Source organism: Salarias fasciatus, chromosome 19, assembly GCF_902148845.1.
Source record: "Salarias fasciatus chromosome 19, fSalaFa1.1, whole genome shotgun sequence".
Taxonomy (NCBI): domain Eukaryota; kingdom Metazoa; phylum Chordata; class Actinopteri; order Blenniiformes; family Blenniidae; genus Salarias; species Salarias fasciatus.
This window is the reverse complement of record NC_043763.1, coordinates 8540533-8612621: the sequence shown is the minus strand read 5'-3', so window position 1 is coordinate 8612621 and position 72089 is coordinate 8540533. Positions and strand designations below refer to the sequence as shown.

General features: G+C 43.2%; 1 protein-coding gene across 2 annotated transcripts; it reads left to right on the top strand.

Annotated features, from left to right (window-relative positions):
• The first annotated feature begins 40835 nt into the window (after positions 1 to 40835).
• Positions 40836 to 68942, top strand: fndc5a (fibronectin type III domain containing 5a). Of its 2 annotated transcripts, none has more exons than XR_003933551.1 (6): positions 40836 to 41078; positions 59905 to 60020; positions 62179 to 62377; positions 67483 to 67572; positions 67794 to 68029; positions 68433 to 68942. XR_003933551.1 is itself a non-coding variant. In XM_030116753.1 (6 exons), the coding sequence occupies exons 1-6, from the start codon at positions 40931 to 40933 to the stop codon at positions 68490 to 68492; spliced, it is 747 nt and encodes a 248-aa protein (XP_029972613.1). In that variant the 5' UTR covers positions 40836 to 40930; the 3' UTR covers positions 68493 to 68942. The 2 variants fall into 2 exon arrangements, 1 of the variants encoding a protein (XP_029972613.1); XM_030116753.1 differs by having other exon boundaries at positions 67794 to 67927.
• Positions 68943 to 72089: the final 3147 nt, after the last annotated feature.

Sequence of the window (72089 nt, the reverse complement as noted above, 5' to 3'; positions counted from 1 at the left end):
TGTCATTGACTTGGGGAAGGCATAGTTGGAAAAGTTTTCCAAAAAGTTGCGTTCTCCGAGCACCTTTGTTGTATATTGGACAACCAAAACGCAATCAAAGCTTTACTGTAACTTCAAAATGTGGGATTAGTGGGATTGTTCAACACAGAGAGGAAGCTCATGTCCACACACACTCCAAAATTTATTTACTCGTATTAGTTAAAAGACAGGAGTCTTGAACATGAAGACTTGGACAATAGCTGCATTTACATGGTCGCTTTTTTGTCTGATCAGATTAAATTCTTTCCAAGTACAGGAGGGGTCTCAAACTCTCCTGGAGGGCTGCGACCTGGAAAACACGACCACTGACGGACCAGTTGAGCCTTGCTGCCACCAGTTTTTCCAAACACTCACATGTACGCGGCCACATCATGACATTAGGTGAACGGACGTCAGACATGCACACAAATCTCCGACTGTAGGAAATAACCCGATGTGCTGTTTATATGGACTATGATCAGATCAAAACCTGTAGCGCCCTCTCTGAAATATTGATTAGACGGGGAAAATATGATCAAATTAAAGTGGTTATATAGTGCAAATTTAATTGGGTCAGCATTTAATCATTTTAGGCCCATTTAAACACACCTATTGTTTGTCATGTCACTGATCTCATTTGCTTATAAATTAAAAAAAAAAGCATGCAACAACTTAAAACAATAAGTCGGACTGTACAGTCAACGTTTTTATGTGACTCGCAGCCTGAACCTCAAATATATTCAGAATCATTAATAATTTTGTAATCCTCACATCACATTTTGCATTTCTGCTCATAAAAAAAGAATATTATCTGAATAGCAGCCAGCCAATTTTCTGCCAAAAGACTAATCCATTAATGAAATGATTTCAGCTCTTGTATTAGTGAATAGAGGAGCGCGTGACGGTAATGCTCGGCTCCGTCCTGCATTAGTGTCTGTCACTTCCAGCGCTCCAGTGTTCAGCCGAGTAAAACTAGATACTACATATAAAAAGCCAAACACATTAAGGTGCAATTAAAGTCAGACCACTGTCGTAAAGGTCCATGTCCTATGAAAGAGCAGGGAGACCATTTTAAAGGTTAGGTTAAGAAGGGCAACTGTTCTCCAGGGGAGAGATCTGGAGCTCACTGGTAACGTGTCCCAGGAGGAGATTTCTTGAGTGTGTATGTCTGGATGTGCGTCGCATATGTAACATTTCTGAGCCTCTGTGAAAGCGCTGTTGAGTATAAATCGTCTCAGATTGAAGATTGTTGAGGATTACCAAGAAATACCGGGATTTGTAGAACAATTCTGACCTTGTTTGTTGCTGCAGGACTTCTTTTTTGTAGATTTAACAGCGGATGTTCTCATTTCAGGGCCCGGAATGAGTCGAGGGAAAATAATATTTTTTGAAGGCAGCAAGCAGGCGTGAAAACTCACTTCTTGCGTACATTTCACTTGAATGTAAAGCCCAGAATGGCACCACTGTGGGCAAATTCATGAAATTATAGCCAAAGGAATAGAGGAGTGGGAGGAGGTGAGAAACCCTGTGGAGGAATCGCACTCAGATAAACAACGGAAAGGCACGCGGGAGACCGGGTTAATTGAATAAATCGTTAGCAGGCAGCGCTGCCTACCAGGATATTAAAGGAACCTTGAAGTTTTGTTTTGGCAAAAGAGGCAACAAATCCCAAAGATGCTTTAAAGAAAAGATGTGCACACAATACACGGGGAAATATTCCCTTTTTTTTTTTCTTCTTTAAATAATTCTGATTCAAAACATTCTGGTTGAAGGAAAAAAAAAGGTTCAGAGCTGGAAATTTTAGTTTTGAAAGAAATCACATGCTGATCGAATTGTCTGAAACACTTCAAATTCACGAGACTTGAATAGTTCTTTCCACATGAAGCATAACCGGACTGAAAACACTGAACTTGGGAGTCATTCAGGGTTTTTGTTTTTTTTTTGTTTTTTTTTTGCCAATAAAGGCACTCATGAGGTGTTTAAAGGAACGTGAAGCGGCCGAACGACTCCATTAGTGCAGGTGATAAAGCTGCACCGCGGGGGATCTGTTCACCGGACTGACGCCTGCTGGGAGTGAGCGGCTTGCTTGGTCTCCACGGTGATGAGCGAGCGAGAGAGTTGAGGTATCCATGGGAGACGGTGGGCGAGATGGGATCCCCAGGGAGTGTGTCGGAGGAGGAGGTGAAGGAGAGCTTAACGTCTCCGCTGGTAAAGAAATTCAAAAAGCAAAGAGGAGGGAAAAAGGAACTGCAGAAAACACACAGTATCCCAATATACAGTCCACAAACATCTCACCATTTCTTTTGAATTTTAAGTTTAAGACACGGAAGCTGTTGTGCCTCACGAGCACACTTCACAGGTCAAAAAGGAGTTTTCACGTTGACAATAAGTGCAGACACCCATGTACAGTTCCTCATTTCCCAGAATGACAAAACATCCTTCCAAGCTTCAAACATCCCACTGTCCCCGGCCTTTACGACGCCCATACAGAGCAGACCTATCCCGTCTCTTTTTTAAGCCATGCATCCTATCGGGATATTCTACACTTTTGCAGGTTTTGACATGAAAGCAATTATAGATTTTCTAAATAAACAGAAGCCAGAAGGTGCTGTGGTTCCTCCCAGCTGCAGCCAGAGCAGGAGATGCAGCCAAACAGCTAATTGATCGGCCTTTTGCAAAATTCCAGCTTGTGGGGTTGAAACCTTTTGACATTATAAACTAAATCAACAGTATATCCTTCCTATAATTCACATCAGGATATGCATATAGGGCAATCATGCAAATCATATAATTATATCATTTAGCGATTCTAAGCAACTTTTAGGACAGCAAATAAATACTTCTTTTTACTGGTGAGTTGGAAACGATGTGTGACCCGCCCAGCATTTAGGTATGGACAATGCACTCAACTACACAGATGAGGAAAACAGTTTCAAGCGTCAGTTGCAGCAACACAGTCAATGTTTCTATGACTTGTGGGGCTGAGTTAAAGATCCACTTTTAGTTTTCCCTTAAATTGCAGGAATTAAACCGTCAAGATTTGCTGCTTAGTGACAAAAAGAGCAGAAATGCCCCCTTAGATCTTCTCATTTTGTTCATTTATTCAGCTTTCAGAGGTCAGACGTGCTGTCCTTCAAAGGGGGCTCAGGATTAATTGACACACACCTTTAACACTTCTTATGAGGGGTTTTTCTTTTTTTTTTTTTTTTTTTTTTGAGTGGTGGGGCACCTGAAGTCATGTTTCTAGTGAGCACAGACAAGTCTCCCTTACTCAATAGATGGAAATTAAACATAATCGTGTTCTAATCTCTCTACATAAATCCTCCTGCACGGAGCACAATAACACATTTCTAGGGAAAAATCTGTTTTTGAATACATCTAAAGGGGCACTCTCATGTGCACTGACAGTGGGTGTAGATAGAACTCCATTTCATACCAATACTATAGTGTGCATACACACACACACACACACACACACACTCATCAGTGGCAGTCTGTCACACACTCCCTTGTAATCTTGTGTGCCTCGGCTCTGGGTCAGGTATAATTGGCTGCAGTGTGTGTGCCTGTGCTAATGCTCTCTGGAGCCCAGAGAGGTCAGGTAAGTCAGGGTTCATTAGTGTAGCAGTCGCACCACCACCACAGTTCCCCCGAGGATCCGTAGGCTCTTCTTTTGACCGTACCTCTCTCATGCTCCAAAACCAACCTCTTTCTTTTTTCTTTTTTTTTCCTTACTTGTAAATGTCCATTCAGTACTCTGCACCTTTCAATCATAGATAAATATTTTAAATCGCACCATCTGCATTTCTTGTGTGTGGTATCAGAGATTGAACTGCGTCATGCAGTGGATGATGCCTTTGGTGATCATGCGCAGCCATGTCCCATTATTAGTTTTCTCATTTTCAGAGATGGGGATCAGATGGAGGGAGTCCCACAGGCTGCACACTTTCTCCACTGCCTCTCTCTGATGGGCTTCTGGTGATGGATGAGGTGGACCCGATCTAAAAGGGAGAGAAAATGAAGCTTTCATTAGACGGCGTAACCAGGCAGTTGTGAGCCTTCTCCCAGAGTCCCTCTCCCAGCACTCAGACACATTATCTGTACCTAAACAACAACAGCAACAACAACAAGTCCTCTTTAGATGGAATCAATGTGTTGTTCTCTCACAGCCAACTCTGCACTTTCACTCACCCAACCTCAAGTCAATTTCCGGGACGAGAAGAAGGAAAAGAGGTTGTTTGAATTCCAGTAGCTGCTCGGTCGGTTTCGAATGTGGAAAAAAAAGTGGGGGGAGGGGGGTTTAATCACTCCTCGGTGCCTATTTTAGGCAACTTTAATGCAAAAGAAATGTGGAGGAGAAAGACCTCCGGGGACCTGAAACCTAACTGCAAAACAGGCTGTGGTTATCGATTTAAAGGCTCAAGGTGCCCTGTAGGAAAACAATCAATCAGGGAGGGGGATGTGTTTACATCCAAAGCAAACATGGCCGACTGTAAATCTGAGGTGGATAAAGGTCTCGGATTTATGTGCAAAATTCTCCCTGCAAGGCTTTCAGTGCCGCCTTTATGTTACTTCACATTTACGCAGAATTTACGGGGAAACTTCACATTCTTGTCTGATCACAACCCTGCACGACTTGACACTCAAGGTTTCCAGCTGCCAATCATTTCATAAATGAAGTTTTAATGTGATTTTCTCCTGAAAAAACTCCCCCTGTCCTCATAGCCCTGCAATAGGTTCACTCCGAGTTCAAGGTGAATAAAGTGTTGAGTGGCACTTTCTAAGAAGTGAGAGAATCTCTACATATCCAGTCTCTCCTTTGAAGTTCTAAAGAGAGAAAATAGAAGAAAAAGAAAAAAAAAAAGGGAAGTCCACCCTGGATTTCAGGGGATGGAAATTAGAGCTGTTTAATTGCTACAGCTGTGATAAAATATTCAGTGTATTATAACAAAGTTGAAACCACACTGAAATCATCTCTGCCGTTCTGCTTCAGTCTATCTCTCCTCTGCCAGACGTCCAATAAACCTTACTAAATATTGATGGAAATTTTCACAGATTTTCCTGCTTCATAAACACATTTGATCTTCATTCATTTTCCCCTCACAAGTATTTTTCTCTAATTCACTTTTTTCCTTCCAGAGAGACAAATTCTTCCAAAGTAGCTTATGATTCATCATCAGAGTCAAAGAATAATGCATTCTGGGAAAAGGAAGACTCTTGAATAGATCAGCTAATGCATCTTTGCTTGTATTCTGACATAGTTGTGTGTTGTTTGAAGTTAACCCATTCATTTCGATGAGTGACGGGTACAGCGCTGGTTAATTCAAGGTCATATCGAGTGATAGAGGGAGACCAAGGTTTTGTGTGAGAGACTCCAGATTATCCTGGGTGTCTGGTTTTTGACGAGTTAAAAAGAGAACAGTCACAAAAAAGGGTAAGTTAGCCCACCTTGAAATTTAGATAATTTGACTCAGAAGTGGCAGGAAGGACCTGTCTTATTCAAACGTCTGACATTTAGTCTGCTGTTCTCTTTGCCGGTGAAGTGTGTGCTGTCACCGTGGAAAGATCCAAAGAGCTCTCTGAGCCCTTGAGAAGAAAGGTAGTGAATGTCTTTAAGACTCGGGTGCTTTGAAAAGATCTCTAAATCACTGTGAATAAAATGATCTGCAGGTTGTGTAGCTTTATCTTGGATTGTGAGCAGCTGTGGCTCACTCTGGGGATTTTGACACGATCCAGATTCCCACCTGTGCACGTGTGTCCTTGTGCAAGACGCTGAACCCCTAATTATAATGAAGGCTAAGAGGCATAGATGGCAGTGCCGCCATTGGTGTGTGTGTGTGTGTGTGTGTGTGTGTGTGTGTGCGTGCGTGTGTGTGTGAGATGCTGTAAAGACCACTGAAGTGGTGAAAACATGCTACATCCAATTACTGCTTAACAGACTGTCAAAATTCAGTTCAAGAGCAGATCGCGTCATCCTGGAAGATTTGCTTCCAAGAATCTCCAAACCTTGTTAGAGAATCTGTGTGCATCAGTTTGCATCCGTCCCATATGACGGAGACTACCAGACATGGGACTACGTCCTTGTTTTGCACGTCAAAGTCGAGTCTCGTCTTTGCAATCAAGTCCTGAGTTAATGATTTTGGATTTTATAAGACAGGAGTGCATGCAGAACATACAACAGGTAGGACCTTGTGTCTTTTATAGGTTGAAGTAGTGCTTTGAAGGAGTAGTTTGACCATCCGTCATTCAGCAAACCAGTTTTTTTTCGTCATCATTTTGTACTTAGGGTTAGCCTAAGCAAAGGAAATAATTTTTCCAAGTGTAAAAGCGGGTGTCACACGTGTGTAACAACCCTGAACCGCTGCGTGACTGACAGCAGGTGTCATGACGCCAGCTTTGTTTAGTCCTGTGTAAGTCTACTTTTGAATTCAGGGCAACTCTGACCCATCAAGGCATGGACTCACTCTGCTAAACCTCAGAAGATGTGCACCGGTATTTGTCACAGGATCCTGTTAGTCCTCGAAGCTGCAAGGTGAGACCTCTGTGAGTCTTCACGCATCAGCGAGCGTTGGCTGCCAATTCATTGCTTTTCCTTTCTTGAGCAACTGTTGATGGGTACAGACTACTGCAGACAAGAAGCACTCCACTGAAGCTGAAGCTACGCTCTGATGCAGCGATAACACCAAACTCTCTAAAATCCTTTTTATCGAGAAATTATTTGAGAAAAAAATTGTTTATTTGCTGTTTAATGTAAGTCGCACACACAAACAGTTAAAAACTGTTAATGGTATTCACATCCTCTGTCAGTGGGTGTTTTTTTAATGGCTGATCACCTTTTATATTGACATTAAGTTAGAGCTGTGTCATCAATGTACTATTTGTATAGATGGCAAGTCATTTGTGAATGTTTTGACATCTTACATATGTGTGCATGCATGTGTATGTGTTGGTTTGTCCTTCTGTAGTTGTGAGGATCTGAATCTGTTTGCACTCTCACCAACAGGGACTTGAGCCACCATGGGGCCACAGTCGGATGTCCTAATTAGAGATTATGCTTTTTTGGTGAATGCATCTTTAATGAGACTGAGGTTGAAGATCAGTTTGGGTGAGAGTTGGGGTTAATTAAGACGTTGTTCCAGCTGAGTTCAGAGTAAGTCTGCAGGAAATTAATTTAGGAGGATGTATTACCCCTTGGGTTTGTATCTATCTCTTTATAGGACCCAAAACACTGCATTTGACACTGCATTTGTGAGGTCTGACCTTCCCTGTTGGGCCCGAATTGACTTAGCTGTATCAGGTAAGCTGTAGTTTGGGTCAAGTTTAGGTTAAAGATCTTTGTTAAGCACTCAAGCGAGATGGGACCTGGTAATGTAAGGGGCCAGTAAATGCATTACGTCATTGGAGAGGCTCCAAAAACAGTCCGTGACTTTCTGTATGCGCACGTACGATGTTATTCACAACGTTATTCAATGTGACAATGTCATCCTGCTGGCTGCTCTTTACAGGTGAAAACCTTTTCAATCAAGCCCGTTTATTTAGTGGCGCACTCACAAACAAGGACTTTTGCCCGTGAATCCATGACCAGCGCAGACGAGACGCGTCACGGCACAGACGCTCCACTCAGGTCGATAACTCACATGAACGGCGGACACTCAGTCTGCGCTTCACGGCTATAAACAACGTCTAATAAACTTAAGCGACGTACACACTTATGATAAAAGTGTCGTAAAGCACGCCCATTTCACTTGGCGCATTGGGAAACAATGCATGGCCTGGTGCCTGATGCATTGTGAGACACTGCATTGTAATCATGAAATGAAGCTTTGCCGTAAAGACAAACATCTACTATCAGGGCTGCATGGCATGCTCCTCTATTATTGGTTTTATGTTGCAGAACATAATATAGGTCACCCTGTGCATATGCATGTAAATGCATCCACTTTGGTAATTGCCTGGGATGAGATCAAAGAGGAGACACAACGATAATAATGTATACAAGCATGTAGATAATCAATGCAAGCCACCAGAACAACTGCCGTCCTCATTACCAGGCTCTTCTTTCTGTGCAGCACTGCACCAGATTTTTACAAGCATTGTATATGAAATTCTTTATCTGATGATTTATTAATTAGGCAGCGCTGATATTATTCAGAAATAGCAATGGCCTGTTTGCAGGATTTATAGAAAATGATCATGATAATCTGTTGTTTTTACTGCGTGAATCGCGTCGTTATTCGGGGCTGCCGTGTGTCTCAGGTGTCGGAGCAGCTTGTCCTCCAGTTGGACGGTTAGCAGCTTGAATGCGGCTCCTCCTGTGCATATGCCACTGTCCTCAGGTAATGCTCTGAATCCCAGGCTGCACACTGAACTTTACTTTCAAATTTAGAATTAGTTTTGGCTAAATTAAGCCACTTGCTTTTTAGTATTAGCATCTGAATATATTTCTTCTGTGTGAAAGTCCTGTGCTTTCTAAATGTTTCTAATACAGACTTTTCATAGTGTAGCACATGTCTCTTCATTATATAGAATTATATCACTAGTACTGTTTTTGTCGTCATTAAGTCGTCAATTATGTTCATGTTTAAATACATGAACATCTTTTTTCTTTGAACTTGTTTAAAAGGTTGTTTTAAGATTTTCTGATGTGATGTGGTCCACTGTGCAAAAAAACATGCGTTTGGTGGTAATTGGTGACTCTAAAGTAGACATGAGTGTGTGTGCCTTCATGCACTGTAAGCTGGATCGTCTTTACTCCCCTGGGATCATGAGCTGCATAAAAGGAAAGAGAAGTTGGAGTGCTGATTGCATTTGTTGTGTGATTCCTTTAAATCTTCTTTTCATGTGTCTCATATACAATTAATTTGTCAGTTCTAACCTTCTAAAAAGTTTGGTAACACTTTACTTGAAGCCCCTCTTTATAACACATTATAAGTAGTTATAAACACTAATACATGATCAAAATGCTTTATAACTCACTATACAGCAGTATACAGCATAGGATTAAGGTTAGGGTTAGGGTTAGGGTTAGGGTTAGGTCCTGGCATTGTGATCATCTATGAATGTTTATAACTATAGCTACACATGTTATAATGGCATTATAATGCTTTATGAATGTACTTATAATGTGTTATGCAGGGGGGCTTCAAGTAAAGTGTTACCAAAAGTTTTGTTCCTGCTGTGTGACCTATTTTAATCTAGAGAACTCACACACAAAATACCTGGTATGTTCCTGCTGGCACGCCGCATTTGAAGGCAAGTGCTTCAGATTCCCCTCAGCATCTTTTGAGAGAGGCGCAATGTGAACTATTTATTAGCAGTTTTCACGGTGCAATGTGTTGCACCGCTCCCTCTTTCTTCCTGATGCATGAACTTTAGTTGCTGCTTGATGTGAGCAGCTGGTGGAGTGTTAGACTGATGAAAGAAAGATGACAGCGGGATGGAGGGATGGGGGACGGAGGTGCAGGAGGAGGGGGGGGCTACCTGTATCAAACACTAGTCTAATGAGCCATCTGTAGTGGCAGCCCTGTGGAGGCCACTCTGACCTGCTAACTTCAAAAAATTGAAAGCTGGCGTGCATGGGAACACTCGGGCGCTGCCTGTGTTCGGCTCTTTAGTCACTCCTGGTACGGTGTGTCTTGTTACAGCAATGCAATTTGCAATATCTCCAAAGCAAAGTCAGATAATGTCAGAGGATGAACCAAGCCACCGACTGAATATAGTTTTATTTCTTTGAAAAGTTTTTCTTGCATCGAGTCTCAAAGATTACTATCTTTTAAGATGTTCATTTCCTTCCATCTTAGGGTCACACTGGGGTGAGGGCGACATTAGCTACAGTCACATTCAGAGACACAATCACTCACACTTACTGGCAATTTAAGAGTCTTGCTTCAGATCAGAGGCGTATTTTTTGGAATGAGGAGGGAAACCGGAGTACCTGGAGAAAGTCCCCCCCCCACACACACACACACATACACACACACACACACACACACACACACACACACACACACACACATAAACACACAAATGCACAGTTAATAAAAGAAGTGCTGTCCATGGTGCTGAAGTATCATGTTAATGCATTTACTTGGTCCATTGTGTGAAACACACACACACACACACACACACACACACACACACACACACACACACACACACAGTTCTCTTTGTTTTCTAATGAGAATGCAACACCTCGACTCTTCAAGGCAACATCTGGATGAACCAGTGTCATTTTGGAAACACATGCTGAGGATTGATGAAGATCAAATAAAACTTATGATCCACAATTACCAAAGGTGCATCCAGAGAGGGAGAAACAGAGCAACATTTGATGAAATTAACACTTCGCCAGCTGTTAAACAGGTGAAAATATTCAGCTTTTATCAGCACAAGCAGTGAAACAAGACACATTTGAACAGCTCGAGGGAAGAATGAAATTAGATTAGGCTGAAGGCAAATGTCATACGGCTAGGCAGAAACTGGAAATGAAGCTTTTGCCTTTTGCAGCAAGATTATCAAAGAGGTCAGGAATCTGGAGGTAAGTCTCTGGCCCCCTGATTCCACTGACAGTTTCTATGTAAATTTTTGATTATGCCTCCAGGAGAAGACATTGCAAAAAAAAAAAATAATAATAATAAATTCAGAACTTAAAATGAGTCCAAGTGGCTGGAAATTCATAAACAGTACTCAATAACAGGAAGATATTCAGCTGACTCTGTAACATATTTATGAACTGGTGTATGCTGAAGCAGTGGTTATCAGTGTTGGATGGATGAAGAAACTATGATAAAGAGAAGTGCAGGTGGATAATAACTTATTTTGTTACAACACACATTTGTAAAATTGTAAAAGAGGTGAGTGAGAATCATGAATTATTGTCTTTTTTTATTGGCGCCCAAGGCCCATTAACACAATGTGGTTAAAGCTCAGCGAGGTGGTTCATCCTCTCACACGCTGACGACCTCTGAACTAAAGCAATGAAAAAGTCATTGTTTAATGAAACTCTAATAAAATCACCAGTTTATGATGTAAATATGCTGGACAGTGGTCCAGGGAGAAGATTCCCAATTTATTGCAGCACTCAAGGACAAACCTCTCTGTAAAAGGTTTGCATGTTCTCCCTTTGCGTGTGTGGATTTTCTCATTCTTCCCACAGTCCAGGCACATGTGAATTATTGCCTCTAAATCGACCCAGAATCTAAATGTTTGGGATTACTTAAATCTCAGCGTTTGCTCTGTGACTGCCTGGTGACCTGTTCGGTATGATTTCTTCCCTGTGTGCACTGCTTCCAGAACTCTGCCATCTTAATTTAAATAGTCAGTCCGTCATAGGACAAACACACCGATAGTCCTTTTATGTTTCTAACAAGCATATCTTAAGGTGGTGGCTGAGAGTCTGGAATAATCAGTCCACATGGATATGTGGAGATTTGGTGTGTCAGACGCTGTTCTGCAGCCGTTGGACAATTTGATGGTTTGTTCATGCGCTTATGGGGTTTGTGAAGGATTTTCAAGAGTGTGACAGCTGCTATATTTTAGAGAGATTGCCAGCTCCCTGGGCACAAACCATGGCAGCCCACGGTTCCTAGTATGTGCAGCTAAGGTTAACTATGAATATTTTCCACAGAGGGATAATAAAGGCTACCTATCTTTCAACTAACTTTTTGACTTTAATATCACAGGGTCCATGGGAATTTATTTATTTATTTATTTATTTATTTTCAAAAAAGGAGAGTTTTGGCCATTTATCAGTTTATGATGAATGTTTTATATTTACAGCTCAAATTAGGCTGTAAAATTGAAATTATGATGAAAATTCTTTTCTTTTGCAATTCACTTGCTTCTTTAAAGAATTGTCTGCTTGATAATAGTGATAGCAAACGCACCATTCGTCTTTTGTAAACATAATGAACTCGTCTTTGTGATGCAGACACAACTCAAACATGCTATTTTGTGTTGGTTAAATGTTGAAAACTGATGTTTTATAACACGGTATGGAAATGTGACTGCATGGCGACAGATGACTGAGGAGCTGCCATTCTTCCTAAATTACCTCCATCATTTACTATCTTATCCTCCCCCTCATATAGCACCACATACATCCATCAGCTTAAACGAAGCAGGGTTACAACTCAGCCAAAGAATCATTCTCCCATTAAGGTCCTTGTAATCACACTCCAGAGCATTAAACTGACACATCATGATAGAGACGGGAACACAGTTGGCTCTCAATGCATCTCAAGGGCGCTGAGAGTTTACTGTTGAGCCACAGTGCACGTTCAGACACTCCAGTGTCAGTAACTGAGTGCATCCACACGACTGGAATTTGACTGAAGTGGATTAGTACAATTTGCTAGATTGATTTTCAAATTTTTGAGCTGTGAGACACCAAAAATCTTAAATTTGTGCAAAATCAAAACAAATACTGCTCTGTTAAAGTTGAGATCCTTCATAATAAATCCTCCATGGGTGAAACTTCTTGGCTTTTGTCACATGTTTGCAGTTTCAAATCCCACGGCTGACACTTATTTCTGCCGTGGATCCCTGAGGAAGACTCCCACGGTATGTGCAGTTAAGGTTAATTATAATTAGGATGGGTTGGGTGCAGAGAAATAATTTCCCCAAGGGGATCAATAAAATAACTAACTGAACTTAAATCGTTACGCCATTGGAGGACTGTCATGTTACCATGGCAACACGGGGAGCCGGTTAACCAGGCTACGGTTTGGAAAACTGGAGCTCTGAGAAACAAATGGAACAAGTAAACAATAGAAAGAGAAGTATTGCATTTTAGGTTTAGTCTGTTTTCATTTATTTTTTTGGCCTGGATTTTATTTGCTTTTTCTCATTCACTTCCAGCCTGTTTGATCACATGGGATATTCTCCTGGAACTGGACTCATGCCGCAGCTTTCTGCCTCTTTAGTTCAAACTTTTAGATCGTGAGAGACTGTTGGTTGCTTCCACGCTGCATGTATGCACCCTGAAACCAAGGCCACTTCATGTCGGTGCCACTGTTGTTTTCACACTGACGCTGTCACACTGCATTGTCCCAAAGCGTCTTAATTATCGACAGTATCAGCATGGGGACGCTCGGGCGTCCCTGCTTTATGTGTGCACCAAGGCAGAAATAAACATCTTTTCATATGGTGGGAAGGATGACTGTGATGAGTGGATGCACTCTGATACTGAGAAGAGAAAGCAAATGTTGACCTCTTCGCTGATGTGCAGCCGAACACTTAATTCAATTACTGTGATCGATGTCTTCGAAGAGAAACGGACAGCCACAGTATCTATGCTTAGCTTGAACAGTCCTGTTTCCCATATAAGGGCTGAATATGGGAAAAAAAATCATAGTGTGAGGTGGTATTACACACAGTGTGGAAAAAAAAATTCTTTTTGACTTTCAGAGAGAGGAGAGAAAGAGAGAGAGAAAGGGCGAGCTGGAGGCGAAGGAGTCGATTTGTCAATTGGAGCAGTGAATGGACGCCTCATCGATTGAGGAATTGTGATGATTACAGGGTCCGCTGCTGTGTGGTAATGCGATCGGCGAAGCCGTCACAGCCCGTACCATTATCGGGCCAAATGATGTAGGCCCTGCCTTGTTAATGACGCCCATCCGTTTTATTAAATGGAAATGTATCTATCACGGCTCTGTGTCACGTGAATAAATAACGCACACGGAAACATGCGTCGAAAGGATAAACGGACATAGCACGAGAATTGATTCTTTCCCATGAGACGTGTTAACCTCTCTTACCCAAAATGCCCAGAGTTGGCTTCTGTAACACAGGAAGTTGTTGTGCCTGACTCCGTGCGTCCTTTTAAGAGTTGAGGTGCAGAAATGCTAAAAGTTCTTTATGAATTCCAAATAATTAACTGCTTTTAGAAGCATTTGGGATCCATGTGCAAGTCTCTGCACAAGCCGAGTAAATATAAGGATTTACGATGAAGGTTGCCCTGACGCGATGTTTCATGTTGTCATATAAACGAGGCCTGAGGGTTTCTAGAAATACTTGTGGCATTCAGCACTACTGAGATTTTACACTGTAACTTAGTGGTTTGTTTTTTGTCAGAATTTTTCCGTTCAGATAATGTATTTTCATGGGAAATGTATTGGACATATAGAAACAGACTCCACCTTCACTGAGCAAATGCACAGGTTTCCCAGCTGAGAAGTGTTTAATCAATTGAAAAGCTACAACTGTTTTGTTCCAAGAAAGTTCCATCATCCCGACAAATGAGTTCAGGGACAACTTAAACGCACCATTAATCGGAAGCGATTGACACTGGCAGTGGGCTCGGGGCAGTCGTACACGTTTTTAATCAAGCCACGTCTGAACATCCAGCGGAGGAGCTGTCCTGCCTCTGGCAACACATCATCGGGGTCAGAATTGAGATTAACAAACCTCTCACACTTTAACACCATCTTCATGATTAAACACACATCCACATATTTTTTTTTTTTTTTTTTTTTGCTGAACAGCCTCACTACGAATGAATTACGCCGACCGGCGAACAGTGTGTAAGTGCTCCCGAAAGAAAGATGAAGGAGGGAGTGGAGTGCAGGGCGTTTGGAGAATGACATATGCGCCGCATTGCTATTCATGGTTTTTTTTTTTTTTTTTTCCCTCTCAGACCATTAATTACGCTCAAAAAACAGGCTTGTGTGTGAAGAGCTCCTTCATGTTCGACTGAAAAGAGGAGGAGAAAAAAAAAAAAGTTCTTCTCAGGATAAAAGCATTGACTCAATGCAGTCCACAAAGTAATTAAGGGCGAGGCATTAATAACTCAGGCAGGAGGAAGGAATTACAGGAAACACAGAGGATTTATTTTTCCATTCCAACTTTTAAAGTGAATCTTATTGAAACCTTTTCCACCGCCGTCTAGTTTTCAATATGTCCCTCTTTCCCCTGCTGTTCTGTTCCTTCAGTCCTCTCTCATTATTTGCCGCCTTTAAGGAAAAGCCCCAAACATGCCTGATCAATAACGTGCCAGTGGGGGGAAAAAAAAGAGGTAATTTATTCTCTCTTTTTCTGTTTTTCGCTTTTACTTGCAGTTCTTCCACTCAGATCGATGGGTTTCAATTCCAGCAGCAAGCTGTCTTTGTCTGGAGCTTGTAGTTCTCCCTCTGTGAGGGCAGCGTCGCAGGAATACAGTAATATTAATCTGGATAAACGGCCGCGTGGAGGACACAGACCTCCGTTTACTCTGTGGTGCTTCTTATTAGTGTAGAATAAAAGACGGGCTCGTGGTTTTGCCCCAAGGGTTAATGACCACAACTCGCCATCACCACAAATGCCCCCTTGTCCATTACTTTCATATTCCAGCCAAAGCGCCGTTGTTACAGCTGCTGTAATGAGCGTGCATGGGGACGGGCGCTGGTGGCGATGCTCTGCTGTTGTTGCCAGGGAACGTGAGAGTCACTTATTATTTTTGGGAGCAGTCGGCTTGGTTCCTCTCGCTCGCGGGGCGCCATTAGCATTCCCGTGCCGTGCCTGGCAGTGATTAGAGACGGGGTGAGAGGGTGGCTGGGGAGAACGGAAGGGCGCCTCCGAGAGGTAATGGGTGCTGACTTACAGCCGGTGATGAAGGGACGACAACGTCAGCTGACAGAAGCTCTGGGACGGAGGCCAAACGGGATCACTTCGGGGACACACGTCCGGCTTTTAGACCAACACGGGGCCCGTGGAAGATGCAAGTGTTAGGAAGGACAAAAGGTCGAATTCTGCTGTTCAGATGAGTTAACTCGACTCAAACGTCACATGACAGAACCACAGGATGCCTGTACTTTAAAGTAGCAGACTCACACCTTTTCAAACACCTGTCTGTAGATACTATCGTATATTTATTTCAGTTACATTCATTGTAAATTGATTTTATAAATACACCGTCAGCCATAATATTATGACCACATGCTTTCTATTCAGCTGTCTGTCTTGTGGCAGCTTGAACTCCACCTGACCTTTGAAGGTGTGTTTTTTTACCCAAATATAAACAGCTGATGGAGCCTTTAAGGAACCATGTGTATCAATGAGCCTTTGCCACCAATGACCAGCCCTTGGTCAGCTTTATGACCACTTTTGATTGACCTTGAACTCAGCTTACTCAAATCTTTATGCTTTTCTATTTTCCTGCATTTAACACACAAACTTTATGGATATAATGTTGACTTGGTGTATAATAGAATCTACAGACTATTATCCTCAGCAGCGTGTTGAAAATTCTCCTTTTTTTGTCATTTCTCCTTGATTTTTTGCGCTTCGACCTGTTTCTAAAAATGTTGACATGAGGATCCTACACATCTTGTTTTCACTTATTCCACACATGGCAGAAGACAGTTTTATTTTTCATGTTTTCTTTTTTGAATCTCTGGCTATGTGCTCAGGAGAATGTCTGTACAGCATTTTGTAAGTTGTGTAGTTTGTGACCTGAAGCGTTGATGTTTTGCAAATTACAAATTAATCATTGATTTTCATGCAGACATTTGGTTTGGCAAATCAGCTTCTATAATTGTTAAATCTTGCGTGCGAGCGTAAGCCGGTTTTCCTTTCGCTCTGACTCAATCTGCACAGCTGTGATTAAAATCTCAAGCCTGAGGACTAGAAACTGCATATTGTACCAAAACCAATCATCATTTACATTACCGTAATTCTGTAGCTCCTGCTTTTAAGAAACATCTGGTTTAGATATCAGGTATCAGTTCTATGATTGGCAACTGAATTCAATGCCCTCTTGATTACCTAAAAATCTATTGCATGCCTTCCCTCTGCATGTTAAACGTGGATCTTGACGTATTTCTCGGGGGTTTAAAGTGAGTTTACTTCTGAACATAAATCTGAGTGGGATAATACACTTTGGCTAATAATCCCTAACAGCACTAGCAGAAAATCACATTCTGCGGATAAAGCAGGAATTAATATTAAGAATTCATCCCTTCAGCGTGTGCGAGAGTCAGAGTTGGCTTCATATTTATTTTACTGAATATTAAAAAAGCCTGAATTGTTTTCAGTGGGCATGTCATGTGAAATGAAACCAAACATTTTTAATCTTAAATGGGTCAAATCAGTTGTGGCAAAAGCCAGCAGGAACACTTTGCTGTATTTCATCACATCCTGACTGAGTCAACATACACAAATAACCATAACAGTGCGGCCATTAGCAGGTGACCTGAATGACTGATATTGTTTTTCATGACGACACCTGCTAGTCGGTCGGATCTGTAAGCAAACAGTGAACCAACAAAATCTCATTGTGGCTCAATCCAGAACAAAAGTTACTTTAAGCTGCCTCTGATAGAAAGACGCCGGACTGCACACGGCATCAGAGGCTGCAGAAAGTGAGAATGTGTTGAGAAATAAATCATGTCTCGCATTTCAATGTTGGAAACATTTGATTACAAAAACTCTTCTACCCCTGGAGATCAGCGTTTTATGAATACTTAAATAAATGAATTCAGAACGTGTGCCACTGCATTTTGCATTTTATTTTCTGCGCGCAGTAATCATGTACTTGTCCATCATTATTTGTTCGGAGACTGTCTTGCTGGCAGACTTCTAGAGATAAATTTATTCTTGGGTTTACATTTGTATTTACATGTTTGGAAGCTGCCGCCATTTAACATTTAACCTGCTGTTTCAGAATACCATACAGATGAAGTGAACTGAAAAGGCTTTTAAATTATCTGTATCCTCAACCTGAAATGAGGTGAAAAAAACTCTGAGCTATTAACCTTGGGGGAATTGAAAACGACTGGAAATCTGTTGACTTGAACTGTGTATTTTCATTATCGTCGATCCGTTGTGCATAATTGACTGTGTTTTTGTCATTTTTATGTGTTTTTGTAACTTTGCTTTTATGCTGCCATCTGGCCACCTTGAAAAACAGATTTTTTTTTTTATGTCAATCAGTTTATCAGTTGAGAAAAGGGGGTTGATTGGTTGATTGATTGATTTGTTATGAACACATTGGAATATTCTCGAATGCTGCTGAGAAGAATAACTAGAAATCCTGTAGAACTGCTATAACGAATATATAATGAATAATGTTGGCTTCAGGTTGCAGAAGTACCGATTTTATGAACTTACCAGCTTAAATAGAAGAGCCAGTGCATGTACATCCCACACATGTTGAAGAAATGGTGGGATGGATGCAAATAAACGTAGAAGTGAATGTCTACACCATATGTTTTTGACCTTCAGCTGGGTCGGACCAACTGCTTCCCACCAGTTTGAGTCTTCACGCTAAGCAGGGTGAGCTGGTGCACGGGTATCCTGCAGATTTTACTGAACTAAAATGCAGACTTTGACTCCTAGAATTAGTCACAACAAATGCAGAGGTACAATTAATCAATATTTCTTGTGCTGTGGAGTAAAATAAACTCCAACAAAAACCACAAATGTTATTATAGTTCCATTACTCAGCTCGGATACAGACAGTTTCAGACTTCGGTTTCCAGACGTGAAGCCACAAATGCGTGGCGGCAGTTATTATCTTATAATAAGTCAGATAAAAATCTGATATGCCGTTATCACCCATCTTTATTTCAAAAACAAAAATTCTGTTGACTGAGAGTAATCCGGTTTGTAAAGAGCTGCGCCTTCTGTTTTTTTTCATCGATTGTCATCATGAGCAAAATGCAATTGAATTTCCTTTGAGTCGCGCCGGCACCTCTATGTATGACTTCCATCAGCGGCGGCACTCTCCGTCTGTCTGGCTCTGGTCTATTGGCTTTGTGTCATCACTCCGCTGCCGTCCTCTGGACTGCAGTTGGGCTGAGCTGCAGGACTATCGAAATCATTAAATCTGCGATTCTCTAATTGCTAATATGTCGTTCGGGCTCCGTCAGCTAAACGCTGCCGGCTTTACAGCTGCAGAGGAAATCTGGCAAGGGCTCAGTACAAGCCTATCGGAGTTTTGAAAAGTCAGAAGTTAGACCTTACAGTCAGTTTCTCACTCAGTCACTCCCAGCAGCCGATATTTATTTAGATAATATACACAGTGGCCAGTCCTGTGGGGGCCGTTTGATTTGTTGGCGAGGCCGTTTTAAATTCACAGGTGAGGTCATTTTTCCTCGCTATCGATCTGTTCTCCTGATGTGTGGAGCCCATTAATAAGGAGCCACCCATCAGGCTTCCATCTGGCCCAGTGGCCTTCTGACATGCTCAAGAGGAGGCTCGTCTATCAGTGGCAGACGCCTCTGTGTCACCTGCCACTCTTCAGCATGGGGAGGCAACGAGGACATGATTCCTCCAGAAGAGTCCTTACAGGAAATCTAAGCATCGTTATACCGTAAGTTCCAGAAGCATTCATAGGTTTTTACATGCTTTTTCTACAGTTGTTTTCTTTTTTTAATGAATGTCTCTTTCATGTTTGAACTGATGGCACAGGAAGTCAAGCATTTTGATTATTTCATGGCTGTTGATCACAGATGTCAGTGTTTTTGTGTGATTTTATCTTTCTCTACACTTGTGATTGACTGGTAAACCTTCCGGGGGGGGGGGGGGTTAACTGTTAATGCATCAGTTTTATCAACTGACGGGAAGTTATTTGTGAGGATTGTGTGCATGAACTGGAAATTACAAAAGAACTGCCTGTGAGGAGTGAATGAAATAGTCAACTAAAGTGAGGTGAGGGAACAATGCCCTTCAGGATGAACACATATTCCAGCGCTGTTGCTTGTTTGAGATCAGGACTTGGCCAAAACTCTACATATGACACTACCAGCGCACAGTTCAGCCTTTCACAGAGATTTCACCGTCTACTGAACAAAATTAGTCCTGAAAATATCCTGACCGCGGACATGCTCATGTGTGAATATCAATTCAAACACAGTAATTCACTTCATGAATTTAAATATTTCAGAAAGCGGCCGACTTGTCGGGATGTAATTACAGCCAGACTTGCACATTGTGCCGCATGGACCTCACTCTTTCTCCACAGACTTCTCACCCGCCTGTCACTCACACCAACCTCATTTCCAACTTCCTTCTCATTCCCAAGGCGCTCCTCCACGTGCCTTCTCCTCTGACTGGCTCGCTTATATCCCGGCCTTTTCCCATCCCATAAATCATTTTAAGTGTGCGAGAAAGACTCATCCGCGCATGCCGCAGACAGATATAGTCTGTGCCGCCCCCTCCATGTAATCCCTGCGGTGAATGGAAACGAGCTAAATCCTGCCATTGTGCCACATGAATTGCATGGGGAATCGTGCACAGAGTCACATGTTCGGCCCTGTCGTTCCTGTCTTAACCGCTGCTTCGGACTGAGCGGGTGTCATGCCTTCTAATACAGATACAGAATCAGAGCTGTAAAATGTAACGCCGCTCGCGGTTTCAGGCAAATGGAGACGATAAGCCCTCTTCAATAATTTTTATCAGGCAGAGGACAATGAGATTTCTTCAGCTGAGAGTTGCATGTGGAGCAGAAATCGGACTCTTGTTGCAAACATGGATCGTTCAGATGTCCTGATAAAACAGCACAAATAGACAATAATGATATGCATGAAAGTAGATTAGCAGGAAAGGGATAGGAATGATTAAACCTTGTTTAAAGAGTTGATTCATCTTTGTCATTGTTGATCGTCAAACCAAAAAGACACTGTAGTGTGAGGATGTGCAGTCAGAGGAGGACTCACCTCTGACCATGAAAAACAATTGATCACAAAAACCAATAAGTCTTGATGTTTGTCTATTTGCAGTGTTTGTGGATATCTTTATTATATACCGTCACTCTGACAAGACGGTCACGTAATATGCTCAATTGTGCATCAATGAGATATTTAATGTTGCTGATTTTCCATTATTTGATAATTAATACCTCTGCCTCACTGCAGAAGGCCGAGCTAGGCACACTGGATTTTCTTCATATTCAAATTACGGCCCAGTTTACTTTTTCACTTGCTCTGAGTGAAAAAAACATCTGAGAAATTCTTAACAGGAAAAAAAAGGAGAGATTATGAAAAAATACTTCAAGTTGACCTCCTCTAAGTCCCAATTTACACAACAACACAAACACTGATCATCAAGCAACCGACTCATTGATGGAGCTTCAGCTGACCTCGATGAAGGAATCTGTCATTAGACTGACCCACAAAGAGCCTGACGTCCAAAGCGATGCCTCAACACCACAACTGTGTGCAAATTTTTGAAAAGATCTATTTTGTAAGACGTTCGAAAGTAACTGGTGATCAACACCGGTGGTCAGAAACCACGGTTGCCTCTGCAGGTCCACAGATCCACTGAGCATTCCCACGTACAGTACATCAATTCATTATTTCTGCAAGCTCCAAAATTTTTCTTTTGCCAGATAAACTTTAAAAAAAAAAAAAAAAAACATTTGAAGAAGCATGTTTTTCTCATTAACACTTCATTAAGCGGCTCTCACTGGGAGCAGTCCTGGCAATTCTGTAAGACACATTAAAATCACCTGAAAACTAACTCCTTCCAGCAGGACGAAGCCCAGCCACACATAAAGCTGCTGCTCGCTTTGCATTTTCACCGACGTGTTGTCAAAGAGGACGTCCAAAAGCGGCTGTTTTAAGCAAAGCCGAGCATTGTGCATTAAAAAATAACACTGCGGTGGTTCCTTTTCGCTTACAGAGTTGTTGCTGTGTTCCTGCCGAGCAAGACTCTTAGGTGGATTTAACATTTGTTTGACAGGCACCCCCGGCTCACTAAAAGCTGCTTTTGTTGCGCTGATGCATCACTTCTCAATTTATTCATTCCACACCTGCTACGACTTTCTCAGAAGCCTTCAAAACAGAGCTGAAGTTGTAATTCGTGCTGAAAATGAGCCAAACAAACACTATTTTTGAATGACATTCGCAACTGTAGCGCAATCTGCTGTTACTGTAGCTGTTGAAGTGGATGTTTATGTCAAAAAAGAACAACGACTTAAACTAAGACAGATTCATCCAACCCATTAAGTGCTCAGGTTTGCAGTGAGCATTAAAACAAAAAGAACACTTCAGTCACGTGCACAAAACCGACGCTGTGCGAACTGCATCAATAGCTAATTGATTTACCAAAGCGTTACATGTTCCCCATTAGTCTGCGCGCGCCGTGTGCACGTCAGGCTGCACGGTCTCCGCCGTGGCGTTTAGTATGATCCCCGTGTTGTTCAGAGTGAGGTACACTGTGTGCTGCTCGGGGCTACCAGATGGAGAAAAGTCCTGCACCAGTCTGCCTGCTAATGAGTGCAGAGTCGCCAGAAGACACTGGCAGATGCTGCACTGAGAGGGCACTTCCGAAAGAGCAGTTTTGGGCGCAGAGTTTTTGTTTTTATCCTCCTCTTGTGGCACAGTTATTCTCAAAGTTGGCATTTAAAGGGGACAGCAAGAGTTTGTCAGACCGATGAATAATATGCTATGGGTCAAACTGGAGCAACTGGTGGACGTATGAGACGTTCAACCACGAAAAAAAAAAAAAAGAGTCACGGTGATTCTATGGAAGTAGATTCAGCTCCGTGATGCATTGTGCTGTCATGTTAAAGTGTTAATATTCAGCGCAAACCTTTAATCTCTTCGGATTGTCATCTTCTCACGCTATCTGCAATTTGCCAGACCGACCTCTCGCCTCTTTCACAATGGAATCGGCGCGACCCTCCACAACGCCACCCGACTCCCGGTGTGGGATTAGATTTATCCCGGCAGGTCGTTCCTGCTCATAAATCATTTGCTTTATCATTTCTCCAGCTTCAATAAAACTCCTCTAAATGGAAATGCACCACCGTCGATGCGGGGGTTTACTTTACAAGAATAACCATATAAATCAAGTTTGTTCCAAATCTTGGGCGTCATAACCTGCTGTAAACTTCTGAGGCCTGCAAATGATCACAGACATACACACACGCGCACACACACATAGAAGGAGACAGTTAGTTTACCTGTCGTAACCTGACTGGCTTCCCTCTGGCACCCGTCCATACAGAAATGAGTTATCTACTGGGAGCTCAATCAGAGAGCCGACATATGGCTTCCCTGAAAGTCTTTCAAGTTACTTTATGTCTGTGTGTGTGTGTGTGTGTGTGTGTGTGTGTGCAGAAGAGAGAGAGAGAGAGAGAGAGAGAGAGAGAGCAGAAGGGACTATATTTAGACCCACAATCTGGCATGAGGTGGGACAGTGTGTGTGGCGGATGGAGGTTATATAAATGATTAATATGGTCAATTATAACATTGTAACCGTGCTGTAAGTAATATTCTTCAAGGCCGCCGATTTTACCCTCCTTATGCAAACTGAAGTATGTCCCATCTATCCAATCCAAGCCTGAATAACTCATCAGCTAAATGAATGAATCGTACGACTCTAGGTAGAGGACAGTGAAGCGAGCCCGTGGCGGAAAAAGTTGCCTGTTTGAGTCCCCGCAATGAGATGATGAAATGTTAAGGCCACCGCTTGTCCCCACTGTCACCGCCACAGGGCACCGGGCTCTGCACAGGGTCAGTCCACTGCTCCTGGTTAAGGTTAACTATGAATAGGATGAGTCAAATGCAGGGGAATAATTTCCCAAAGGGCTCGATAAACTTGACGAACTTTCAAAATCCAGTCGAGTTTATAAATTGTACAGCACATACACAACTCCTCCGCGATCCAGGCCTGCCTTTTACATTAGTTAAATGTGACTCCGCCTGTTGATGTAGAGCCGAGAGAGCTGCCTCCGCGGAGAAATATACATTTTGCATATGGGGGACGAGAGATTGCAAGTGTGCCACGCGGTTCTCCAGGCACAAAGGAACCAATCAGTTAAAATGAGAGCTTAATACAGAGCTGGCATATGAGAAGAAAGACCTCCCGAAAGGGAGAAATAATTTACCACTTGACCATTTATCACAGAGCTGAACACTAAAGTGGTCAGATTGCCTCGCCCGCTGATCCCTGTCCTCTGAGTGTGCCCAGCGTGGAACAAAGAGCCACTTTCATTAGAGAAAGAGTCTCTTTATTAGACCAAAAGGGTCCACGCCTTTAGATTCCACTGTATGCCCCTCCTCTCTCTCTCCTCTCGCTGCCCTCTATCCCGTCGTTCGTTAGACGCCGGGTGTTGTTGAGATGACCGATCTGGGCTGAGCCGTGGCCCGGCATCTCCCAGAACCTCGGAGGAGGTAGGTCTACGGCTTCAAGATCACCAAACCAAACGATGATGGTGTAGCTTGCTGACAGGAGCTTTCTCCTTCATTTTTCAAAAATCAAGTATTTTGTATCTCGGAGATACACTTTTGATTTTGGAATTACGCTGATGAAGAAGATTTACTGCGAGATGAATCACATCACATCAAATAGGACTAAACAAACCTAAACTTACCACAATCTAATCCGTCTTTGATATGGCTGTCAGTAGACAGAGTCGTCAGACATCAAAAGAAATCCTGTGTTCTGACAGACGCCCTCATTAAAATCAGTGAGTCGCTCCGCCACATGACGCCCGCATTCCCATTGAAGTTCAGCTTTAAAGACAACAAAGACAAAAGCGTACAGTGCATTTGAACCGGCAAGGCGAGTCTAATGTCATTCAGGAGACAATTCTTTGACGACAAGACCCAAACTGCACGGGCTCTTCTTTCTCTCCGCTCGGGTCCGGTTGCAGTCGTGGTCTTCTCAGCGGCCAGCAGCGCTCCCTTTGAACTCAACAGCCGGCTGAAGCAGGTCAGGCTGGGTTAACCTTATTCGGCTGCCAAATTCCACTCTGCAATTGTGTTCCTCATCATTCACAGAGCAGTCGGAGTGCACTCCGGTATATCTTACCAGTGGCGCTGACAGGTTGACAGACCGCCACAGTATTTCAGCAACGTGCCTTTTAGTCCTCCTCAGTGGACCCAGATGAATGAAAGATTGATAGCCTGTCTGATGGATGTCATATCCGTGCTGTACATTGTTTATATTTCCTAATATATGAAGACGTGCCTGTGTTGGTTAAGGACAGCCTTTGTTATCTATCACCTCCTAATGAGCACTTCAATGAGCCTCGACACATTAAATAAAATGTGCTTCATATTTACTGTGATCAATCTGTTTGGAGCGGGACACTCCACTCTGTCGCTTCAGCACTTCTTCTGTACATTTGCACTTTTCTGGGCGGTATGTATTCCCCTAATGGAGATGGAGCAAGTGGATATTTATATTTATGGCAATAACACAATTTAAGTGCATTGGTTGGATTTAAAAAGTTGCGGCTGCTGAAGTCCAATTATTTCAATCCGTTCCAGGATGGATTGCTTTTTGTCACCCTGTTTAAAAATTTAAATTGCTGCACATGTTGTGTGTTTTTTCCTCCCTGAGTCTCTCATCTCAGGGGGCTGAGCGGCATGTGATGCTCCTCTGTGTTGAGCAGAACTCAGGCATCCCAGCCTGCATCTCACCGCTGATCCTGTGAATAAGCATGTTCGAGTTTGAAGGTGATGCTGAAAATCCTTTCTTTTCCCTACTGCGCCTCTTTTTCTCTCCTCAGCTCCATGTTTGTCATTTAAAAGTGTTGAAAAAGTGTAGAAATCACATGTATGTCTCTACATAAAATATATATATATCTGCTCATGGAGTAATGTAAATATACACATGTATAAATCATGCATCGCTAACTCATTGCACATGCATGTTGGATGAATATATTTCCATGTAATGCACTTTCTTAAATATTTATAGTTGTCTCAAATGTGAGTCGACATGTAAATTAAGAATGAAATAATTTTTTAGGTGGTCATGCATATTTTATTTTTCCAATGACGGTAGAACATGTTCTCTGTTTGGATCAATCTTTTGGTTCTCAGAAGGAAGAAGCCTCCCCGGTTTCAGCCTTTTCAAAGTACAAAAAACTGACAAAATTAACACATTTCATATTTTTCTTTGCCTTGTTTCACTAATACAACAGCAACATGCACCGGAAATTATTCCTTTTGTAGTTCAAATATAAAAAATGAAAACTGACCATCGTGGTCAGCAACAGAGCAGCTTGACAACAAATTTTCAAACGTCTATTCGCCAAACATGAAGGATGAAATGAGCTTTTCGCACTGACCATGAGCCGATCCATCTTGGGAGATTTTAGATGCCCAGACTGACAATGCAGTGAAGGTGTGTGTTTCACACCCTCATGCTAGAGCTCAAACTCTAATATCAAAAATACAATTTGTGCTTCTACAGACACCACTTCCACATCCTGTCGGAAACCCGTCTGGAGACGGTAACGATGAGGCAGAGACGGCGATGCTCAACAGGCCTGTCACTGCTGTGGTGTGATGTCTTTGTTCAGCGCATTTGGTTGCGGTCTACAATTTTGGAAAAAAAAAAAATTCTATCATCCCTCATAAGAAAGATTCAGGTCTTTTTCACTGTGTGATTTTTTTTTTTTTTTTTTTTTTTTTAATTTGTAAGTAAGTACAAACAATTAAAACACAATAGTTGAATGTCATGAATTTAAGTGTGCAAAGGTCATGACTGTTGCATTGTTGGGTTTTGGGGGGGATTCATGATGTTGGAACAGTGTATTTTACAGGGATACATTTGGGTAAATTTAATTGGAAAATACTGCCCAACTTCGTTGTTTCACAATCCATTTATATAAAGTGTGTGATCAACTTTGATCTTCATTTTGAACACAACTTAATTGAAGACTTCCTCATAAAACAATAATTTTTCTGTGAAGTTTCTGCAGAGTCGTCCACACATGCTGTACGTCAGTCCCGACAGTGCCGCTGAAGTTGTCCGTGGGTTGTTTTCATATGTCATACACACACTCACGCACGCACACGCCGATCTCCACTGACCCGTCTGTTCAGGTTCATCTTGCGCATCCTTTTCCATCCCTCTTTTTGCTCATCCTTCGCTCCGCAGCCGCCGTCATCAGTATGTGTCACCTCGAGAACAATTGCCATCCTCTCATTTTTCACTGTCGCCCACCGCCTGTGTACATCCATCACTGTCTGAGAGCCATCATCTCTCCCTCTCTCTCTTTCCCCTTCTCCCTCTCTGAAAGCTCGGCTCGCCCGTTTTGAGGGAGGCGAATCAAAATCAGTGTTTTTAGGCATTGTTAAGTTAAAAGGCTTTGTGCTCTGGCCAGCGAGCGAGAAATATTTAGCTGTTAATGCTCCCATTATTTCTGCCTTTCTCTGCTTTTACACACACACACACACACTCACACGCTCACACGCATGCTGTGCTAAATATAAAGAGTCTTTATTGTGCACAGTGTGTAACATCAGAGAGGAGGATGGAGCCGTGCTCTGTTGGCTGTATCAGCGCACGACAGGCAGGTTTTTGTCAGCGCCGCGCTGAATAATGTCTAACAGGAATAACCTGGGGACTTAAAAACAATGAGAGTAAAAGAAAAGGGTAGAAAGAGGTGAACAAAGGGAGAGAGAGAGAGAGAGATAAATAAAAAGAATGGCTCGCTCTAACGGTGTTAGCAGGAGAGGGTGCTTCCGTGTTTGGCTCAAATTAAACCAGGACAACATAATTACATGACTTCCCTTTTAAGGATAATTGTTTAATTTAATGGTTTTCACAGTGTGGGGAATTCCAGGGAGCTCAGGGATGCAGCTAAATTCCATGGGTCATGAAAAAGACATACCATCTCACAGAATATGTCTTTTCCTTCTGATAATATCCATTTTTTTTCTAACAAGCAACATTTTTCAGTATACCTGTAATTTCCAACAGACATTAACAGTAATATCTTCTGTGAAGTGAAGCAATCAGCCTAAAATAATTATTTAAAATGGGTCAAAGTCAGTGATTGGAGAGTTGAGACAGCTGGAGGAGGGTTCAATGTGGCTCAAGTTCTGTGAGAAAAGTCATCATTCATCTACACAGAGTCTGTTTTGAGTAAACTGCGTTGAAACTGAAAATAAAGTAAGACGTGGTGTGAAAGTGGCAGGTGAAAACATTTGGGGACTGTTTGTATGAGTGATCGGCCCTGGAAGTGTTTCCTGCTAATTAAATGTCGGACTCGTCGCGATTAATGTCATTCGTCATGATGATGAATAGCCGCATCTTTTCTGCTGACTGAACTTCTGGTCAGATCCTCAGTTCATAAGTGGGATTTTTTTTTCCCTCTGACTGGAAAAAAAAATCAATGAACTTGGCATTTTACAGTAATTATCGCATCTCCCATTCTGATCGTCTGTTCTGTTCCTCGGCCTCTCATCTATATGTTTTTTGTAACAAGACTGACTAAACCTCTGTCATGTGAATTACTTAAAATGTTTTATTACTCCTGAGAGTAGTAAAGATGCTGTTCCCCAGTCTTCATTTCCAAAGTTAAGGGGAGTTTACTAAAGCTGACACATTGTTTCCTAATCAACCTATTCCAGTCACATCCAGATATAGTTTGAAACAATTGAGACCCCATTACAAACCAGAGTGATCAGGGTTTTTTTGGAAAGAAGCAAAAACAGATTTTATTTCTATTTCTATTACTTAAATATCTGCTTCTGTGTGAAACTCAAATTCAGCTGCCAAAACACTTCTACAGGAATAGCTTCTACTACTACAACTACTACTGAGAGATTGCGGCCAAATCAAGTTCAGTGAAGGATGAACAACAGGGTGTTAAAGCGTGTAGGTGTGTGAAAGTGACCCGTTATATCAGAAGTTGGACTGTGGGGGCGTTTGGAGGGAGAGAGCCTTTCGATTAGAGGCCAACGTTCAACTCACGCTTTGAAGAGAGCACTGGCGCTTTGCTCGCCGCTTCTCCCCAGTGGGCCGGCTTCCTTGAATGCCCAAATGTTTTTTCTGTGTTTCCGCAGACAGACAGAAAGACACGTGCATGCTGATGCGTGCATTTTAAATGGGAACAATTAGAAGAAAGGCAGAGGAGCTAACGCCAGCAGACAAATCCTGTTCAGTGAGGAGGAAGCGTCGTCACGCCCAGGTTTTGTTACAGATTCAGCTTCGCTTGATTTTAACACAAACTCAGAGTTTTGATGTTTAAGTTATTGGCGTAGGCCTTTTTTTTTTCATCCTGTCCTCTTTAACAGCTCGTCTGTTTATCCCACATCGTGTTTTTCCATGATTAGACAGCCGTGAAAAGATCAGCGTCTTTTTGGCTTGTAAGTCAGCTTCTGTTGCTCCTGCGTGACAGTCGTAGAGGAAGCACAAAAACATATGGTCCCACCGGCTCCTCAAACACAAACATGCATATGTCTCTGTCGTGTGTCTCGGCCCTGCGAATTCACAGCCTCTCGCCTGGGAGCAGGTCTCTCCGCGGAGATGGGCGCCGGTGCTTAGTGGTCCATTTAATTGAGAGAGGCACTGAGTGGCAGGTGAAAAGGATGATGGGAAGACTGCTGCCAGAGTGAGGCGGGATGTATGTGGATCCTGTACCGCACAGATGCACTCAATTTACTGACCTGCCACAGCTGCAACACAGAGAGGAATGGCTTTCGGATGGTTAGAGGCGTCCCGCGGTATGAATTTTTATTGGTGACGTGTGGAGCAGAACATGTTCTGCTCGTATGGAAAATGTGAATCTCCCATGGATTGGAGGCAGAGAATTTACTAGTAGGCAACAAGCTGTGTGTGTTTTAAAGAGAAATCCAAACAATGCAGCAGCCTTTTGTGTTAATGCTTGAGATGAAAAAACGAGAGCACGAGATGAGGTGAGAAGGCCAGTGAAGTGAAAAGAGCAACATCCTTGAAGTGTCTTACACCAACCGGGCGCAGCGAGCAGGAGACACGCACACAAAGGGCGGCGTTGCTTCGGATGTTCCAGGGCTCGGCGAAGACAAAGCCTGATTTTTAGAGAGCGGCTCTGCATTATACAGCAGCCAGCGCACTGTTCCAGGAGCAAATGAGCGCCGTGGTGTGTCAGTAACTGTGTTCCTCGAGCCAGTGAGTCCGCCCCCACGTTCTCAGTGTGACTGCTTACAGTGCAGCGCGGCGCCTTTTCTCTTCACCCCACCGCCACCAAGACTCGCTGCTAATCCGCAGCTCCTAATGTGTTGCGTGTGCATACGTATGTGGGCGTGCACATGAGCATGTGCATGGTTTGATGGGAGCTTTAGAGGCAAATTTACAACTCGGGTCTTTTTTTTTTTTTTTTTTACAATTTACATTTCAATGCAATAATTGTTTTCCCGTTTAATGTTGTTTGTCCCGGGGATGCTGCTACAACAAGGGTGGAGGAATAAAACCTGAGAAATATGGGCAGAAAAACTTGAATGTTTGTCTCTGGGTTTTCAGTGGAAGTTTTGCACCCTCACTGCCGCCCATCTGCTTCATTGACACCCGTCTGGGTCTTTCTTAATTTGACTGTTTCTCTCCAAAATAATTTAACAGTCTGCGTGCAAACTACAATTTAGTGGAGGTTGCATAACCCTAACCCAGTTTTTCTAATCCCAGAGCTATCTTCCATTCTCTCTACGAACCAAGAAAGCTTAAACCTCAGTGTTCCGCTATCATGAAAATGACAACTGAAGCTCAGGACTGATAATCGCCGCTGAGCAACAACTCAACTGTGACTAAATGACAACTCACCTGCCTGAAGCAAAAGAAAGTACGGCTCCGTGTGCTGTTGAATCTCAAACGGCTATGTTGTTATTTAAGAAACAAAGGAGAGTATAAATGCATATGTTCCTTCTTTGGAAAAAGGGAGATCCTGCTGCAAGGTTTGATAGACTCAGATGAAAAGTCTCTCCAAACAAGTCAAAGCAACCTGAGCTGCTCTGTCTGTGTAATACATGGAAATTTGTCCTCCTAACATAACAGGACGATACAAGTTGGTTCTAATTTGTCAGTTCAGCCCTGTTGCTTTCATTTTGCTTTTTTTCCTGTTTATTGTCCCTCTAATCATCAACATGTAAAATCCTCCTTTTTTAGCATCCTATAGAATTTAACAGACAAGAAAATCACAGCTACAGTATTATTAGTGTACACAGTGGAGTCAGACACAGAGACAGGATCATCCTTATCTCTGCAAGAGAAGTCTTCCTGCACCGAGGTGCTTTTAATTTTAAATATCACTTTTTAATAAATGAATTTTTTTCCACTTTTGACCTCTTGATTGAAATTTTAAGCAGAGAGACGGCACTTAACAGAGTCTGGCTTGCACTGGAAGGTCTGAGATGTAGATAGCACTGACTAAACATACACTTGATTAAACTCTACAGTTTGTGTGCGTGCGTGCATGCGCGTGTGTGCGTGAGACGTCAGTGACGTATGACAGCCCCATCAGTGCCGCGGAGGGCGCAGTGACCTCGCTGCTGTCACAAGACTCCGAAACTCTTGTGAAATGTGTGTTTTCGTCATGCCCGCTTCTTTTCTGCATGCACTCCAACTGCCACAGACACACACACACACACACACAGGCGCGCGTCCAGCTCGGCATCCACACGCCTTCATCTTGTGCTTTATGAATATTCATCAAACGGTGGAAGATGATGTCAGCCTTTTCTCTTTCTTGCTTTTTTTTTTTTTTTTTTTTTTTTTCTTCCTGCAGCCGCAGTCGTTTTCCTGAGTGCCTTCTTGGAGGACTGGAACTTCAATGACACTATAGATCAAGAGTCAGAGTGGCAGAAACCAGATGCAGAAGCAGCTTAGGGGGGTTTTTCCCAATCAATTGCTGCAGTTTCATCCGTGCACGCTCTGAGCTGTTAGAAGTTGTGAATTCCAGTACAGCTTTGGTGAAGACTGGGGGGGGGGGGAAGTATTCGCAAATGCCAGCTTTTTTTTTTTTTTTTATTGTTTGTTCTTTTGTGAGATGGCAGATCAGCTGCAGCAGTGCTGAGCGGAAGTATAGAGTGCTGTTTGGACAACTGAGGAGCCCAGATAGTGAGCGGTTTTACTTATTGGGCGATGAAGGACTCACACTTCCACAGAGAATTACCTCAGCTGCTCTCCTTTCTCTTTCTGATCATTTAAGGGAGCATCTATCACTGTAATTTGAGAGTGCTACGAAGTTCCCCCTCCGAAGAGTTGTAAAGATCAAAGAAATAATTTAAAAATGAAAGGTGAATAAAACCAGCTCCGTGTGCCAAGACAGCACTTTCACTCATCTGAGCTTACAGTGCCGTTAAAATCAATGAAAGGTTCGCAGCACATCTACCAAACAACACATAAAGACACTCAGCTCGCTATTCTTCTAATGCACTGTAGTCAGGTCATTTCCTGCACATCACAAAGTAAACATTAACTCGTCCTCATTAAAGTAAAGATTACAGCCTTGATGAATAGGTGCGGCAGCAGAGTCAGAAGCCTTTGCTCCAATGAGGCCTGTAACAGCTTCTCGTAAAAAACGGCTTTGCACTTGTGCTCTGTGATGCAAAACATGGCCAATTAAACTGACTTCTCCACCAAGGGAGGAAGAACTCCCTCTCTACTGTACACTAACTATTCCAGCAAATCAAATCAGCCCAGGCCAACGTGAGAGCAGGCGCCTCTGACACTCATAACAAGCGTAAACGGCCTCCGTTACAATTTCAGCGTCCAAGCGCAGGGTTAGTTAAAGCCAGAAGCGCTGGCCATGGTGCTGAATTCAGAGACCGCCTCATTCGCCGGTTGATTCATGGTGGTGATTATTTGGGTGGACAGTGTGATTGCCTGCGCGAACAGGCTGGAACAGCCTTGACCCACCGAGCTGCTCTAAATCGCACCATCACGTATGGGCAAACACTTAAAAGGCTGTGAGATGCTATCAGGAAGGCATTTAAAATTAAAAAAAAAAAAAAAAAAAGTGATGATGGACTGGAAAAAAACCAGTCAAAGTAGTGTGAAATTTAAAGATGATTAAAAAGGAAGGAAGCTGAATTGAAAGCCGACTGAAGGCAAACAGAAAGGCCGAGAGATAAGACGATCTCTGGGTCAGCGTGAGGATTTAATGAGCCCGTAATTCCACAGACTCAGTCAAACACTGAGCAGGTGGAGGTAGAGACTCAGACAGGAGACGTAGAGAGAGAAGGAGACGGGAAAAGGCTGTAATTGTATCTGTGAGTTACCTGCTTTTATCTGTCCCACAGAGAGCTGGATATACTCCCCTTCTTTTCGAGTGGAGTCAGCTCTGCCTGCCGCCTTCGGTGATTTACACTCTCCTGGTCGTCCCTGCTATTCAACCGGCAGCTCTGGTGCACAAGGAGAGCACAAAGTTATGTATACTGTATACAATATACAAGCTGTGAATGTTATTGCATGCACACTTCCAAAAACTATAGTGAGAGTTCATTCTTTGCATCTGCAGACTTATTGTCTTTGGCAAGATGCAATATATCGAGAAGAGCGCGCATATCTGCTGTATGTGGAAAAAATGGATGGACGAGTGACTTGACTGGATGGCTGGATGGACCTGGATGATGGACGTATGGGCAGAGAGACCATTAATTTTTGAATAGTCTTATTCTCTTGCAGCATGTCATTTTCTTGCTTCCTGTAACAGATGTATATACGTAGAGTACACACCAGAAAGACTTATAGGACAAAAATCGTTACACAAAAGTGAACACAGCATGAAATAAAACAGTCCCTCCTTCATTATCTTTCTGTGCACACTGCTTCTCCTGATGGATGAGTACAAACATTGACAGTCTGCAGGGCATACATGTTATTACTGTAATTAATCAGTTAGTTTATCTCTTTATGAAGTTGTATTTAATTAAAAACTAGATAAAATTTAAAAAAAAAAACACTTAAATCAATAGATAAGAATGACATTACAACAAAACATCAACAAAGCAGACACCCCGGCAGTGCAAACAAATCTTCAAAAGCATCATCTATCAGCACACATAATTGTCTGCTTTGTCCTGTGGTGAGGAGACAGGATGTCGAAAGAGTTGAAAGTCACGACTGCTTGAGGGGAAAAGCTGCTACAGAGCAGATCAGAAAGCCATCAACAACACAGCCTTTCGTCACACGCCGAGCAGTTCTCCACCGTGTCAAAGAATCCTCCTTTTTAGTGAAATGAATGATCCTTTAAGCTTTCACTCCATCTTGTGCTGTATACGTCCGTGCTGGTGACCTGGCCAAGGTCCACTCTGCTTTTGAATGGGAAGGATGGACGGTCTGACTCCAAGCGACAGACGAGTTTGATTCATTTACGGAGAGGTTTATTTGTTTGCTCATCACAGGTGGTTTAGTTTATCCCTCAAATTTTATTTACTTTAATTATTGGTCATTTTAAAAGCTTAGTTATTGGTGTTCCGCTGTAAGAAGCTTTGCTGCCAGTTCAGATCGACTCCATTCTGAGACAGGAGCCCGTCTTTGCACAAAGCAACACATGAACTCTGAATCTGCGGCACAGTAATGGGATTATGAGCGGGAACTCAATCATCTGTTGCTCCACGTGTCAGCACAACCGAAGCCTCGGCGCCTCCTCGCCCTGCTGGCGGTGCGTGTCAGTCAAGACTAAACAGCGGGGAAAGGAAGCGGAGAAGTTTTTTTGTGAGCCGACTTCATGTGTGCATTCTAATTTTTCCTCCTCATTTCCCAGGTTTAATCGTGCCTTCCCCTGCTGCCTCAGCTCAGCGCTGGTTGTATCTCCTCTCCGCGGGCCGGAGTCCCAATCCTATCAAGCCGAAACAGGAACAAAGACCGCTGTCCCTGGCTTCCCAGTCCCCACATCCCCGTTTTCACCCCACACCAATCTCTCATAAAATCCCCCATCTTCATCCTCACCTCCGAGCAAACCCGCTGGAGCTCATAATCCAGAATCATTTTGAAAGGCAGGAAAGTCATGGTAAGCTCCGTGGTCACGTCAGGAAATATTGGTGCGTGTAAAATATTCATGGCAGAGCGTCCTAGTTGCTGTTTTATTCTGCATTTGAGAAAAGGAATGCTAAATCAGGTTGTGGATTTAAGCAACTGTTTTGGAGCCCTTATACATACATTTAAAAAAAAAAAAAAAAATAGTAATCCTCTGTGGCCGTAATGCTTGGTCAGATGGAGTTTTTACTCTGGGACCAACAGTGATAATGACTGAGCGTCATGCTTCAGCAGTCTCAAATTAAATGCATAACAAAATGTATGAATTGTCTCAAACAACCGTGGACTAATATCCCCGTCTGAAATTACACTGGAGAAAAAAATGAATACATGTAGCATAAAAGAGGTTATGGCTGAAAATGCTCGCTGACCAGATGCCAGAAGTTCCCCAAAATGCTTTTACATCCACTCAATTTCCTCCCATATTGAATGAAAAACACTTGAAGTGAAAACATTTTAGCAACATGGAGCTTAGAGAGAGTCTGATCTGGTTAAGTCACCCTACATCAGAGATCACAGACAGTCCAGGATGGTCATTCAATACCTTTTGTCAATTTAAGAAGATCATTTTTCAGATTTTTTTTTTTCTGTTGTCGGAAACTTAAGTACCCAGTGAAAACCCGCTCAGTAAGAACATGCAAACTCCACAATGAAGCATTGGTGCTGACCGCCACAGCACTGTGCTGCCTACATGCGGTTTTTCCACATTATTCTTTCATCACACCTTCTGCTCTGTTTTTCCTCTGCTGTTATTTCTAAAAACCATGTTTATTTGGATCTTTAGTTCGACATCTTGCCATTGTCTTCATCCATTCAGCTCTGTTCTTTCCAAGCAAATAAAAAATGGCAGAAATGCTTCAGTTTCAGTGCTGTAGGCATCTGGCTTGCTTGGCATGGATTGTTTTGAGGTTATATTTATTTGTTTTGTCAGAAAATGTGCAGTTTCTGACAACAGTAGGAGACCTTGCATACTGTATTTTCTGCATATTTCCAGCACATTCACCACTTCTCGAGCCTTTTAAATTTTTTACCTCTTGATAGCGGCATAAATAGATGAATCCTGATATCATTGCTAAACTAAAATGAAAACATGTTGGGTTTTCTTTCTTTTTTTTTTTTTTTTTAGTCCTTGCACACTTACACATTTATAATGTTTTGTAACTGGGGAACAGAAAACGCTGAGAAAAACAGATCATTAGAAGCTGAAAATGAACAAATGCATCATCGCTGCTGCCTCCTCTCAGCTCACGCCTTTGGTGTGTCACCCGTCTTCTCCTTCATTGTGTAAGCAGCAGCGAGGCGGCAGCCAGCCACACACTCAGGGTGTCCTAAATTCAGTATTGGCAGATGGGACACTTCAAAGAGCTGGATAAGCTGAGCGTAACCTCTCTAAGTTTAGACTGATGTTCCACTTCATGGGCCCCCGCTCCCCTTTCTGGAAAATGATTACAGAGACCTTACAAATTATTTTCCCTGACCAGTCACAAACACACACACACAGGCTGAAATAAACAACGTCTCCCTCCGCTGGGTTCAAGCTCACCGGGACAGAGCTGAACTCCAATGTCCATAAAGACATCAGATTTATTGCTGATTTTCTGCTTGATCTGCGTTTAATGTTGAAGACTGTAAGGTATCAGTGAGGCCAATTTCCAGGAGCAAATTACTCGCTTGGGCTGAGTCCCTGATGTGTTTGCTGAGTTCTGAATTTAAAGACTATTAACATCCTGTTGGCCCAGGACCGTGAGAGCTCTCCAAGGCTTCCCACCAGGGTGGAGACCGTCGGCAGATCAGTGGGCCGTCTTTGTGCTGCCCGGGCTTAAAATTTATTAAGTAAATTTGCCTTCACCATATGTGGCGCTTTAATCTGCAGCGCATTGTCTGAGGCTCTCAGAAAGAAAACCATGTTGGTACGCTCCATATGCAGTTTAAATGCTCATGACCATTCTTCTGGTTCTAAAAAAAAAAAGCAGCTCCATTCAGATTTATGAGAAAAATAATACAATAAAAATACAATACTCTACACAGAACACTGTATTTGTTCAGTTATTGTTTTTTCTTTTTACAGTTAGAGAAAAAAACGTGTGTTCAGTAAGAGAGAAATCTAAATACCATTTGAAATCTAAGCTAAAAATGTTGAGATAAATGCGTGACCCTGTTTGCAAAGGTCAGAAGGGTACTGAAAATTGGTTTTCAGTTGTGTCGCATTGTCCAAATTCAACTCCTTTACAGCTAAACGCACTGTTGTTACATAAAACCTTTCATTACATTGTACTTTTAATTGCATTGAACGTACGAGGCATGGCTTTTTACTTATTTACTTGATTTTTTTAAATGTTATTTATCTCTAAAGCACATTTTTCACAGTATTAAAAGATTAAACGTATGATTCTATCAGTGATTTACTAAATTAAAATAATAAACTAAATGGCTGTAAAAGTATTGATAAAGTACCCAAAAATGCAACTTAAGTACTCAGTGAATATTTCAATGGTGCAACTTTTTTCTGGCTGAACTGGAGGTTGAGTTTTTTTTTTTTTTAAGTAGCTTTTAAATTCACTTTTTACAACTTTGAATATCTGCACTGTTGTTTTTAGATGGCAAACACATGACACATTGTCTGTAATGCTGCTCTCATCTGGCAGGGCCTGATATGGGAGAGAAAGAAAAACCTCTGTTAGATTGAAATGCTGCTCTGTAAAATCAAGTTAAAGCCGTCGGTGCAAACAGAGTCCTGTTTTTTTTTTTTTTTGTTTTGTTTTGTTTTGTTTTTGAGCTCTACATGAGGGATTTGGAGTATATCCAGAAGTTAAAAAAAAAAAATATTCAGTGTGAAATATGTTTGAGGAAACGCTGGATTTGTTTCCAACAAACTGCCTGCGATTACTTGGTAGTCTGCCTGTAACAGTGCAAGCCCGAGTGAAGAGCCAAATTTTACTGCTCACAGCCTGTTAAAAAGAAAATCCCGGCACCAATAAACACAAACAAAAAGATACGAGCGTCGCTGGTGCAGCCTGCTCCTGTCACCTCATACAGAGAGAAATGCTGCACCAGATAAAACAACTTTACTGGAAAGGTTCATTAGAAAACTTAATTTTTATGCAGAATTGATACTTTGTATTAAATATACTTTCAGCAGTGGACCTGCAATGACAGCGAACAATCGGGACAAAACATTTTACTTTGACAGAAGCACATTTTGCACACTTTAAAGAGGTAGAAACTTTCCTTAAAGTTCACTGTTACATTGCTAGAATTGTTCTCAATTTGAAAAAAAAATTGTTTAAAAAGACTTAAGTAAAAAAAATGCAAAGCATTTTTATGAAAAATGCTTCATTTCAACTATCGTTGAAGCAATATCAAAATTCAAAGCACATTCCTTGCTCAAATAGTCTACAAAAAGACACAGAAGCAGGAATTTTTTTTCTGTTACAATAATAACTTTTTTTCAAGAATGGAGATCACATTGTTTAGTAATGATCCTTATTATGTTGTATCAGTACTGGGCATTAAAAGTTCTTCTTATTAATTAATGTTCTTGAAAATAGACTCAACACATTATTAACAAAGACATTCCTTAAAGGCAGTAATGTGAGTATTTGGAGCTTCATACCACCACTGTAACAGACAGACTCAAAAACATATTTTTTCCCCATTCAGAGCTGCCAGCAGCGCTAGAATTATTAAAGGTCACCAGCACTCCTGATGAACGGACCTTTTCTTAGCTTTGTCTTTTTGTCCCCACAAGGAAAAGAAAAAGAATCCTGAGCGACAAGGTGTTCTTCTGTGGTCACCAGCTGGTTTCTCTCAGCTTGACTGCTCACAATCACTTCATAGCACGTTTCCACTGCGCTTGTTAGGCTAGCTGGTGACACTGAGGTGACATTACATAATTTGCACTCTTTCAATAATTTTGAGTTAGAAAAATACATGGAATTTGACATCAGCCTCATCCTTTTGAATATTATTGTGGTTTAAATAAACAACCTCTCAGATTTTTCTAGATAAGTTATTCTAACCGTTGTTTAACGATCTGCCATAAAGTGACAAAGCAGAGCAGATACATCGTGGCGCCATTAAATCTCCCTCTGCAGGGGTGGATGAATTACAAATGCATTAATGCAATTAGTTGTATTTTGAAGAGTATTTTTTTTCCAGTTATGTACATTTACTCAAACTTGTGTGCAATGAAAAAAAATGTTTTAATACAGGTTATCCTCATTTTTGTTGATGACGTTCACATTTGCTTGAGTACAGTTTCAGTTGGTCAGTTAGTACTTCATCTCCAGTAGTCTGCTTTTCTTCCTCTGTTAATGACACATTAATGGATTTCAAATTTCAAGAGAAATAACGAATGGAAGAAATAAAAACTCACTTCATAAGATGGTGTTTTTCTGGATACCTCGGTTGTTCAGTAATTGTCCTTGGCTTGTACATGAGTAAATTTTACACCGTGTTTTCCCCTCAACTATTTTCAAAGTCACGAGTTCCTGCAGAGTAGGTCAACCATTTCATTGAATATTTAAACCATTCTTTTAACAGAAATGAGGCTTCTTTCAGGGAAACACAGTGCTGCAGTTGGCACTGTCAAGGTCTTCAAATCAGAGATGAGTCTTCCTGTGTGGAGTTTGCATGTATTCTCAGTGCAGACTCAAACGCTGCCTGTGAGGCTCATTGGCGAAGCTCTGAGATGGACTGCTGATTTGTGTGCCTTTTTGTCTGAGAAATTTAATTTTTTTTTAAACTGATTTGATGATTTGATTTTTAAAAAAGTAACCGAACAACTCCCAGTTCCACAGTTTGCTCACTGTGCCAGTAGCTGCAGTAGCTACACCTCCAACCTCATGTGTCCCAACAAACTGTTCAACACTCCAATCACACACTCAGACAGGGTGAGTGAGCAGCAGCCCTGCAGGAGAGTGAAGCATGCAACAACAACAAAAAAAAAAAGAAAGGCACAATAACCCCTCCACCACCTCCAGCAGCAGCATCAGTGTTCCCGTGAAGCACGTCAGAGGCAGCGAGCTATGAATGGAGGTGCACGGTGGGGTGAAGCGAACATTTCTTGGGGACACAGCTAGGGGACAGTGCCGCGGTCTGCAGACTCCGGACTGACACTCCCACGCGCAGGGATGCACTCTCAAAAGTAAAACTCCAGGAAAAGCTTGAAATCCAGAGCGCGCTGCATGCAGAGGGACGGCACCATGCAGGTACAGTATGCATGCGTGCAGCAGACTGCTTCTTCATCTTCATCATCCACTCCTCGAGCGCTCTCAGCGCATCTCAAAACAATAAGCGATTTGCAGTGTGTGTGTGTGTGTGTGTGTGTGTGTGTGTGTGTGTGTGTGTGTGTGGAGTGGGGGGGTGGGGGGTGGGGGGTGGGGGGGGGGGTAGTGATAGTAGTCAACTTCGTGGTAAAGTCAAGAGGCACGTGTTCGCCTTTGAAGTGGAGTGGAGCTGGTTCGCAGCGGCTCCACAGAGAGACTCCGTCTTCGCACGGGCGACTGTATTTGCGTGGGCCACTGTGTGCATATTTAATCGGCGAGTGGGCAGCAATAATTCAGAGTGCAGGCTCACCGAGTGGGCAAGTAAAAGAGGGGAGATGAGAGAGAGAAACGAGAGGTGTTATTGTTGTTTTTCTCTGATGAGAAGTGATCAGGTGTTTTCTTTGAGTCTTGCGGAGGCTGGCGAGGTCTGCTGTGTCTGCCTCAGTGTGGAATATGCGGGATGGAGACATGCAGGTGTAGGAAATAGTGGGGTAACCGCTTCAGTTGCGGGTTTTTGACTTCTGTTGTGCTGTGTTTCGGGGGTAGTGCTGCACAGCCTGCTGGAGTCAGTGTGGTGAGGCAGGGACAGTCCAGGCGCTCTCACAGGAAGGCGGCACGTCTCACAGTGTCTGCAGCGGCTGAGCGGAGCTGAGCACCACCTCCAGCACCAGCACCACGAACAGCAGCAGCAGCAGCAGCAGCAGCGGCTCGGGGAGGGTTTTGGAGCACAGTTGAAGGACCGACGACGCATACAGGAGCGCGGCGCAGAGCTCGGGTGCAGCAGCCCGGTGATGAGGCTCGGCGGCGGGGTCTGCCGCTCGGGGGGCGCGTCGCGGCTGGAGCGCTGTCCGAGGTGCTGAAATCGCCGGACCAGCAGGCAGACAGGGAGACGGTCGCTGGCTCGGTTGGTCGTCCCCCGTTTTTTTTTTTTTTTTTTCCCCAGACTAGACGGTACGCATGAACTGACGTGAATGCCGAGCAGCAGCAGCGCCGGTCCGGCTGGTAACGCGCCGCCTCCGGCCGGAGTCAATGGGACCGCACGTCGGCCGCGCGTCGGAAACATGGAGAGATTTTTCCTGCTCGTCCTCGGCTGTCTCGGCGTCCCTCGAGTCGCAGCGGGTAAGTTTGTGTTTAGGTGCAATTCAAAAGGGACGTTTGCCTGATTTTTTTTTTTTTTATGCGCCGGAGACCCGAGATACACCAACCGTGCGGCGGCTTTGCATCGGCATGTGAGTCTGGGAAATACTGCTGCTGTGAAAGGAGCTTGTTGTGCTGGGTTTTCTGTACATTTCATCATGTATTGCTGTGAGACGCTGCGTATTTTGTTTTGTCTAATGGAACAGATATGAAGGGTTACAGCTGGAGATCAATTCATGCGTGAGTGATCCTCAGAGATTAACAGCAGCAAATGATAATGGATGATTATTAGTATGGGACTGAGCTGACCTATGGAAAGCTATGTAATTGTGAGTTTGTGATTGTATCTCAGTGTGAATGTGTCTCATGTGAGCCAATCTGACCTTTCCATCTCATTTCAGGCAGGTACTGTCAACTACTACTACGCACACCCACCCTCATCATTTCAAAGCGCACTGTTGACCTCAGCTACACATTAACCCCAACCTCTGGTTGTCTAAATTAGAATACTGTACAAACACATGTTTTCCTCCCAGGATCTGAGTGTGATAAAGTAACAGTGCCCACTAAAACATATGATCAGCTTGCTGGAGGAGGCACAGTGGCCCTCTCGCTTCGCACACCAGAGCCATGGAAACACCACTGATGCGTGCAGTGCCTGTTTGAGCACTGGTGTCCAGCATACCCACAAAACATTGGTTTTCACGGCCCAAACTACACACACTTGACTGCTCACTCACTCTGTTTGATGGAGTGTCACACATGTCATTAAAATGCACCTCTGGTTTCTGCCCTGAATCCTCCCACTCCTCAACCTTCCCTCTGTCGATGGATCACTGCTCTATAGGTGCACACACCTTAATGCAGCTTACTGAGACGCCTAATTAAAGTGCACACACATTCTCTCGCCATTTGTCTTGTTTTTCCATTTTATTTTATCCACTTTTGTAACAATGCATTGCACGCTGGAGTGCAGCAAAAAAATGAAGCAAACAAAATTTCTTTCAATATGGCCCAACATATTCTGGCACATCATTAAAATACTACCCAAACCTTTCAGCTTTACACTGGTAGCACTTTATTTACACACTCCTTGTGTTTTTGGACATTTGGAACAAGTGTTCTCTCATGCACATGCACAAATCTAATTATAATGTCAGTTGCTTCATTACACACCTCTAATGGTCCAGTAACATATTCGACACTCTTCTTGTGAAGCTTGTCAATACGAGGTTATGAATGCTTCCTGTTTGAAAATATGATATTTTACACAAACCAATGGTTGAATTTTGTAGAAAACACTGTCAGATCCAATTGTTTCTATACCTTCCAGCGGACATTGGTTGAAAGCCTTAACGCACCCTGGACAGGTCTTCAATATACCACAGACAGAGAGAAACAGTCACTCACATATAGCCACTGTAGTGCCATTGGTTGATTTAAAAACATGTCTTTGGATTGCTGGAAAAGCGAGAGAATACACACACAGGAAGCAAACATGTAAACTCCATACAGAAAGACCTTAAAGCCTGGAATCAATCTGAGATTTTCTTCTCTGCTTGGCAGTGCTAATCTCTTCATTACTGTTTCCCTCTTGGCGATCATCAGAGGTTGTATTATGGTATCAAGCACTGGTGCTTCATTAGTGCCGTCATGAGTGGACCTACTATAAAAAAAAAATATCTTCCAATAGCTACATAAGAGTGAGATTGCAACCATTTATTGTTAATTTGTTCCTAGGAAAGTCTGAACATTATAAATTTGACATTTTAGATGCGTCAGGGATGAATGAAAAAAGCATGCAGGTATGTTGCTGCAGAACTGACTGATATTTGGTGATTATGCACAAGTCACAGTCTTAATTTCCAAACTAAAATAGACAGAAATTCAAGCTTAAGGTATCAAAATGTGTGTATCGATGCACTTTTTTTATTCCAGAGTAGTGATGCTTTTATTTACACCACTAGAAGTACTACATAGTGACGACTGTCTAATGATAGATGGGATTGCTCCAGTGTTATGAAGAGTTACATATCAGCATTAAGTGGTATTTTTTTCCCTTATTATTGCTTTTTTGATCTTGTAGCCTTTAGGGGCACATAAATTAACCCTTTCCATGTCAAAATGATACAGCTCATTTAATTTTCCAAGTGTTTTTAAATTGTTGTTTTCTTTCCTCTCTAATATCTGGATTCTTCTAATTATATTTCACTCAGTCAAAACAGTTCCACTTCTAAAGATGTTCATTAGACATATTTTGTTTTGCATTAATGAAACTTCATAAAACGAGTTGCAGAAAGGTCAATAAATCAGTTTTCAGGAGATCATACTGAAATGTATTGAGCATGAATTGGACTCATTTAAATAATATAACAAACATCGATTAACAAGTGAAAAACACTCATCTGCTGATCAAGATCAGAACAGAAAATAACTCCAGAGCAGCTGATAAAAGGTTCATGTTGAGATGAAACCCTTTAGCCTAATGATTTGTTTTCAAGGGTAAGAATCCGTTCTGAGCCTCAACTGGACCAAGTGTTCAGAAGCTGTGATTAATTTAGGGATTTAGGGCCTCATCTACTCAACAGTTGTACATACAAACACGAGTGCTGATCCACTAACAGGATGCACTGAGTATTGGCTCTGAAATATAAATGATTATTGCATCTGCTAAGTGTGTGAGAAAGGTGATGCAAACAGACTACTCCATGGTAAATTATCCACAAAACACACACAAACGGAAACTTAATCTATCTGAATGTGTAACTGAGCTTGTTTTATGCCGAGTCTTGGTTAATTAGACTCTTACATTCATGATTCAAGGGTCCGTCTCCAACTTTGAGGACTTGGAGTTGGACGTCCTCCCTGAGGAATCAGTGCAGAGGCCAACAGGTGGACCCGAGTGAGCGGGTTCGCACTACAGCAGCATGAAATTTACACCGCAGTGACGTATTTACTGCGCCTGTGTTTATGGTGACTCATAAACAGTCAGTTGATCCCAGAAAAGAAAAGCTAATGTATCCATTAAAAATGTAAATCAATGCTTCAACACATTCATCCAAATGAGGCCGTAAATCTTTACAGGCAATTTTCCCTCACTCCGCAACAGTTCTGAGTCCACAGACCGAGAAAAAAAAAGAAAACTCAATGAATCAATCAACAAATTGAATACTGATGTGAGCTGTTGAAAGGCTCTGGGCTACTCTCTTTGTTAGAGAGATATCATCAATAATGAGTGGAGAATTCTGATATTTTTATGGATCACAGGGTTTTGTTTTTGTGTGTGTGAGTGCTGTACACACACACACACACACACACACACACACACACACACACACACACACACACACAAAAAATGTTGAATCATTTTGGCAACCGCCTGCCAGGTGATAAATCCTCTCAGTCCAGTTTATTATGTGTCAAGTGCCAAGCCATCTAGCATCTAAAAGGAGGAGTTAGAGGCCATACGTCTAAAAGCCAAAGTTTATAAAAGCAATCCATCCTCCCCTGCCTCACGCTAAATTAACATCAAACGAGGAACAGACTCAGACCGTGAATATTTATGAGCACGCGTCCACAATCAGTCGGGAAAAAAAAAAAAAATGCAGAGAAAGTGAAAATCATCACAGATGTGATTTGGAAGATTCTCTGTGCCAACACTGTGGTTTCTCAGGCACATTTACAAATAGTTGTTTATGCTGTAAGGGTTGTTCGGCAGACACATCATGCTGCATTATTCATTTAAATGAAACAACTTTCGGGGCTGTGATGTTATCATTTGCAGATGGTTGTTTTGTCACATGCGTGGAATCAGATGAGCATTCAGCGATGAACAGACACCGAGTCGGTGGCAGAAGATATGCGGACCTCATGCTCATGGTCAGCTGTGCCATCAGCATCTTGCACGAATTAAAAGTGTCTCGTTTGGTATTTTTGGACCTCCGAGCGCCGCTGCATCGTCTTTAAACCTTCTGGGTAACTGGGGCAGGCTCCTGATTTAGAGGCTGAATCACTGCTGTCTCGTGAGCAGGTCAGGGGGACGCATGCGTTCAGGTTCGGTTAAATGAAGGGTTTTGGTATCTGTTTGTAATTATCAGTTGTCAGCCGTCTGTCTTTGCTGCTCATTCCGGATGTTCTGACACTGCTTTCTCCTTACAGTTTTTGCACTGGGAACTTGAAATGTCTTCTTGTTGAAGTAACAGGCAACTTTTTAAGAACCTCCGTATGCTTTGGGATTTGCTTTGCTGGAATTTGTTGATATTTTCAGTGTGTTTTCCACCACAGCATTGACAGCAGGACACACACACTGCTCAGCTGCCCGCCCTGTCGACGAGCATTAAGAAGCTGCAGAACACACCGAAATTCACCATCTCGTGTTTTTACTTCACACTGTATTAAACTCTTGAGAGCGAGTGATTGCATTTCTATGTTGCTCCAAATGAAAGGAATCAGTACTTTACTTCTTTGAAATATACACTCAATGGATAAAATTTGTTCTACTTTGCCAAAGCTAATTGCTATAAAATGTTAAGAGCCAGAAATCAGAGTTGTGCCAGCTCTTTATAAATCCATCCTCAAGTTTAAAAGTCTCTTAAGTTCTGAGTGAGTAATAGCCGGTTTCAAGCTAGTGATTTAATATCCCCTCACAGTTAATATATCACATAAGTGTCTTGTTTGCAGTTATTTGAGCTGGCCACTATTATTTCCCAAATGGATTCTTATATATATATATATATATATATATATATATATATATATATATATATATATATATATATATATATATATATATATATATATATATATATATTTATTTATATATAAGAGCAGCTGACTTTTATTGTGCTACTTGCATCCAGTATAAAATCAAAGTAAACATGAATTGTTTGTACCTTTTAGAATAATAGCAGGTATTAATAAACATTATCATCATTTGTGTTATTTTGTCACATTTCCCAGTTTTTGCCGTCAACATGCTGTCAACAGTTAGAACACATGTAGCTTAGTAAAGTATTATGTTATGTTATGTTATGCTTTAGCCTATTCATGTTTAAATAATGACAACTTTGCTTTACTTTAATTTCAAAATGCATTTAATTGACTTTTTTATTGTTATTTTTAAACCTTCCCTGTGATAAAAAGTTATTTATCAGACTTTGGGATATGGAAACCTTATGAGGGAGCATGTTTTTAACATGGATCCCCACAGATTCCCTCTAGGAAAAGCTTTGGATCTTGATCTGATTTCTGATTTGAGAAAAGTTTCAGTGAAGCCTCCGGTGGAAACGGGAAGTTTTCCAGGTTTGCTCTCGATGATAGAAATGTATCTTTTAATAGACTCTGATTTTCTACATGCAGATTTCATTATAACTGCTCAGAAGGAAGTTTGAGCCCCCCTCTGATTTGTGAAGGGGGTCCCAGACTGAACCTCAGAAGGAACACAAATGATTTAAGATTAATCCTCAATACTTTTTCACAACAGTTAAGGATGACAAAGTTACTGTTCATCAACATCATCTTTTTAATACTTTCACTCATTTTTAACCACATGGCCTTTTTCTGTTTGCTTCTTCTTCTTCTCATTGGATGTGTTCCTGCATCTATTTTCATATGCATCTTTGTGCGTGACGGCTTTAAGAATACAGAAACAGAGAATTGTGACAGCGAAGAAGTCAGTTCAGCCCGTAGCTTTGCTTCTGTAACTGTCAGCGCTGTTCTCCTAATCTTTCTTAATCCTTCTTGCATGCTGTCACATTTTAATTGTCACCTGACAAGCCGAACTAAAGCTGGGGAGAATTTTTTTCGCGAGGTCCTTTCAGAGCGGCGTTTGTATCAACATCACCGCTGCCGCTGCTGCTCTTTCCTCCGGCGCCGCGCAAACGCTCCGCTCCGTTTCAAAAAGCCTTTTGGAGTACTTCTCTGAGAGCGCGCCAATGGCTCGGCGAGACGCAGATGAAAGGAGCGATGGCCTTGCGGTTAATAGTGCGGGCTCATGTGTGCTTTTGCCTTCAGACATGCTGACAACAGAAAGATAAGGACGAGAGAATAAATATGTGGGTTTTTCCTCTTTCTCTTCTTCACCAAAAATAGTTTATGATGTAGTGATTTACATTTTCATTTGTCTAAGGCTGTTCTTCTGGCATTGAAGCGATATTTCTTTGCTGAAAATGGAAATGAAACGGGCATTAGAGAACAGATTGGAACAATCATGTGGACACTTGGCCTGTGGGAGGAAGACGTGGCGATGCCAAAAAGACTGACGTGGCAGCAGCAGGTCTCTCAAGCAGCCAGTTGTCTGTCCAGTGTCACCAGGAGGAAGAGGAGCAGAGGAAGAAGGACAGAATTAGTGTCATGGTCGTGGAAAGTCTGTGTTTTTACCTTCATGGCGTTATTAAAGATTAATTTCAGTTGCTTTTCTTCAGAGAGGAGCACTGAGGTTTGTAGCCGGCGAGGCTTTTTTTTTTATTATTTATATTTTTCAATATCTTTATGTATGTGCCCTAATTTCACAGATTCATCGCCCAAAGAGCCTGAATTAGATGGAGCAGTATATACCAAGGATGGATCCATGAAAAGTATCCTTATTAAATTTATATAACCTCAGCTTCATGTAACTGTGGCAAACCCAGTGCACCCAGCACAGCGGCTGCACTGACTGACTGCCTCAGCTCCTGCTTTTATATTGTGGTTTAATTTAAAATCGGAAAGGCTGAATATCTCATTCTTTTGAATATGAGGAGCACAAAAGGGAAGAGCACATCCCAAAGACTTGACCTGGTTTATGTAGCATTGCATAATCTGAATGGGGGGCAGAGAGATGTCGTTAGGAAATGCTACGATTTTGCAATGTTGATAAGTAAATGATTGAAAATATTAAGATTTCTTTAACTTTATGATCATTTATCTTTTCTTTTCCGTGCTCTGCTTTTACTTGTGCAGAAATTACCAAATGATCACAACAGCTGCATAAAAAGCCCTAAAATAATCCGGTGGCTTTTAAATAAGTTGCATGTTACAGTGGAGTCAGAAATTTCTCACCTCAAACAGGGTTTTATAGTTTATCAGTGTAATCAATGTGGAATAATGTCTGTTAGGTAATCTAATGGCTGTAGTAATTATTTCTGGAGCCAAGGAAGCTTTCAATCTTTTCCTGAAGCAAGCTGTGTGACGACAAAGGACAAAAAGGTTGGAAAGCACTGTTGAACATTCCGTTCCATCATATTTCATTAGGAGAGTCATTTAAAAATGTTCTTACACGTCAGGTGATTTAGTGGGTGCAATTAAAGCGGGTCTCTGCTGTGAAAAGGTTAGCGTGGCTGGCATGTTATGACTGATCCTTTGAGATTTATATTTAAAGACTTTCAACTTTTGATGTTTCCTTCTTGAGCGTTTGTTAAATTAATCAAAATAAGTGTCGATGTAGATGAAGCTCAGTTTCGGAGGATTAGCGCAGTGGTTTTCAACGGGGGCCTCCGTCCCATGAGGTCTCCAGAGAGCGTCTGGGTGGCACGGCAACACAACAGTTTGTAACGATGGGTGAAGTGAAAGGTGGGGGTGATTCGATGTGGTTAACGCTCTGCGAGCGGGCGTTTCACCTTCCACACTGAAAACCCCTCGACTAAAGAGATCTGACATCCTCTGTGAAAAATAACAAGTGTTGTCATCGCGCATTAATTGAATAACCGTATGCTGATTGCTCTTTTCCATGCAAAAGTGGCAAGTTTCTTAAATAATGATAGCTCAGAAAATACAAATTATGCCTTCATGCTTGACAGTACAAGTTGTTTTCAATCCCGCACAAGTGGTTTTAATTATGTGCACATCCTCCAGCACAAGAAAAGGATGATCAATCAGGAGTGAAGGTTTAAGCACGGATCTGTGAGAGGGACCGGGAATTCTTCCTCCTACTGCTCGCCTCGGCAGCCCGGCAAAGCATTTTTATTTTCATTTGACGGTGGTCACACTGCGTGGACTGTGTAGCATCCCAGATGGTGTGTGTGTGTGTGTTTTTTAACATCCTCGCTGTCTGAGGCACAAGTGGGCCCCAGGAGATTACTGGGACTACCTTCACCTTCCCACAGACACTTTGGCTTGTTTGTCTCCTCTTACAAAAACTTCTGTCTGCTTGGTTTTTTTTTTTCTTTCTTCTAAAGTCGTGGCTGACACAGATAAGTCGCTTTTTCTTACTTTTTTTTTTTTTTTTTTTCATTTTGTGATCCAGTGAATGCAGCAGTCACACAGTCAGACGCCAACATATGTTGGGGGTAAACATCTGTGTGTGCTTGTTGGAGCGGGTACGTCAATCAGATTCCCATGATCAACCACTGCGCCGGGAGCTGTGGGTTCGGCTCAGGCAGGGGGGCCTCAATCATCAGTCAGGGGCCGGAGTGAGCCGGTCTGAGGGGAATAAGTTGCTGGAGAGGAAAATGAAGAGAGAGGGAGAGAGAAAAAAAATGAATGCATGCAAAAGGGAGACAGTGCAAGGGGAAAAAAAAAACAGCTAGAGTCAGAACGCCGGTGGCAAGAGGAGAGAGTGAGACATGGAGGAATCAGAGTGGGAGTATTATTCACATTCTCCAACCCCCGTCCCCCCCCCCCCCCCCCCCCCCCCCCCCCCCCCCCCACCTGTGTGACACCAATCCTCCCGGGCAGATAGTGCTGGCGTTACTTTCCCAGCTGTGTCCCGGTCGTCGGAGGAAATCCACAGAGGGGCACCGGCAGGAGCTGCAGTGAGTGTGACGTGGAAGACGGAGAGACGAGGACGGAACATTACAAGTCGCTAATATCGCATTCATAACCTTATATCAAGCTGTGAGCTGTTTTAGCGTTATCGGCCCGGCGCCGTACTGCCGCTGTTCCTCAGCCGGTGGGGGAGGCGGCCGCTCCTGATTTGAGAGCAGATTTCATTAGCAGTGGGCTTGTCAAATAATCAGCCTCGCGGCACTCCTGTGCCTTTTTTGAATTAGCTGGCGAGCATTCTCTGCGTACACAATACTGCATTGATTTTCATAGCCTGCCTTTTGACATTTAATTAGAAAGAGAGGAGGAGAAAGACGCTGTTTTGCAGCCCCGCCATCCCCACCTCGATGTGCTCGTGGCCAGCGGCGCTGGAAATTTCATTTCCTATGAGTAAATAACTCATTTCTCCACAAAAGGGACAAAAAGACCCTTAGGTGTGATTATTTGACTGCACTGAGGTGCTGTGTGTGACGGCCGAGTGGGCCGTGCGAAGAAGCACTGGATCATGTGCAGAAAATACACAGTGGGAGTTTGGGAAGGGAAAAAAAAACAGGAAGTTTAGAGGTACTATATGTCCTCTGTTCTTTATTCAAATGAGCAAAGTCTCAACACAACATGAGACTTCAAGAAACTGATTAAAATACCTTCAACGACACAAACCTTCCTTCAGCTTCCAGTCAGGAAGGTTTAATTTCCCAGTTTACTCTCAAACAAGCAGCATGGTCGCCTCGAGAAGTAACAGAAATCACCAAAACTGAAATAATCAACAGAAGCATCACTCATGAAGTCTCAGCAACACCTCAGCATTGCGCTGCAGTCTGTTCAGTCTGGTGACACCAGTCAGCACCACCAAAACGGCGTGGTGACTCACTCCAGTGTGTTTTGCGTCCTCATTCCAGCGAGAGACGAGCGAACAGCAGGTGTTCGGTTTGGCGGACTGAACGTAAACATGACAAACGGTGACATTTCAGACGATAAAGACAAACCGCCGAAAATGTGAGACCTGGCCTGGGGACAGACCAGGCACCACATCAGCTTCCCACCACCAAGATTTATTTCAACTCAACCAATTCTCAAACGCTCCACCAATTAGTCATTTCCTGTGTACACATGTCAAGTCAAATTTATAGCTCATTTAATATATATAAACCGAGCGTCTAGCTCAGACATGAGCAACTGCTCTCCAGTGTTCCCATTCTCTGAGCCCCACGAGTAAATTTGGGAAACCGATGACTTATTCAAGACACTTTATTAATGCATAAATGGAATTTGCAATGTTGCAGTAGCATGACTTCTCAGCACGCACTGGATTAAAAGGAAGAATATTCCAGATTAAAGCTATACTCGCAATAGATTAAATAAAACAATAGATATGGGCAAAGCTGAAGGCATAAAATACATATGTATTCACAAAAAGAAAGCATCAAAAACAGGTTGAATAATTTTTTATCACTAAATAAAGTCGTATTTCTCAGTATGACTGTTGAGTGGAATCATCGTGTTACTGTGTGTCCTATAATGCATGACTGGATGCTTGTTATGACAGATTGGTTCCACAGGAGATAGAAGCTCATTTTAAACTCTCTTGTCATTGTATTATTGACTGCATTTTGAAAAGAAGGTCGATTTAGAAAAAAAAACCCACACATGTGGTTTGTTATATTCATTGATTCAGCTGTAATTATTCATTTACAACCTGGTGATGAGACGTCTGTGGCCACAATCCGCCCCCTTGTATCGAAAATGACATTCTCAAGGCCCTCAAAATAACCTACCTCTACATTTTAATAAACTCTAGGGGGATTATGCCCCTTGCTGAAAACTGCGCCTCGTTTATAAGTAGCTTGCCCGCCCACACTGTAAGCCGGCTGATCAGCGCCGTCCGTGTGAGTAGCGTGAGTCTAATCAATAAAATAGTACCTAAGTGAGTCACAGCCAGGCTACTGTCTCTCCTCTTCACCCACGATCTCCTCCCTGCACGCGGATTCCCACTGACGTGTCACTTAGAGCCCGAGAGCTTCACAGAACAGGCAATGGAGGAGCGGCCAAAAAAAATCCACCTCTGTGCTGTAGGTGTGCACGGATTTACAGCAGACGGAGAGGGAAGGAAAAGAAGAGAAGTAGGAGGGATGTTGGTGCCACCAGCAGCTGTCCTAAAAACATGACAAAGAAGAAATCAAGAGCACAAATCCATGGAGAAGTTCCCTTTTGTGGTTTACGTAAGATATTTCAGCAGTCGTATGGAAAAGAGGCGGCGCGGCTGTGAAACAGTCGACAGCACCTCATGAAAAAACCATCACGGGCGATCAATTATAAAACATGACACAGCGTGGCGATGCCGGCGCGGGCGTGCGTGCTGCGTGGCGCTTGTAAATGTATTCACCAGATGCAGCCGTAGCGGCAGCTTCTAAATCAGACACACGTCTAATTCAGACCTCACGTTCACCCCCCACCCCGTCTCCGAGCTACGACTTCTGCGTGCGGGCGCACGTGGGTGTGCAAATGTGCGCGTCCGCAGAGAGGAGACCGCATGCCAAGGTTCCCTCCGACACATGCAAGGGCAAATTTTAAATCAGCACAAAAAAATCCTGATGGCTCTATCATGGCACATTAACTATGAATGAGGGGGAGCTGGTGTCCCTGCCAGCTGTACGCCGGCTGACCCCTGAGGAAGCGGCGCCGCTGCAGCTCTTACTTTCAGAAACATGTTCGGCGAGAGAGGAAAGGGCGACAAGCAAATGCGATTCCCCCCCCCGTAATGCCTTCAGCTCCGCTGTGAGACACCGCTGCCTTAATCAACATGTGCTAATTTATAGCCGCTATTTCCCTCGTGGGATCGCACTTTTGGGCCGTAATGGCTGCGGGAAAAAAAAGTTTTATTTCTTTCCCCTGCCAGAGCGTTTCTTCAAATGCACACTGCTCTGATATTATCTGCCATCTGCTGCTGATTGCACCTTCCATACAAAGCGTCTGTTTACTTACTATTAGCGCCCGGGTGGTTTAAGTTACCAAACGTGGATGTGAAGCGGCACGGTAATGCACAAAGAAAAACCACAGGACCAACACCGTGGGGCCGTGCTCCGCTCCAAAATGCCAGGAAACAGTGGAGAACAATGAAGCTAACGGGCGGTTTTCATGTTGGCTCACAAGCCTACAGACTGACTCATTAGCATCCTGGGGAGCACAACCGGCCCTGGGGCCCGCCTCTGAAAACAGCATTACTAAAGATTGCAGAACGGTAATAAGATGGTAGAAACCAGTAATATCTCCCTTAAGGGGTAGCTGGAAGCTGCAGCACAGCCCTGCCTGCTTTCAGGCTCTCTCAGTGTCAAAATGTCGCTGTTTGCTCGGGTGCCACACTGAATCAGAGCGTTTCAGATGACTGGGGGTCATGAGCCTAATGCAGCAGAACAGGCTACACTTCACACTCACAACATGTATTTAGATCTACAGTGGAGGTAGGAGTCGGACAGCTTTGCCATACCTGGAGATTTTCTTTACAATTTCAACACTGCATTCAGGGACTTTTATTTTTCCATGAGCTGATCGATCGATGCAGATTTTCTAAGTATACCACCTTAAACAGGACCCGCTGACATAAATATCCAAATCAATGAAGTGGACTGTGTGCAAGGCAGTGCGAAATATGCCAAAGCACTAATCAAATACCGGCATTATACAGCCTAATGGTGGCAGGCAGGCAGGATTTATTGCTGTGCTGTGCTCAATCCTAAATCTTTTGGCTAAAAGCGCTGCGTTGAAGTGCCCTCAGTGCATGGAGAGGGTGTGATGGGCTCTTAATTATGGAATTTAGGTTGGAAAGCATCCTCTTTCCAGCCACTTACTCCAGTTTGCCACCCCCTACACTGATTTTAGAGCTTTTTTTTACCTGTTTATTGATATGATATGCAGTGCACCTCACCAAAAAGAGCACACTGGCCACAGTGGAGTGGTAAACGGTCAGTTTCGTTTTTTAGACATTTTAAAGTGCTTAGTATACTTTTCCATTTTCTGAGAAAATGATCGGATTCTGCATCTGTTGTAAAAACCCTCCTGTGCTTCACCTTTGATATTTACCTGTTTGCTTTGTCACTGAGACTTTAGAGGGATGCCACAAGGCTTTTTAAGTTAGCTATTTTTCTTTATTTACTCGGTTTAAAGATGGTTTTTAGTGTCTTCCTAAATGTATAATATGTTGTTCTCAATAGGATCCCCTAGTTGCTTTAAGTGACAAGAAAAACAAATCTTGGATCAAAGCTTTTTCAGCTGTGTCTGACAGTATACAGTTACCTTAAATCCCATAGTTGTGGAAGACTCATACATTATGCAGATGATATCTCATTATACACTGCGCTGCTTAGCATTTCCTGAACTCTGTTTTCCCTGTAATTAGATCTCAAGATGCAAATACTGTGGGCAGGATGATCTCGGTCTGCAGAAGGGCTAAAGTTAGATGTCAGATTTTTGGGAAGTGTACCCGGAGAGAGCGAGCGGCGTTGCAGAGGAGGAGGCGTCAGCCAGCCTGACAGGAGTGTCTGTGTGAGATTGACAGAGAAATAAGGAGAGAATTCATTAAACAATGATGGGCCTCGTAAGCCAAAGCTGTTCGCTGTGTGTGCGTGTGCATTCGAACAAGTGTGTGTTGGCTCTCCTTCCATTGCCATGCACACACTTTCACACAAACACACACACACACACACACACACACACACACACACACACACACACACACAGTCCTGGAGAGTTCTCTAATGAAGGGGGACGTTCAGGAGTTTTCACCCTTCACACCGCTCAGTGAGGGTTAGACATCTTGCTGTCATTCAGATAATCGCAGGACGGACAAAGACACACACACACACACACACGCGCACACACACACCCACAGACACAAACAACCACACACACCAGGGGACATCCGTCATCCCTCAAAGTCACCCCCATCTCTCAGGATGAGGCAGGCTGTGTGCCACGGAGAGTTTATGAAGACATCTGTCCGGTGTTTCATTAGAGCTGACTCTCATGTCGTGTGGATATTTAAGGCCCGCGGTCACGACCGACACCCCCCCACAAACCCACCACCGCCCCCCCCACCACCACCCTTCACCATCCCTCAGCGTAACGCAGTCATACAGGGAAGAGGAGGGGAACAAAGACGGGCTAAAAAAAAGTGACCAGGAGCCGAGCGACGTGAGGACACTCAAAGAGATGCACTAACTTTGTTTTGTAGAAAGCAAAGGAGAACGAGGGCTTTCTTTTTATTTTTTGTTCGCTTCACCTTAACGCAATCGTCTGCAATCTATATGTAATACTCCTTTTTTTTTTTTTCTTTTGTCTCCTATTTAATGCAGAAAGCCTGGGAGAGATCAAGGTCTGTTTTCCAGGGCAGACTTAAGACGCAGCGATTCATTTATGCAGTGCAACAGGCTCTCAGTTCTATATACAATAAAAGAAACGCGCGCTCCCACTGAGTCAGAGACATCAGTGAAAATGTGAGATATCATTATTTAAGCTCATCCAGCAGAAAAAGGAATTCCAGATTTCAAAGGGGCTTTGCAGTAGACTGCTCCGTTTTAAGCAGCGAAGAGAAAGTAGTCTGACCGAGATCAGAATTTTAGAGGCTTCATTAAAAGCTAACAAGCTTTGTGGCAAATTATAGGATTTCAGAGAGATGAGAAGTGAAGTACAGAGCTTCACAAAATAGTTTTATACTGTGGATCAAACTGTAGTCAGGTGATTCTTGAGAAGAGACAGTGGCTGGGTTATACCCTACTGAAGCTGTTAACTCGTTTACAGGATTAGAAAAATTCTATTCATCCTGCTTCACCTCTCATTTTTCTTTCCGCCCTTTATTTTTTCTTTCTTTCGTCACCTTTTCTCAGCGTTTAAGGAAGCCACCCACCATTTTGGAATAATGAGAAATGATAGGTGCTTCTCAGCCCGTGACAACATCTTTACTGCCTCTTTCTGAGCTTTGTTTATTTGTCACTGCGGAGCCAAAGGGCTGATTTATCGCTGTGAGCCACTGCGGGAGTTCCTTCTATTAAAAGCAGGTTTTATGCAGCCTTGCAGACAAATGATGATACTTGCAATTTTAGTTTGACACAATCCTCAAAATTTTACAACTTTTTTTATTTAAAAACATAAAACCAAAATTTAACCAAACATAAATTTCTTACTTTAAATTCACCACCAGTGACCAAATTACCATATTTTGCTCTACTACAAAAGACTGAACTGTTAAAGTAAGTTTGTATATATAATAAAGGGTTAGGGGTAGAAAGTTCAACTTCTCAAACCTGCATAAACAGATGCATTTTTGTGATAAACCCATCCTAGTGGCTCATTTATGCACTTAACACAAGTGTTGTGCAAGTTATCGTAGTTCATGATATGCACCAAAGATAATGTTTTTGTCAGTCATTTAAGACATTTAATCATCTGCCTGACAGCCTTGAACAAAAAAAAATCCTAAAAGTACCAGAAAATAACCCAGATCCTCAGTGACAGTAATGTGTGGATTTGTAATCATTACATGTGAGCCCTGCATATCAGTGTGTTTAACTGCTGCCCTCTCTATGTGTGTAAGAGATCTCATCAGAAATAATTCTCAAGAACTCTGTGGCTTGGTTAAATATAGCAGGAGTCTGTGTCGGAGCCACATAAATAAACGTGTTGCCTGGGGGGGCGTTCAGGGCTGAACACGAACTCGTGAGCGAGTATCAACGGAGGGATAATGAGTTTGATTTGTGACCTCTTCGGTCCTAACAGCCCCCCCTCGGCCCCGGACGCCCCTCCCTGAGGCTGCTCCGCAGGAACCACAAGCAAACAGCCCTCGGTAAACAAAAGCGATTCCACTTCAAACACGGGGGCCCTCCCACCGCCGCCGCCGCCCCACCGCCCCGCCGCCCCGCCGCCCGGCTCTGATGAAGAGATGCAGCGGGTCTCTGCACTGTCACCTGCCATTAGACAGGCCGTTCATCAAAGCGGGGCTGAGTGGCGGCGCGCAGCCAAGGCCCGCCACGGCTTCAGACTGGATGCACAGTTTGCCCTGTTGTACAGAGGAGAGGCAGCGGCCGGCGAGCCTGTGAAATGTGTAGCCGTTGAAGGGCATGTGAGTGTTAACCTATTCAATAAGTCCTTGACTCTGTTTCATTGGCTGAATTCGATTTACGGCCCGCTGAAGGCCGCCTTGCTGAGAGTGGCCACCTCTCCTTATCGTAATTCATCCGAGGTCAGCTTCACGTATCAACGCATCCCAAAGAAGAAGGCGAGGGAGAAGACTGACACTTTTTTTTTTACAATAAAAATAGATGTTTTCCCCTCACTTCCTATTAAATAAAATGTGCATGCAGTCACAAGACATATTTAACTCTAAAGATAATCTTCCATTTATGTCAAAACTTTGATTTCTCTTGCTTTCATAAATCCCAAAAAAATTACAAATAACTGTCAGAAAACACTAAGCATCTACGCAAAACCAAAAATAATTCAGCTTTCCCTTCATCCGCGGTTAGTTAGGTCAGGAAGTGAGCGTTAATCCCCCTGCAGAGCTCGCCGCGGGCCAGGTGACACAGTGGGATGTGACGATATTTCACTTGACAAAATATTAAAACAGTTTTTTATCTCAGTGTCACATCTGTCACCTTCAACTGCGGGATAAGAGACTGTCTGCTGAGCAACCAAATTTGAAATGAAAATATAATAAGCCGGTTCATTTCCATGTAATTTTGCGAGAGCTACAGGGAAGCATTACGGCGAGGCTGAAGAGCTGCGGGTCGCAGACCTGCGCCGTGATAAATATACAGCCAGAGAAAGCAGTTAAACTGCGCCGATAATAGGTGAACTGCCTGCTTCAGTGTCACCAATAGTAACAAAAGCAGCTCAGATTAATTTATTCTCGTGTTTTGTTTTGTTTTTTTTTTTCTAATTCTGCAGTTTTTATGTTGAGTTAAGCAGCTGCTGGGTGATGCACTCATCTTCAATAAGGTTTATATGGATGTGAAATAGAAAGTAATTTAACCACGTAATGAAAACAGCACCAGTTGAAATGTGATTAGCTGTTATCGGTCCGGCTCGGCCCCATTAATACATGTTAGTTGTTGATCATTTATACTCCAGATAAGGGGCAAACACATTCACCAGTTAACTTCAGTCTCATTTTGGTGAACCATGAGAGGAAGAGGAGAGAAACCCATTCACGCATGCGCAGGTAGAACATGCAAACTCAAGTCCATGTAGCGTCATTTTCTTGCTCTATTCTGAACGCTGTCGTGTTTTTAACCGTGACTGCCGTCGCGTGTTTCTACACCTCTGTGATATCTGACAGAGCTGACCCTGTTTACGCTTCATGAGAAAATGTGAAGGGAGGGAGAGAAAAAAAAAAATCAGTTTCACACTGCGAAGCAAACCGATGTTTTTCTTTGATCTTCTAATCCGCGCAAACGCTCACACAACACGCCCGCAGGTGTGTGCACGCGCGTGAGTACGAGGTCTTTTACATGCCATCCCACACAAAACACGCGAGGATGTCGACACAGTCTCATCGAGCGTTATCTCAGCGATTCCTTCCCATTGATGTAGCGCGTCTCCTCTCCTCTCACTCAAACCTTCCTGACTGAGAGCAGATAGAAATGGCGCGCACGTACTGCAGGCTCTGATCTGCTAACAGGATGAACCGAGGATCGCACGAAATAAACAATCCACTTTGTGTGTTTGCAGTCATGAATATGTGATATCATGCTCCCGGGTGCTGGGAGGAGTCAACGCTCATTGATTATTGTGAACTCGGGATTTAGTGCATCTCGGACTGGCGGCTCTGGGGCGGTGGTGGCGACAAGGTACAGATGTTTGCAGGTTCAAATGCCACTTGTGAGAGGTGACCCTGAATGAGCCCATTGACCCGGGCTCCACTCTGAGGGAGCCCACGACTCCAAAGGTCAACTGTGAAGAGGGACGGGTTCACTGTTAAATGCGGAGAAGTGACGTCTGTTATTACTGGAATGAAAAGGTGTAAATCAGGCCAGGATTCAGTCAAGAGTTTGTTTTCATTGTGATGAGTTTATTTTCCATAGTTATGAGTGCTGCACCCTGTAATAAACGCTGAAGGACTTTTTTTCCACCACGCAACACTACTCTGAAGCTACTTCACAAAGCAGGAACAAAAAAATCAAAAGGAAAAAAAAAAACTTCCATTTCAAATTTACCAATTATGTAATTTCAAGAATTCCTGAAATTCCTGCAGTTTCAGAATAGAAAATATTTTTTATGATTGTTGGGATCAGTAGACATTAAAAAAAAGGACTTTAAGGTTCTTTGAGATGCTTTTAGTGGTTTTGTTGTAGAGCTTATTAAATGATTGTGATTTATCTTAACTACATTTATATTATCTTGATTTCTGAAGTGGGTGAGTTACAAATAAGCATGGCTTGATAAATCAAAGTCAATTTTAAATAATCTTTGGTACACTGAAGTTTTAAAACTCTGTTTCTCAGCCTTTGTAATGTCTGTTTTCCCTAATATGAAAAAAAAAAACACTTAAAGGCCTGACTTTGATTGAAATAGTCTTTGAATTATTAAAGATTAAAGTATTTGATAAACAAGAAAATAATTGCAGCATGTCTGTATGCTTTTTGAGCAGGTGAAACTTTCACTCCATCGCAGGCAAATTTTAAAAGTACTTTAAAACCCTAATTATTTTTTCTTGTCCAGATGCCATCACACCAGTATGAATATCTCCTGCTCTGTTGTAATCCAACACAAAAAAAAAAATCAATCTGCTTGAAAATCAGATTCAGCGTTGAAACTATAGATGGTTGAATTCCGTGAACTGTGGAGCGGTTTTCTTCAGCGTAAACAGTGCCGAGTGTGCCGACCCTCTGAGGAGCTCCTTCCTGTTTCTGATCTCCTCCTTACATAATGGATTCAGCTGAGCCATTTATCCACGCGCCGCTGAGCCTGGCGCTCTGCCGAGCGGCTGGCCGTGTCGGCAGCCAGAACAATCGGAGCTTCTTCTCCGCCTCGTGCCACAGAAGGTAAAAGCAGCTTCCTCTGCCTCTGTGTTTGTTTGCAGATAGCCTGTCGCCTCCTGTCAATGTGACGATCAGGGAGGTGAAGGCCAACTCCGCCGTGGTGTCATGGGACACCCCCGAGGGAGACCCCGTCATCGGCTTTGCCATCACGCAGCAGGTCAGTAACACGTGCAGCTCCGACGTGACGCTGCGCCAGGTGTGCGTGCAAATGTACAGTAAGGTGGACGCACTTGCTTGTCCCGATATAGGCTCTTCAAACACACACAAACACAGAAATAGGATCAAGTTGTGTTTTTGCCACAGGTGGTTTGCCGTCATGCCCGTTCCTCCCTATTGTGTCTTTACTCTGAGTCAGGATGCATTATGGGAATTATGACAGGACGCTGCTTCCTGTCCGACAGCCTGCCCGCTCTCTGGCAGCTCTGTGAACGGAGTGTATTCATTACTTTTCCAGGATCATTTGTAGCCACTTACATTCATTCCTTCCTCCACATTGTGAAAAACTGCAACTCTTTAAACTTAAAGCTCCATAAAGCTAATCTCCTTCCTAATGTCCACGTTAAATAGATAAATAAATAAACTGGCGTAGTGAACAGCTATGAGCCCTGACAGCAATAATAAAAACACCTCCACACATGTCGACTTGCTGTAAGTGTGAGGAGCGGGGAGTGACGTGAGCGAGGAGGACATCTGCAGGGTGAGTGTGAGCCAGCCGCTGGCACGCTCAAGACAGCGAATTACAGCATTTACTTTACCTCAGAAGAAGAAGAAAAAACAATGCATCAGTCAATCTTTAAAGATGTGACCAGCTATTAGTAATGTGAAGACCAGAAGCTGTATCGACCAGGCGGTGATCTGTTGGTCGTACAGTCTAAACTGAGCAGCCTTCAGATTTAATGTCACGGTTTGAGCCTCAGACGTGCTCAGAGATATTCCTGCCGACATGTGAGAGCTGTCGGGCTTCTGATCTCAGCCTTGGCAAGAAGGCTAATAAGCAGGATTCCCACTTAAAGGGATTCTTCAGACTATTTGAAGTGGGTTTGTATGAGGTGCTCATCGATGGGAGTACGATCTGGAAGGGGTGGGACTGCCGCTGTGAGCAGCTGAACAGGCTTCAGCCACCTGATGCTCATGACCAAAAATAAATCTGTTAAAAGTGTCCAGTCGCCTCAATATTTTGATTTCTCCACTCAAAGCCACTGCAAGCCATCGCCAACTGTCTGTATTTATCATTCACTGCTGTTTTCTGTAATTGTTTGTATCATCACGAAATTTCTGTCACTTCAAAAAATGTGTCTTAGTGTCACAAAACTGAAACATTTATCAAGGATTTTGGCGCAAAACTGTTTATTTCATAATTTTCATATTCATATCTTGTTTGCTTCCAATGAATGAATGATTTTTTGTTATGCAGCACAATAAAAAGATACAGAATCATTCAGAAACGAGCAGCAAAATTAAAGCAACAAAAAATTTAAAAATAAATACATGTAAAATGGGATTCAAAGTTGAGAGCTTTAACATCATAAAATATTGTCAATAATTTGAATATGGAAAGTAACCTGTTACGTATTTTCCTGTTTTTGCTGGAATGAATTTACAGTTCATGTTGAATACAGCATCACTTTTAATGAATCTACAATTCTGTGTAAATCAGTTTAGTAAATTTTGCTCACAGAAATCCAAATTTCACAATTAGTTTGTGTTAGTTAGTTTTTGAAAACCCTTTTGTTACTGTCCTGCTTTAAATGCCTTTTGAAATGTTTCATTTCCACAAACAGGATTAAAAAAAAACCCCTTCCCCTCTGGATCCTGACAGTTAATTTTAATTTTTTAAGGCATCTCGTTTCCTTTTCCTTTGTTTCTTTTTACAGATCTAAAACATAAAGTGTTATAAAATCCTGTGTTTCTGATCTCTGGTGATCTCAGACCAAAGTTTTCCCCGCCATTTACCATAAACCCCGAGGACTCAGGGTTTGTTTGGCTGCTTTCTGCTCTTAGATCCATTCTGTGCTCGGAGTTTCGTACGGCTTCAGTCAGCCTGCACCACAGCGCATTTGCAAGTGTACCGAGATTTAATTTTAAAAAACAGCCTTGGTTTGATTGTTTGGTGCAGATCAGAGTGCAGATGGCAGCATCCACTACTAACGCTGCACTACTACCAGAGCGGATCCGTCCAAAGCTCCAGGAAGCTGCAACCAAAAGTTTCAAAAGTGAAGGAAAACTAAGGAGTATCCGTTTGGTGGGTTTGTATTTAGAATTAAAAAATGTCTGTCTCCGTTTCACCGTGTTCTTCCTGCGTCCTGCTCCCACAGAAGAAGGACGTGCGCATGCTCCGGTTCATCCAGGAAGTCAACACGACCACACGCTCCTGTGCACTATGGGACCTGGAGGAAGAGACAGACTACATCGTGCACGTCCAGTCCATCAGCATGTCGGGGACGAGTCCGCTGAGCGAACCGCTGCGCTTCCGAACGCCCAAGGAGGCCGAGACTCAGGCCTCTAAGAGCAAAGGTCGACACACACACACACACACACACACACACGCTGGATCCACACTTTAAAGCCAATCTGTTTCTGCCTTCTTCTTCTTCTTCTTCCTCTTCTTGTCTTTTTTCCAGATGTGAGTGCAGGGGGAACTGGTCCTTTTGACAATATCTTGACTGATTTTGTCTAAAGACCAATAAAAATCAATAGAAACACAAACCGTGAAATGAAATTTCACATCAGAGTGCTCCTGACGCCCGCCCCCGCTGACCACAGCTCAGGAATAAAAGTGCCGAGGGGAACGTTTACTTCATTGTGTATCGACGCGCCGGCGCGAGCCCCACACTGCGAGCCCCCTCCGCAAACTGCATGGCAAACCAAAATGAGGGAAGGCATTTATCAGACGCAGAGAGGAGGCAGTCGGAGCTGCGAGGGGCGGCAAATCGATGCGCTTTTTGGCGGAGGCAGCGCTCCGTCTATTCCTCCTCTCATTCACGCTCATCTCTCATGTGACGCACTCGGGTACTTTGCAGCAGCGTGGAGCCAGAAAGAGCCTGAACTGGTGCCGCGGCGGCCAGAGGGCCGGCGGAGAGGCAGGGAATTTAAACGCTATCGTCTCAGAGCAGGGAAGGGAAGCTCATGCCACCATTGAGGCCTAATTAGCTCCGGATGTGCTGTGTGTGTGTGTGTGTGTGTGTGTGTGTGTGTGTGTGTGTGTGGCTGTTTCTGTGTTTGGAGAAATCAATGGCTGCACAGGAGCCAAATAAACAAGCCTCATCCTTTTGTGTACTCACACGTGATCGCTTCTTTCAGGTTTCAGGTTTGGATTGTCTCTTCCTGCTGCTTTCAAAAGCCGCGGAAGGCTCAACAACATGGTCGACTCGCTCTCTCTGAAACAAACAGAAGTGCCTCGTAGAAACAAATGCACACTGGATTCCACCGAGCGCAGCAGTTCTGCTTTTATGAGGGAGAACTGTAAAGTTATAAATACACCCGACGTCTGCTTCAGTGGTTTAAACTTCTCATCAATCCAGGGCAACAACAAAAACCACTGAGTATCCAACACATGGTGCATTCAGGGTACAAATTCCTGGAAGGGGTGGAGAGGATTCTGCTTTCCTCCGGTCAAGGCGTGACCTCTATGGCAGCATTCACTGTATCTATAATGGAGGTAAATTAAAATAAGCTTTTAACACATTCATTCGCTGTATTTATGTGAAAAGCTGTTCGAGACGGCATCAATTCACTGGGATGTATCGGCTGACCCTGCGCACACACTCGGCCAAGTCCAACACAACAGAATGAAGATTCCCCTGCTGCTCCATCATCACAGTGCAAATATACTGAGAGTCGTCAGCCTTCACTCGTTCTCATCAGCAGCTGCACAGAACATCACACATCCTCCGCCGTCTCCTCCGCGCTGCCTGCTGATAGAAAAGTCTGTTTAATTAGCTTCGGCGCGTGGAGGCAGTGAAACTTTCTGATTGCGTGTGGAACAGGTGTTCTTCAAGTCGACTGTGTGTAACTCGGTGGAGAAATCAGTGTCGCTCGGATTTCACTCCGCCCTGTTGTGTCGACGGTGGTGAGACTTCCATCCATCATCTGCACTGTTTTATCACCGGATCGATCGCAGGACGAACAGATCAACAGTCACAATCACATTTACTGTGCAGAGTTCAGGCCGTAGCTCCATTGTCTCGGGATGACAGGCGAACATCCCGACAAAACAGGCGAGGTTTCTCGCCGTCAAACTGTTCTGTCGTATCGCTGCGATCTCAGAGGAAAGGATGAGCCTGAAATGCCGGATAATTCCAACGCCGCTTCTCATTTCCTCTTTCACAATAGGTTTTAAGCTTCAGGAGATCAAAGGAAGTCAGAGAGATGAAAAAGAAAAAAAGAAAAAGAAAGCACAGTACAACCTGTGCACTAAACAGGAGGAAAAGACAATGAATTAGAGGCGAGCGGCAACCCGGAGAGACTGACAGCGAGACCAGAGATAAAGTGGGAGAAGTGCAGCAGAGCAGCGTAATATTTTAAAATCCTCATCATTAAATTCTGCTGTCAAAAAAACAGAACCCCAAAGCTGCAAACACACCCTAGGCAAATTACTGAACCACACACACAAACACAGGAATTAAAGGTGCTGCAAACAAAGCTCGTTTGATTCCTCAGATCACATAAATTGACAGACAGGAGCTTGATTTGTTCGTCGCACTAGAGCTGCATTAAAACCTTTTCAGATATTTCTTAAGCATGACAATAAATGTTTAAGGTTTGTAATATAGAAATTTAGTATAATGACTTCAAACAAGAGTGAAATGTTTTCTAAAGGCTCATTCTGGCAAAAGTAGCTGAAATCATCTCTGTTTTATGTGATGTTATCTGTTGTATCTCACTGGATCTATTTCTAAAATGCTTCAGTGCAAACTCTAAATGTCAAAAGCCTTAAGAAAAAAGTTTCAACCAAGCAGAGCAGTCTCCGTTTATATCAACTTCTCAGTTTCTCCCTTTTTCGTCTCAAGTTAACTTCTCATGATTTTCCTCCAGCGGTGGGTGGAAGTCGCTCACTGAGCATCGGAGGTGTTCCGGCTGACCAGTTAGCCCCCGTGAGCGGCGCTCGCCCGGGGCTGCTGTGCTTTGATTATTTAATACAAGGCAACAGAGGCCAATCGATCAGCAGGACGGCTCGTGGCTGAAAGCCACTGGAGCGTTTGGCCACTGCCTCGCTGGGACCCTCCAAATGTCACCCGCTGCAGCTAATGGAAGGACGGGGGCGCTCGCCATGCCGCCGTGATCTTTAGATCAAGTCTGCAGCTTCCTCAACACTCAGCAAGAAAAAGTTACTGTGCCGAAAAGAAGAAGAGGAAGCGTCTCCTCCTGCTGTGATGACATGAGGTCCACGTTGAGGACTTGAACCGTCTTTTTCGTGTTCCCTTCACTCCAGCCGGCGCTCTCTCAGAAAACCTGGTGATCACCGACGACGCGAAAGCGGCAACTTCTTTCATTTCTGTGGATTGAAAATCAGCGTCTCTTGTAGTCTGCACCTGCTCGGCGGCTCCTTCCTGCCATTACTGCACTGCAGCTGTAATTTAAGGCATAATAATGGAAGGAGAAGACTACCTGATAAGCACAAAGCAGCGGACGAGGCCTGAATGGCGAACACTCAGGGAGGAGGGCGGGCCGGCCCCCCCCCCCCCCCCCCCCCCCCCCCCCCCCCCCCCCCCCCGCCGTGGAGAGCTGAGGGGAGGGCGGGCGCCACCACGCCGGGGAAGTTTGAGATCTCAGGAGTGAGAATTCAGACCTTGAACAGCAAGTGTCTGCAATAAAAGTCTGCCAATGAAACCCCCAAATGAATAAAATGACTGAGTGGTGCAGTTCAATCAAGTGTGCCGATGCTGTACAGCAGCGCTGACGACTTTGAAATTGTAGACAGAGAAAACCCTGACGGAAAAAGAGGTTGATGGTAAAAAAAAAAAAAAATGTATATATATTTATTTATTTATCACTCTAGGTTGTTTATGAGGAGATGAGAGGCTGCCCAGCAGTGATGCCTCCCACCACTTTAACTTCCTCTGGTGATAAGTGCCACTGAAGCAGAAACAAAAGCAGACCTTTAAAATGCTTTGAAGAAATCCTCAGATGATGCCTATTACAAAAAAAAAAAAAAAAACCAGGAGGAAAAAGCTGTGCCTGCTCATTTCTATGTAGGCCGGGACCTCAGACAGCGGTTATGACTGTGTGGCCGACGGAGGATTGAAAAAGTGCTGCGACAAATAACTGGGAAGGGTATCGTTCAAGTGTGCGTAATGTCCCCATTGTGTTTTATGTGCGCTCTAATTGCTCTTTAGGCTCATTTAGGGACCCAACAAAAATTATTTGCAGTGGATGAGGGACTAAATTTGATGTTTCGCTTTATTACTCTAAATGCTAAAAGCATACTAAGTTTTTTTTCTTTCTTTTTTAAGACAAAAGCAGGATGCTTAATAGCATTTGTACCCTTTCTGTGATTTATGCAATAATTATTCGGGAGTTCAGAAAACAAGCTTGTGTAATGTCCCACCGGAGAACAATCAGCACACACACTGCACTTCAGCCTCTTCTAGGGACTGTCCAGAAATTATTTTCAGAGTTGGGGGCCGGAGCCTGTGTGACTTTTTTTTATTAATATAAATTAAAAATGAGTATCCTGCTTTCAAAAAGGGAAAAACAAAATTCTGGATTCTCCACTCCCAGTGAAAGTGTATGAATACATTTTTAAGTTTATTCAGGAAAGGATTAAACTTCTCCTCCGAGATATCAGGACATCTGAGAGCAACATCCTATTTTCACACGTTTTTCAAACAATCCCTTAATTACGGTACACTAAGAAGAGGAAATGAAGCTCAGGAGCTGTTCTCTGTTTCATATCTGTCTCACTTTTAGTTCTGAGCCTTTTTTCCTCTCAGACACTCGGTGTGAAGTTGCTGTACCACACACAGGAATCGAATTTTTGCATCGGCTTGGTGACTCCTGTTCTGCTTAAAAACACATTCGTGTTTTCCTATTTGGCTGCGAGCTTCGGTCTTTTCAAAAGTCATTCGTTAGCTTCAGTGAAGTGTTTTGCTGTAAAGATCTTCCACTGATATGTTGTGTGGTTTCACAGTTCAAAGTCATGAAATTGGCCTGAAGACGCAAAAACTCAAAAACAGGCTGCAATGATATTAATTTTTAAAACTTTATGGAGGATCATTTCTACAAAGGCAATTTATTCAAACCTCAGGACAGGAAGGGGGATATGAGACAGTTGGACCGTGGACAGGAAACATGCCGATGACCTTGCTTTTTGTTTTTTCTTCCAGATGTTACTTTTGTAGTGTCGATGCTGTTTGGTATATCAAATTGTGTCTTTGCCTAATTAATACTATTTTATAGAACTAAAGCAATAGTACGATACTCTTCCTGAAGGGTTTTGTTTAGTTTCTTCTGTAGTTAGTCACTTACATCTTCATAATGGCAGAGCAGAAACAGATCTTTACCTTGTTCAGTAATGAACTCAGGATTTAGGACAACTCCAATCCAAACGGCTTTGAGGTATTTTCTAATCCACTTTTAATGACTTTTAACGTCTGATTGTTGAATTTTGACTCTTTCAGACGAAGTGACCATGGAGGAAGTGGGTCAGACCACCCAGCTGAGGGCAGGGGAGCTCATCATCATCGTGGTGGTTCTGATCATGTGGGCAGGTGAGGACAAACCTTTTCAGTGGGATCACGCCCGCTGCAGATGCATTGTTTCCGTCCTAATCCCGCCGAGAGGAACAGAAACCCCTGCTGTGAGGCTGTTTGTTTGTTCGGGTTAAGACGATAACCGGAGCCGGCTATGGATTTGCTCCATGTATTTCTCTCTCTCTCTCTCTCTCTCTCTCTCTCTCTCTCTCTCTCGGTCTATCTATCTCTCCCTCCAGGTGTGATCGCTCTCTTCTGTCGTCAGTACGACATAATCAAAGACAACGAGCCCAACAACAACAAGGACAAAGCCAAAAACTCCTCAGAGTGCAGCACTCCTGAGCACCCGACGGGGGGGCTGTTGCGCAGTAAGGTATAACCCACTCCCCCGCTCCTCCTCCTCCTCCTCCTCCTCCTCCTCCTCCTCCTCCTCTTCTCCCAGGGTGCCTCCCCCCCCCTCGGCGGCGTCGGGCAGGTGAATCGTCCTGGCCACTTCTGGACTTTTTCCACTTGACACTCCCATCAGCTGCCATCGCGTCACCCGAGCTTCAGGCTGAAGTCCAACACCGCTGCAGACGTGCATGACTAACGCGGCATTTAACATCCGACAGCAAGGGCGCTTCAGTCATGGCTTCCGACACGTTCTGTTTTGATCAGGCCCCATATCATGTCCATTTCTTACGTGCAAGAAAATAAAAGTAGAAAAAAAAGAAGAAGAAGAAAAAAAACAAGCCTTGGTTGTTTGCACTCCCTCTACAAACATCAATAAAACATTGCGGCATGAAGGCATCCTCATGCTCATTGAAGAAGTTTGCTGTGTGATTCCTGCGAGTCCTTTCGCTGCCTCGTACCTGACATCCTCTCCTCTCCTCCCACAGTTCCCCAAGAACAACAACAACAACAACAGGATGCCATCCGTCAACATCATCGAGGTGTGACTGCCAGGACGCCTTTTCCTTCTCCAAAAAAAGACTTTGTGTTCTCACAAACAAGCGGGCCCCCTTTGAAGCCCACCTGCTTGTCGGGGGTGATGCCGGGACTCTGGCCGCTCCTCCCCGAGGCAAACGCCTGTTCTCCTTTGGCACCGGGCCGGGCGCCGATAAAGCGCTGCCGCAGGGACCCCGGCGGTCAAACGCCGCCCGGCCTGACTGAGCAGAGTCGGAGGCGGGGGGACTGCGGCGGACGCTGCGTTGTTCAGTGACCACTGTACCGTGGGGGCAGCGGGGATTGGGGCCAAATGGCTCGGACGGCGGAGAGACTGCAGATAAAACAACCCCAGGGACCAACACAGATAAACAGAGCCAGAAACCTTTTCACTCGCTCCCTCCCGCTCCATGTCGTCTTTCTTCTCGGCGCGTTATCAGCATCCATAAAATCCGGACCTTTCCTTTCTCTGAGATGCATGTTAGAAATGTCCTTTCTGCTATAATCTAATCATCTACAAAACATCTTATGCCCCGGTAGGTGTCTTTTTTGAACTTTTAACAAGGTGCCACCAGTACAATTTTGTTGTTCTGGTTTCTTTTTTCAGCTTCTTCTTGTTGTTGTTGTTTTTTTTTCGTCCTCCCTCGGGCAGAAACTCGTCACACTCCTGTGGGAGGTGTTTCCATTCTGACCAGCTCGTCCCTCCCCCCCCCACCCCCTCCTTTTTCCCACCCCCCTCAGGGAATCCAGACTCCACCTGGCGAGTTTCAGCCAGTTTCCAAGATGCGCTGCGACGACGCCAGAGCGGCTTTAGGGGGATCGGTCAGGCTCGCCGTCAGAGCTGAGTCACCCAGACTCATCGGAAACACGTCAACTCATCTCTCTGATCTGACGACGCAAACACGGCCAGATTTGGGCTGGTTTGCGTTTTTCTCGAGTCTTCTTGAGTGTTTCATAGATTTCTGAAATTTTACATTCCGCATACAGTACGAGCCCTTTAGTATTCCCTTGTGTCTTTATTCCGGAGGGGGATTGATTACAGAGAGGTTCAGAGAGGGAGCAGTACTGCCATATTGGAGTGCGTTTGACTGAATAATGAACTTTTTGAGGGGCTGGACTCTACGGTTGTCATTAGAGAAGAGGACTTCTGAAGACACTCGGAGGAGATTTCTTTCTATCAGCAATAACAGCCCTCGGTGGGGGAAGAGAAGAACTGGAGCTCTGTAGCGTCTTTGAGCAGAATCCAACCTCTCAGCATGTCGCCATGAACAAACTGCACATCCAGAATGAGGGGAACCGACTCAAAGATGATGTGAAAATGTTTCCAAGCGCTGTTGTAAAAAAGAAAAAAGAAAAAAAGAAAAAAGAAACTTTCTGAAGGTTAGCATGAAAAAAAAAACTTTTTTTTAAAATCAGCCCAACTTGCAACCCCGAGACTTCGTCATGACGTCCTGAGCAGACGTCGCCAAGACAGAAGGGCTTCTAACAAGACTTTCTTTTTTTCTCCAAACGTCAAAGTTTGTGTTGAGGTTTCCTCTTTCAGGAGGCGAAATAAAAAGGGATCACCCGTGGCTGCGTGGCACACGGGGACAAACGATGCATTCGAGGGCTGATTCTAACTCAGTAGTACTGCCTTAAAAATAATTGTACCTTACGATTTATAAGACGGAAGACCCTGTATCTCACATTCGTGTCATATTATTTACCTTTCACCGAGTGTTTCAGTGTAAACGGAAACAGATTGACGCCATGTTGCGGGGATTAAGAAATGGCTGTAAATACATTTTATATTTCACCTTTGTTTGGTGGTGTGAAACTAGAGCACCTATAATGTGGAAAATGTACAGCGTCCCGACTTAAGAGGGTACTTCTTCTGGTTTTTGTTAATACGATGCAGTTAAAGTCTTGTTATTGAAGAGCTTTTTCATAGCGCTCCTCTGTGTTATGTAGTTCTATTATACTATGCCATTGTGCTGTTTATGTGCTAGAAGAAAATACTTCTTTCTTCTTTATTTTCTTTTTTTTTTTTTTTTTCCTTTTCTTTTATTGTCAGGGGATTGGTTTTGAAGGAGAAAGAATGGCCCGGGTGTTTCTGAATAACCGTCAGATTGTAATGAATGGAGGTCATTCAGTCGCTGGATAAACCAGCTTGTTTATCGGAGTCGCGGATGAATCTGTGTGCAAACAAACACGAGCGGTCAGAGCTCCTTTTAGGCTCGAGTGCGCCGAAGAGGAGAGGCAGTAAAAGCAGGTAAAACAGAACGCTGAAGGTTACGGCCGAGCAGAGTGGAGAGAATGATGACTAATACATCGGCGGGCTTTTATCGCTCCCCGCCGCTCCGCTTTCTCCGGCTGCTTCCTCTCTTCATAAGAGAGCGAACGCTCAAGACTGTGCTCCTCCAATAAGCACCGAATCCTGTCAGAGGCCCCTCTCTGACTGATTAACACCGGCATTTTAGCGGTTACCGGCACAAACTCTGTGAATTCTGTGCTGCAGAGCGACGGGCGCTTCATAGAAAACTTCTGTGGCTGAAGGTTGAATCCATTTCTCCCCTCAAGGAGCGCCGCCCCGGGAGCGAGCTCCACAATCGATAGGCATTCATCCACAGAGTAACGGATAATGATGATTGTCTCCCCGGATGAATTCTCTGAACTGACTTAAGTTCGGCACAAATATATATCTCTCGGTGGCGCTCCCTTGTAGCCGTTTATTACTTCTCCCACTAGATTTACCGAGTATACACAAGCGGACCGAAACTACTTCCAGGCTTGGACTTGATTTCATTTCAAGGTTTCTTCGTTCACACAAACCGCGTGACGACTATTTTAGCTCCAGCTGGAGGTATCGGACTAGATTTAGAATGTTAATCTGGGATTTGGAAAGAGTTAAAAGGATTACACAAGACTGAGGTTGTCTAAACCCAACAAATAGTAAACTTTAAGACTTTTAGACTTCAGTGATGTAGAGTAAGTAGAAACATGCCAAAATAATCAACTAGTTGATGGTTCAAGAATTTACCCCAATTATCCCTTTATCATGGCACTTAGTTATTCAGTGAGATATATTAGGAAGCAAGTGAACATGTTTTCCTCATCGTTGACGGGTTAGAAGTAGAAATATGAGCAATCGTGAGGAAACCCCAGTAGTTTAATGTCTTTGTCACGATACAAAAAAAAAATCCATCCAATTAAAAAGATAATTAAATAAACAAGCAAACCAGAACTCTTCTCAAGGCTACAGTGTTTTTGCATACCCTGCTCAACACACATGGTTTATAAAGTCTAGTTTGTGGTCTTGATTATTCCCATTATACATACAAATTCAGTTAAAAAATTGTGTTTTTATTAAATTATTTGTAGTTTTACTGGCTTTATTACATTTAAGAGCATAATCCTTTTGACCCAAGGATTTCTCGGGAAAACCCACATGTTGAGGACCACTGTAAACTCCTGAAAGGTTCCTGAACGCCACACACAGACGGAGCCCTGAGCTGCTCTCCGTCACGTTGCGTTTGCAGTTACCGTCAAGTTTTCTCCTTTAGATGAAGACACTTTAATACATACACTGTAAATATACTATTTCCTTTAACGGACTTAAATGTAGGGCTGCT

Coding starts and splice junctions, on each gene's coding strand:
- fndc5a (XM_030116753.1), top strand. CDS start 40,931: ATGCCGAGCAGCAGCAGCGCCGGTCCGGCTGGTAACGCGCCGCCTCCG. Junction 60,021..62,178: donor GCTTTGCCATCACGCAGCAG/GTCAGTAACACG, acceptor CTGCTCCCACAG/AAGAAGGACGTGCGCATGCT. Junction 62,378..67,482: donor TCAGGCCTCTAAGAGCAAAG/GTCGACACACAC, acceptor TGACTCTTTCAG/ACGAAGTGACCATGGAGGAA.